The following is a 72,089-nucleotide window of genomic DNA, read 5'->3' as shown; positions in this document are numbered from 1 at the left end:
ACAAACTCAGTCAGAATTGAGCAGTTCATTGAATGAAAAAGTGCACATTTTAGATCTTATCACTGCACTTGAATGGCTGATATACAGTATCTGACTCTTGATATTTGATTAAACTGAATCCAGTAGCTCCAGTGTTTCTGTGTACAAGCCCCCCCCCACCTCCTCCTCCATCAGATCTTAAACTGCGAAGAAACAAGAACTCATTGGAATTTTCCCAGTTTCCCACAGTCATTGAGTTCAAACCTAAAACACAACATCACTGCTGTTCCTTGGAGACACATAAAAAAAACAAAAAAAAACGACTGAAAACAAGTGCCAAAAGCAGAAAAAAAAAAAAAAAAGAAATCAGACAAGCTGAGTATTCTCCAGAGCCGAAGCAGCTCACAGACACTGATAAATGTTTTGTACACTGTTGGCTTCTAAATATAGTTTCAGATCAATGCAATCGGGAACAATCTCCCCATTACGACGAGCAGGTCGCCCACTGAAGGCAGATATCTGAGGCCGTCAGATACGTCTGTGGTACAGTCAGGTAAATATAGTCAGTAACAGGAACTAAAGCTGTGTGGCCGGGGACACTCAGCCAGACAGTTTGGCAGTATCGCTTATATAATGACGCTCATGCCAATAAAGGATATCGAGTTCGGAGGGAGAGTTGGACACGTATAGAAAACGAGAGGAGGAGGAGGAGGAGGACACTGCCACATGAATCTGTAAATATGCAGTTTTTCATGTACAGTAGCACTCATTTAAAAACAGATCATGCCTGGAAATTATGCGTGGAACTGGAAATACAGTATGTGCATATTTCCGCCGCAAATACTTGACAATCTAAATTATGGCTTTTCGTGTGATAAATAATAAATATATGTGCCTTATGTTTCCATTTGAGTTTTCTTTTTCCTTTTATTATTACTGTGGAAAAATGGCACGGCATCATTGGACGAAATTCATGATCTAAGAGAGACGACTTCCTGAGAATACTGTGAGCAGACCAAATATCACATTCTCAGTCAAATACAACATCACACCATGATCACGCTATTTTATTTTTTTGGAAAGACTGAAGCAGCCAGAGCCATGTCTGGCATCTCTTTTAAATAGAAATACAAATGTAGAATACAGATTCAACTCTAAATATGTTTATGTACATGAGCAGCACAGCTCATGTTTTTCAATTCATTAAAGGGATAGTTCAACATTTTGGCAAATTGGCCCATTGCCATAATCGCTATAGTCATAGCAGTAGGTTCGTTACCTTTAATTGTCGGTGCAAGCTGCTTTTACAACGGCGGAGCAGAGCCATGAGCTGCTCAGAGCTACGCTACGAAGGCTAATGGGATTTCTTGGTTTCCCTCATCAAATACACAATCCAACAACTCCAAAACGCTCTGGTGGACAAGTTGTGACCTGCACATTCACCACGCTATGAGATAATTACAGAACGTTACCAGACAGAGTTGTTTTAGAAGGCAAAACCGCTGAGGCACGTTGCCTTCAGGGACAGTTTTTCAGCAAGCAGTCTCTGCATTTACCTCAAAAACGGCTCCGTTTCTAACGTTCCGTTATTATCTCATAGCGTGGTGATTGTGCAGGTCACAACTTGTCCACAAAAGCGTTTTGGAGTTTTTGGATTGTGTATTTGATGAGTTTGATAAATACCTTGCATCGATAATTAAAGGCAACAAATCTACTGCTATGACTATAGTGATTATGGCAATGGGCCAATTTGCCAAAATGTTGAACTATCCCTTTAAATTAGGGAGAAATAATTGCTTTTTAGAGCTACATAGTCTCCCTTGGAGCAAAGGGTGGTGGAGACTAAATCAGAGATAAAATTAGAGTAAATAGATGATGATATTAATCAGGTGGATGCAATTCCAGGTCAGCATGTTGTAGCTAAAATGTCACCATAACAAATGTGTAAAGAACGCAACAGTTAAAACTGCAAGTTAGTGGCTCCTAAAATCTTATCTTCTTATTTCTAAATGAATCCAACAAACATGACAAAACAATCAAACTAATCTGTTATGTAACCAACCATCATTAACACTCCTCAGGAACATACAGCAGCAGGATGCCTCCGGTCTAGACGACCAAACTTAATCAAAAGCAGTGCGGTAATTTTAATTTTTAGATATAACAAGAATCAGTATTGATTTATCGACGGGCTCTGACTGCTCACAGCAGCTCATTTCGTGCTCAGATGACCTCCTCCTGCAGTCAGATGATCAGATCAGTCAGTTCGGAGCAATGACGTTGATGCCATTATTGTTTTTCTCTGCGCTGCCGGGCTCTATTGCCTCGTGCCTAATGGACGAAAAGGAGAGGAGAAAAGAGAGGAAAAGGAGGAGAGGACAGGAGAGGAGAGGAGGATAATGAAAACATCATTGTATGGGAGGAGATCCTGATCTAATCACTGAGGAAATGAGGCTTGTGAATGCCCAGTCGTTTGGACTCATTTACACATCTCCTTTAATGCTGCTCACCCATCGAGGAGTTCCAGAGAAGACGAGGGTGACGGGTAAATGGTTTCCCACTTTAGAGTCGTTACTTCTGCCCTGAGTTCGGTTGGGGGGGGAGGGGGATACAAAACAGGTCGGTTTCTACATACCTGCAAAAAAAAAAACTGCAGTCTTTTACAGCAGCAGTGTGGTCAAATACAAACTAATTCATGTGACCAACAAATGACAAAATTATTTAGTCTTCATTGCCCTGTAAAGCACCACATTTATGGTCTTCACATTGATGAAATCATACACAATGTGCCCAGACATCCACCTTAAATTCCTCCTTAAAAGGTTGCATAAATTACACCTTTCACAGAATATTTATTTATGATAGCAGGTACTTTAAATCACCTCAGTGTAGTTTTGCATCTCTCTCTTCTGGCAGGAACAGGGCATCTTGTGTCAGTCTCCATTCTGATTGGCTGACAGCCAGACCAACCACAGGCAGCAGACTGTAGCCTGCTAATGTAGCTGGGATTTATTTATTTGTATTAAAATGCTCTCAAGATTAAATCAACTTTGAGTAAAGCCAGATTTCGGTCTCAAATATTACAATCCTTCCTTGGACACACTGTGCAGTGATGGGTTGAACTCCCTGGTGTCCAACGATTGTGCAGCGTTACATTTTCTGTGCTTAAAGGGATAGTTCAACATTTTGCCAATTTGACCCATTGCCATAATCCCTATAGTCATAGCAGTAGGTTCGTTACCTTTAATTGTCGGTGCAAGCTATTTTTAGAACGGCGGAGCAGAGCCGTGAGCTGCTCAGAGCTACGCTACGGAGGCTCATGGGATTTCTTGGTTTCCCTCATCAAACTCATCAAAAACACAATCCAACAACTCCAAAACGCTCTGGTGGAGAAGTTGTGACCTGTGCATTCACCACGAAATCCCATTAGCCTCCGCAGCTCGCGGCTCTGCTCTGCCATTCTAAAAATTGCTTGCACAGACAATTAAAGGTAACAAACCTACTCCTATGACTATAGAGATTATGGCAATGGGCCAATTTGCCAGAAACATTTTTCAATTGCTCAATGCTGTGTATTCATAAAGTCAAAACAACAAAAACAATAAGGTGAAGGTGGAGACGTGAAATCACAAAGTTACAGAAGTCTTTAACTTAATTTAAACCATTTCTGAACAGCTGAACCAATCCCACCTTCTAATATTCTAATCAGAAGATTTTTGCCTAATTTGAGTTTTTGTTCTGATTTATTCTCATAAATGTTACCTCATCCGTCCGTGACAAGCCGTCAATGTGCCACTTGAATAAACAACCGATGTTGCTGTGGGTTTTTCTGAAGTGGAACCAACCAGAAAGTGTAAACATGTGTCAACACATCTTAACAAATGACCAATTATGTTGTCTTTCAGGTCAGGACAGGTCTCCTGTGACAGCTAATATTTCCTTCCCCTTTGACACTCTTAAAGAAAGAAGACAAAAGAAAAAGAAAAAAAACTTTCTAACCATCTTGGATTAGTGCTTCACTGAAAGCCCTTTGACCTCTGACCTCTGTGGTGACATGTGTGTATGTGGGTGTTACTGGAATGAGGCAATTTCTACTCATCTAGCCAGCAACATATCAGTGTTCAACCTTTAGTAGCACTAACAGAATAACATACTGTAGAAACTATACTGTTAAACTGTGGCCTGCATAGGAAAATGCAGTGAATGCAGAGCAGTGTTGAGTCTATGTCTCATGAGGAACCTGAACCAACAGAGTTATTTTAATGTTTACTCAGATTTCTACAGAAACATATCATTTCAATTAAAATACTAACGACTGGGTAAACAAAAAAATATTTAAAAGATAACACAAATACTATTGTGCAGCTTATGCAGCAGCCATCAGCATGTATCCACACTAACTGAGACATTGAATTCATTCAAAACAGTCAATATCTCATTTTGGAGCAAATAAAATCTTATCTAACTTGCTGCAATAATTAATGTGTGATTAAAACATGAGGACTAATTACCTTCCATGGGGTCTTTCCAAATGAGCTGATATGTTGACACTCTGTTTACCACCCTGTGCATTCAGGAATATAGAGAGGAAGGTTTAGAGGGCGCAGCGAGGCGCCGAAGCCACTTACTAAACATCCTGCAATCTGTTTACTCACATTTGTCGGAGCATATTTTGGAACGCAGTTTGCAATCCCACCAACAGTCTGTTTTATTTGTTGTTTTGCAGGTTCGCAGGCTGACAACCCCCCCAAAAAATCAGGGACTTCTTAATGGAAACAAGTAGAGGTTACAGAGCGAATGCATTGGAAGGAATTCAAATGTGATTTGGATCCCTGGTTCAAACTAATCTACCAGCTGTTTCTCTGTTACACTCATGAGACGGATGCAGTTTTACTTTGAGGCTTTGGATCGATCGTGACGCAGCAGGTGAGGATTGTGATTATGATAAAGACCTATGAGGGAAAAAATAATAGCTGTAACTGCTGTCTGATCTTTACATGATAGACAGGAAAGTGTTCTGTGTGGTGACTGAAGCCAGTGTGCTCGTATCACTTTACTGACTTTCCCTAATAGTAGTGGTTTTTCAGAGTTGAAGCCCAGTTCGCTGGTTTTAGTGGTTTACACGTAAAAAGATATCTTGTATGTGTGTGCGTATTAAATGGGGTTATATTTGGTTGAAAGCCTTTCTTTTACACATCTGGACTACATATAAGCTTTCTGACAGTACTTGAGTGACTACACTAGCCAATAATACTCACTACACCACATATAAATGGTGCCCGGTGCCCTTTCTGAGGCAGACTCTCAGCACAGAAATAGAAAAAAGTGAAATAGTCTTTACATATTCACATCACCGCTCAGCCCATTCATACGTGAGGCGCTCAGAGTGGTTTGTTGACTTCAATCTGCAATCCTCAAATCTACTTCATCTATACATGATTGACTGCACTCCGCCGTAATTTACCTCCTCCTCTCGCTGCAGGTGGAAGAAGCAGCTCACGGTTTGTTTTGGCTTCCCTTTTGTACCCATGGACCGCGGCCATGACAGATGTCAACGTCGTCCGTCATTCGACAACCCCTGAACAATTTTAATTCAGGGTCATCTTCCTGTGGCTGGATCAGATTACACTCTCACTCCTGATGAACCTAGACCGCAGCTCAGACACAGAGATTTTCAGGTGTCAGGATGACAGTGATGGGTGAACTGAGCCCGAGGAGGGGAAATGCTTCGGGTTATAATAAACCACTACCAACGTGTTCAAGGCTCAGGTTCTGCTGCCCCCACCACCTTCCCCCACCTCAAACGGATGCTCCCGCCACCACACCCCTGTTTATCACACACACCCTCTTGAAAATGTATGATCCCAACCTTTTCTGTCAAGACGAAATCTTGCACGACACAGCAAGAATTATCTCTGAGCAGAGTCTCAGCTCCCACATGTGAGACCTTTGAGATAGCTCTATCCTCTTATACTTATCCTTTACATGCACACACACATGCACGTACACGCACACACACACACACACACACACACACACACACACACACACACACACACACACACAGAGTTTTTACACATTTTTACACGATGTGGACTCACAAGGAGGAGAATTCTGATTAGGCTGCATCCAAAGCTGCCACCCACGGGACCCGTGGGAGATATGAATTTGAAAAGACAGTGTAGTGCCGATCCGAGGCGCCTGCATCGCCGGGCAACAGGGACCCCTGTTAAGACCTGCTATCCAGAGACCTGTCAGGAGAGAGAGACACAGACATGATGGGGGTGTGGGGGGCAGGGGGGCGAGTACGAAAGCTGAATGTGCAGCAACCCACATCTCTCATTAAAGAGGCACAGCAGCAGCAGCAGCAGCACACACACATACCACACACGCAATCTATCCTATTCTATTCTACTAACGACACCATTTACTTAGGCTATTCATTTTTACCTGCATCTTAATACATTTCTATTTATATCTATAGAAAGTCAAATACATATAATTTAGCAGTCTTACAACTTCATAAATTCATCATTCATTCAATTACATTTGTTTAAAACCACTATTTATCTGTTTTGCTAGCATGTTAGCATTAGCATCGATTTTTCTCAAAATTAGGCCCTATGTTCCCACTGGACTCTCTCTACCTATCTGACTCTATCTATCTGGCCTGTCTAGCCTCTACTTGGTCTTTTTACTAAACTTAACCAACTTTTTTCTTCATTGCCTTAACCAATGGTGGGACCAGAGGGCTGTGGGAACATCGGGCCTAATTTTCAGTGACAACAAAAGTTAGAAATGTGGGAACATAAGGCTGTGGGAACATAGGAATGACCCCTAAATAACAGCCATACTTGTGTTTACTGGACGACATGTTGTGATACGTCCCATGAGCGGCTACGTCTTCCACACAGGCAGGATGCTGCAGTGACTCGGTATCGGAAAATGACAAGATGGTCAGACTGCGCCAGGGCTAACTGGTTAGCATGATTAGCAGTGATGAAATAGAACAAGATGGTTACTTTTTTTGATGCTGAACTTCAGGTAGCCTACAGGTAAGATAACAGCCGTAAATGCTAATGTTAGCTATGTAGCAATAGCAAAACCTACAAAAATACATTTTAATCCGGGGCTAAATGGTTGGCACAATTGTGTGAAATAGGACTAAAATAAGAGAGGTACTTCTTTATGCTGAACTGCTGAACGGGTATGTAAACAGCTGTGAATGCTACCGTTGGTTAGCAATAGCAAAACCTACAAATAGCTCCTTTAATCGTTTTGCTTTGAACAAAATCTTTGACATTCACAGACTCTTTCATGATTTGTATTGTTGTCAAATGTCAAAAGTGTTGGTGTGATATTTTTATTAACATGTTGTGAAATGTTAAAGAACAAATTATGTTAGGCCTACTCAAATATTTTGCATTCGTGTTATACTCAATGTTCATGTTCAAGGGGTTCATTCGTGGTTTGTTGCCTATATCAAGCATTGGAAGAATATTATTTGTTACTAAAGTGGATAAATTCATTGCAATCCTTTGGGTTTTAAAAGAGTGAGTTTGTTTCGATGCTGATTAATTGAGATGAAAAGTCAAAAAAAATATGTATCTGCTTCTTTAAACCAGCTGCCATTGGGAATTTGTGTTTCATATTCTCTGAAAGCAGACACCCAAACAATATAACCTGTATCTCTGTAATAATAAATGGAGATTTATAGGTTTGACGTCACTACAGTCCAAGTAAATAATAATAATAGCAGTGACCTGTATCTGTGACATCAGTGGCTTTAAACAGAGAAATGTTGGTAAATGTTGGAAAAAGTATTGTTTTTTTATTGAATGTGGTTATCGGTTGTTGGAGGTTATACTGTAACTTCCCCACCTTCCTTTTGTACCTTGCGTGTCTGCAACACTGAAACATTCGTGCATCAAACGTTCATCATAAACAGAAACTGAGAAGGAAAAAGAAAAAAAAAACTGAAAACAGAAAGAAGCCGTTGGAGACGTTGAAAGAGAAATCCTGGTGGGGCCAGAAAAATACAAAATATTTCAGAGCCGCTCCCAGGGATGATTGGCTTCATATGTTATCCTGTCATTCCATGAGCTGTTATGAGAGGATGGAGTGGGTGAGGAAGGGTGGGGAGAGGATGAGGAGAGACAGAGGGAGGGAGGAAGGGAATTACTGTAAGGCAGGGAGTGCAAGGGAAAGATGAGGAGAAAAGAAAGAGATAAAGGATTGGGTGAGAAATGAGAGAATAGAGGGAGGCAGCAAGCAGCAGCAAGAAAAAGAAGAAGAGGAGGAGGAGGAAATATGAGCAAAAAAGGGGGGGGGGGGGGGAGAGCGAGATAAGGAGATTAAAAGACAGATGAGGAGGTGAGAAGATAAGAGGAAGAAAGACGATTTGTTAAAATGAAAACTGACACAAAAAGAGGAAAGAGAAAGAAGAGGAGCTGCCAATTTGACATGAGAAAAGTCAAATAAAATAAAATGATTCCCTGCTGACCGAGTCCATGGCTCTGCGCCTGGTCCGGCTCGGCTCGGCTCGGTTCGGCCCGGCCCGGCCCACCACCACTGACTGGGTCATACATGACTTGGAAAGTACATCTCCTCTAAGATTTACACCCACGTACGCAATCCTGGGAGAGCATATAAGGCCCGACGCCAGAGCGCAACGTGAACCAGCTGTTCCCCGGCTCTCACATATTCAACCAATCAATAGCTACAACCATTAGAGACACAGAGCGGAGAGAGGGGGGAAAGCTATGGTGGTGTAACAGTATTCTCCATCTTGCATAACACACTGAAACAGATTCAGAGGAGAAGATTGTGACTTTCCTGCCTTTCCAGTTTTGACATGTTTGCCAGAAATGTGGCCCAGTGGCCCAGCTGTTCCTCATATGACCTGCTAACCTTCATTTTTCAGGCATTAATTTAATTACAGGAAACAAGGACAATCACCCTCCCAAAAAAAAAAAAGCCCTGATGTTGCATTTTTCCGCTTTCTGCTTTCAGGACACTTTTAGAGGAGAATCTGCTCGTTTTGCTTTATGGCGTCAACCAAAAAAAAAGGCTAGGACACAGATCGCTCGTAGGCAAAAACTAGAGCTGAAGTTTTCCCAGTTTAAATGTTGAGAGACGAAGAAGGAGGAGGAGGAGGAAGAGAGGAGAAGGACTGAAGGATGTTTACGCTCTTCAATAAAACCAAGGAGTAAAACAAACACCAGGGAACGAGCAGAGAGACAACCAGGAGAATATTTGTTTTATTGCAGGAAGCGGCAGGTTTATAGAAAACTCACTCAGTCTTGATTTTTTTTGAAGGATCCAAAATGTTCAGTGTTGCCTTAAGTAAAGAAGCGATACCGCGCTGTTAGAAACACTCGAATGTCACATTATTATTATTCTTTGAACTATAAAAATGAAAGCCCTCAAGGTGCGGACAGTGTTATTTTAGAGGCTGATAGAGGTGAAGCAAACTACACTGGTGGGTAGTTTCAGCTACAACAACGCAATTTTATGTTTGATGAAGCTGCGAACAATCCGTAGATAAATGTAGTGAATTAAAGTGTAAAATATAGATTTAAGAAATTATAGTAGTTATTTTCCACAACTGCCACACATTAGTTTTTGCCATTTATTAAAATACACCCTTATATATTCTGTGGGATACATTATCAAACAATAGAGACAAAAGTGAAACATCATTTTATTGTGATAACAGAAATAAACACAACGTCCGTCTGTCAGTTTGAGTGTCTGTGATTGATTATGAAGATGTACTCGCTGTTCGTACCGCTGCCGTATGTTTTTATAAATGACAGACTCACCACTGTGATTTATGTTGAACTGTGTCTGTGTTTTCCTTTTTTTGGACCATAGGAGAAATAAACTGAATTATCTTTATGGCTTCATGTGTTATTATGTTATCACTGTGACTGATTGAATACTGACTTGTTGTTGGAGGCTGTTTACCATGAATATCTTACAAGTATCTCTGAAATATGCAAATACGTAAATAACATAATATATATAATATTTTAACACTTATCTGTTGTAAAACTGACACATATGCACATTATCAAATTGCACAGGCATCTAAGTTATGTAAGGTCATTTAGCAGGCTGTATCTTTCGTATTTTACAGTGTAGATTGTCTTTGTTAAACTGATTGTGGAATCTCAGCTGAATCAAAATAAAAAAAAGTTTCACACAACAACAACAACTTTTGGCTTCTGGTTTGTTGTTTTGACCTTTATTGTTTTTGTCCGTCTGAGTTTTTTTTAAGATCACAGCTGTGTGGCGTAGCTGCGGTCACAGGTTTGAGTCCTGTCGGGGTCAACAGTCCACATCCAGCTGCAGCAGCTGGCAGACAGTCTGTCAGTCAGACGGGGTCGGAAATCACACCCGACACCTCTACGGTCCTCAGGCATGTGTGTGTAGAACGCACACAGACACACACAGATATGTCCAAGTGTGGCATACAGAGCCATCAGTGGGTTTAATATACCTACATTATTATTATTATTTACATGTTTAATATGATTTACATTCAGTACAGCTCATGTTCAGAGTGTGGTAGTAATTGTGTGTGTTTATGGTGAGAAAAGAGTGGTTTATTGTCTGAAAAAATGAAATGTTACCTAGCAGTATACAGTACCTAACTCCGACCAGCAGAGGGCGCGTTCGCTACACGGTGTGTTCAGGAATAAGGAAGTCACGCGTGAATCTGTTCCGTGAATGAGAACACACACTTGAGTCTGAAGTTAATATGTGTGTGTGGCGAACTGTGATGATAAAATACATATTTTTGCTCTTTGCAGAACAAAAATAAAGACATTCAAATTAAATGTGTAGTGGAAGGTAGCTTCACTCTGCACCACGCTACATATTTTGGTAGCAGAGGATGGTTGATTCAGCCCACGGCCCAGTCGCATAGAAGCATAGACGGACAGAGCAGAGGAGGACCATGGAGAAAGAAAGGGACGAAGTAAGCAGGATACTGCTGACGCTGGAGGAGAAGGAGCTCATTACCCTGTGTGAGCATCTAAAGTGTAACGCACCTGTTGGGGGGTTTGCCAGCAAAACAAGACGCTCCCTCATCAGGTTGGTGGAGACGACTTTAGATGAAATCGAGGAGGGTGAAGAGTCCGAGTCGTATCAGCAGTGTCTGCAGAATATACTGTCCCACCTGGTCCCTCTGAAGCCGGCACCGGAGGAAACTGAGGCTGAGATTGTAGTTCCAGAGACAAGTGAGTTAGAGAAGTTAAAAGTACAGTACCAGAAGTTACGGCAGCAGATGGCAGAGGAAATCGGGGCGTTGGAGGAAAAGATCCAGCAGAAGACACAAGCAGCAGGAGGAGACACTGCGCCTGCCATCGCGACTGCAAAGGACGAGGACACAAGGACTGCCACCACAGCACCAACCAGACTGCCCGAGGTGACGCTGAGGCGGGAGTTCCGGATCATTGGACAGATTGGTGAAGTTGGGCAGAAGGAAAAATTGTCCTACACAAGCCTCATCAACCAGATCGAGTCTGGACAGCGGAAAGGACATGGAGAAGCGGAGATCATTGAAGCAGTCACACGTGCGGTGAGTCCAGGTCTTCATCTGCGGGAGATGTTGGAAATAAAGCGAGAGTTGACGCTGCACACCCTCAAGACCATACTCAAGGGTCACTACAAAGTGGACTCCTCCTCCGACTTACTGCATCGTCTTATGAACATGACACAAGATCCAAAAGAGTCAGCACAGAATTTCTTATTCAGAGCAATAGAACTGAAAGAGAAGTTAATGAGAAAATCTAGTGATGAGGATGCAGGTGAGGAAGGTGAGCAGTTTAGTCCAGAGCTAATTCAGAGAAAATTCCTCCGCTCCATAGAGACTGGTCTTTACAGTGATGCGGTTAAGTTCCAGCTCAAGCCGTATCTCAGTAACCGTACTGTCACAGATGAGGTGTTAATTGAGCGAATCAGTGAGGCTGCAAATTTAGAACAGGAGAGACAGCAAAAACTGAGAAAGACAGTCATAAACAAGCCCCCAAAAGTCAGTGAAGTGCAGGCAGAGGTGTATCCACCTGACGCCTCAGCGACAGCAGTTGACACTGTTACTTACCGTGAAGCAGGGGGAAAGAGTAAGAAAAGTCAGGGACCCAAAACAGAGACAGACCCTATAGAAGCGCTCAAAGCTGAGGTTTTAGAAATTAAAAAGTTGATGTTACAGACAGTGGAGGCCACACAAGCTAGACCGACAGAGAAAACGTTCACACCCAGCCGTAGTCGGCCTAGGGGTTGTAGGGCGTGTCAGGAAGCTCAGATAGGTGACTCCTGTAGACATTGCTTTAAGTGTGGGCAAGAGGGGCATCTCTCCAGAGGATGTCGGCGGACCAGAGAGCCGCAGGGAAACGGGACCGGGCTGCCGAGCCGGGACCCTCGGTAGCCCGTGAATCATCCAGTCTCAACATGCAGCAACCTGTTCCCCCTCCAGCGGCGCCTCACATCTCATCAGTCAACTACCTCCCACCACGACGCAAGGAAAGACTCATCAAGTTGATTACAAAGAGACACACTGTCCATTGCACACTGGACACGGTTCCAGTAGTAGCATTATGGGACTCAGGCGCTCAGGCGACCATCATTAATGAAGAGTGGAGAAAGCTGCACTTACCACACAGCACGGTGCGACCTCTCAGTGAACTGTTAGGCTCAGACATTTTATTGGGAGTGGCAGCCAACCAGACTGAGATCCCCTTCATGGGCTGGGTGGAGGTAGAGTTCAGACTAGGGAAAGAATCCGCCTTGACAAAGCCACTTCTAGTCCCTATTTTAGTGTCAAGTGACCCACACGTAGCAGCAGAGCCCATAATTGGCTACAATGTGATAGAAGAAATAACAGGAGAGGGTAGTCAGACAACAAAGACAGAGACCATCCATACTGTGTGTCAAGCCTTCCAGATAACAGTCAAGACAGCACAAGCAGTGCTGCAGCTTATCCATGCCCCTGTTAGCGAGGAAGATGTAGGAATTATACACACAGGAAAAAGAACACTTACCCTAGGCGCTGAACAGGTCACCACAGTGTATGTTAACGTCAACACTGGGGCTCAGTATCATGGCCAAGACCTACTTCTAGTCCCAAGTGAAGAGCCGACATTGCCAGAGGGGGTAGTGATAGAGGAGGGTCTAGTCAGTGTCCCCAGTAACAGGTCAGGTTACGTGCCAGTCCCCATCGCCAACACAAACAAACACAGTGTAACCCTGGCCCAGCGCACTGTTTTTGGTCACCTGCAAACAGTCAAAACTGCCTATGCAGCCAGTGTTGAGCAGATGAACAGAGGAGAGGGATTAAAGCCACCAACTAACACATCATCCCCAGGCGGTGACAACTCAAAGAAACATAAACCTGCCTGGTGGGACCCTCCGGTCGACCTCAGTCACCTGAACGAGGAGCAAAGGAGGATCACAAAGCAGCTGCTGAGAGAGGAGTGTCACGCGTTCGCGTACGATGATGATGACATCGGCTCAATCCCCTCACTGAAACTCCACATCACCCTGCACGACACTACTCCAGTAAGAAAAACATACATGGCAGTCCCAAAACCATTACACCAGGAGGTGAAAGAGTATATCCAGGACCTGTTGAATCGGGGCTGGATTACTCCTTCACGCTCTCCGTACGCCTCACCGGTCGTGTGCGTACGAAAGAAGGACGGGACTTTAAGACTGTGTTGTGACTACAGAGAGCTGAACAAAAAGTCAGTCCCTGATCGTCACCCCATACCCAGAATCCAGGACATGCTGGACTCCCTCACTGGCAGCTCCTGGTTCTCCGTCCTGGACCAGGGGAAGGCTTATCACCAGGGGTTCCTGGACAAGGAAAGCCAGCCCCTGACCGCTTTCATAACCCCCTGGGGCCTGTACCAGTGGGTCCGAATCCCGTTCGGGTTGAGTGCGGCGCCCGCGGAATTCCAGAGGAACATGGAAGACTGTTTGCGTGGTTTGAGAGATATCATGTGTCAACCGTATCTGGACGACAATCTGGTCCACAGCCCAAGCTTTGAGGACCACATTGAGCACCTGAGAAGTGTGTTACAGAGATATCAGGAGCACGGGGTTAAGCTCAGCCCCCGCAAGTGTGAGGTGTTGAAGAGGAAGGTGAGATTTCTGGGACGGTTGGTGTCTGGACAAGGCTACACTATGGACCCATCTGAGGTGGCCCCAGTCCAGGCCTTAAAGGAGAAAGCGCCTACAACAGTGGGAGAGCTGAGAAGAGTAATGGGATTCCTCTCATACTACCGAACATACATCCCAAACTTCTCCAGAATAGCCCAGCCTCTCTACCAGCTGCTCTCAACACCACCTGATCAAATGAAAAGAGAGAAGGTCAGGGCCACAACCAGGAAGAAAGGTAACCTCCCACCTAACACTCCTATACAGTGGACAGATAACCACCAAAAGACATTGAACTCTCTCATAGACAAGCTGATAGAGCCTCCCATTCTGGGGTACCCAGATGTGACTCAACCATTCGTCCTCCACACAGACGCATCCCAGGAGGGATTGGGAGCAGTGCTCTATCAGAGACAGAACGGTAAAATGGTAGTGATAGGCTATGGGTCCAGGACTCTAACACCACCTGAGAAGAACTATCACATGCACTCGGGAAAATTAGAGTTTTTGTCACTAAAATGGGCAATATGTGAACGTTTTCGGGATTATCTTTATCATGCCCCACACTTTGTGGTATATACAGATAACAATCCCTTAACCTATATCCTCTCAACAGCTAAGCTTAACGCTACGGGTCATAGGTGGGTGGGTGAGTTATCCGAGTTTGACTTTTCCATTAAGTATAGGCCGGGAAAAAGCAACGCAGATGCGGATGGCCTATCCCGCATGCCATTAGACATAAATGTGTTCATGACACAGTGTACAGAGGAGGTGGGTCAGGAAGTGTTCAGTGCAGCAGTGCAGGGAGTCAGTGTGCAGGGAGACACTCCCCCAGTCTGGGTAGCAGCAGTCCCCATAGAAACACTAGATTTAGTGAGAGATGCGAGTGCACACCCGCGAACCAAGTCCCTGACACCAGAACAGATACGAGACAGTCAGGAAAGAGATCCTGTCATAGGCCAAGTTCTGCATTATAAGAGGAACAATCAGCACCCATCCAGGAGAGCTCTTAAAGCAGAACCGGCGGACGTCAGAGTATTAATGAGACAGTGGGCAAAGTTGTATGTCAATGAGGATGGAATTCTCTTTAGGAAAGCAGGAGATAAACAACAGCTTATCCTCCCAAAAGAGCATCATCAAACGGTCTTCCACGAGCTTCACAGAGAAATGGGACATCTCGGGGTCGAGAGAACTTTGAACCTGATCCAAGATCGATTCTACTGGGCCCGTATGTACTCTGACATAGAACACTTTGTCACACAAGAGTGTGAGTGTCTCAAGGCAAAGCGACCTCACAAAGCAACCAGGGCTCCCATGACAACCATTGTCACAACACGCCCAGGTGAGCTCGTATGCATTGACTTTTTACACTTAGAGACATGCAAACAGGGGTTTGAGTACATTCTTATTGTGATCGATCATTTCACTGGTTTCGCCCAAGCCTACGCCACGAAAAATAAGTCTGCTAAAACGGTGGTTGACAAACTATTCAATGACTTTGCACTCCGCGTCGGATTCCCAGAGAGAATTCACCACGACATGGGGCGAGAGTTTGACAACCAGCTGATGGACCAACTACAGAGGAGCTGTGACGTACGGGGATCCCACACAACATGTTACCACCCCCAAGGCAACGGGAAGTGTGAGCGATTCAATAGAACTATTTTATCAATGCTCCGCACCCTCACAAGTGAACAGAAGGCTGATTGGAAGAGCTCATTGACAAAACTGGTGCACGCGTACAACTGCACCCGCAGTGGGGTCACAGGGTTCTCTCCCTACTATTTGCTCTACGGAAGATCACCTCGCTTGCCTGTAGACCTGCTCTTCAACCTACAGCCCAGAGAGGCAAAAGAGACTTACACTGAGTATGTACAGAACTGGCAAAACCGAATGCGACAAGCCTATGAGATCGCCTCCAAAACAGCGGCCCGAGAAGCTCTACGAGGAAAGAAAGGCTACGACAAAAGAGCACATGGAGCCGACCTACAGCCTGGTGGACGGGTGCTTGTGCGTAACCTGTCAGAGAGGGGCGGCCCTGGTAAGCTGCGGTCCTATTGGGAAACTAAAGTGCATGTGGTGGTGAAGAGAAGGAGCAGTGACAGCCCGGTGTATGAAGTAGCACCAGAGGGAGGAGGTAAGAGCCGTGTGTTGCACAGAAACCTCCTACTCCCATGTGACAGTCTGCCCTTGGGGAAACCGGAACCTGCCCCTGCAACACAAGAGAGGAAAATACGGACACGGACAAGAACAAGACAACGACAAATCAACGAACCAGAAGAGAACTCAGACAGTGAAAGCAGTGATGAAGTGGAGCTGGTGTGCCGTTTCCCAGACGACCAAGAACTAAGTCAGAGAGCTGCAGACTTGAATCCAGAGGCAGAGCCATTTGCACCAGCTCTGATGATGCAAGACAGAGCACCAGAGCTGGAAGATGCAACGGTTGCTCAAGAGGAGACAGAGACTGACGACAGAGGCATCGCAGCTGATGGAGACGGTGAGAACGACGCAGAGCCTGAGGAAGGTCTACAAGAGTCATCAGAGGAAGATGATCCTGATCCTCCTCCAGCGACCAGCTACCCGCAGCGACACAGGCACCGTCCCCGAATGCTGACCTACAACGCCTTGGGTGAGCCGACGTGGGTGGAAGCAGGTGCAGAGAGCCTGAATGTCGTGAGTATGTCCCCAGCCTGCAACTCACCGGTCATGTGGCGACCGTGGGCATCACTAGACATTGAGGTAACATGTTGAACTCACATTACACAAACATCACTCAAACTCAGAGAAAATGGACTCTGAAAAGTAGAATGGTGAAATTCTATGGACTGTGAAGAAGAGACAATTCCAGGAGAACATATTGAACTGATACTGTACAAACGAAGAGACTGGTAACAGACTAAAAGAACTGAGGCCGATATGAGTTCTGTTACATATGAGAGTTGATCTGATTTTGGGGTCCAGAGTACAGTAACTGATGTTTAGTGGTATAGATCTAAATGGGTCAGATACTTTTGATAAACGGGTACTAATTGAATTGAATGTCAAGTGCCACTTTAAAATAAGTAATACCATGTTTTCAGTGAGAAAATTCAATGTGTTGTGAAAAGGTACACTTTGGGTATCTGAAATGTCTGGAGACATTTATTATTGGGGGGGAGAGTGTGGCATACAGAGCCATCAGTGGGTTTAATATACCTACATTATTATTATTATTTACATGTTTAATATGATTTACATTCAGTACAGCTCATGTTCAGAGTGTGGTAGTAATTGTGTGTGTTTATGGTGAGAAAAGAGTGGTTTATTGTCTGAAAAAATGAAATGTTACCTAGCAGTATACAGTACCTAACTCCGACCAGCAGAGGGCGCGTTCGCTACACGGTGTGTTCAGGAATAAGGAAGTCACGCGTGAATCTGTTCCGTGAATGAGAACACACACTTGAGTCTGAAGTTAATATGTGTGTGTGGCGAACTGTGATGATAAAATACATATTTTTGCTCTTTGCAGAACAAAAATAAAGACATTCAAATTAAATGTGTAGTGGAAGGTAGCTTCACTCTGCACCACGCTACACAAGCACATAAATTATATACTTAAATAATATGCATAAATGTATGCAGAGTATGAACTCGTACGCACCGGCTCAAAAGTTCAAACAGACAAACATATTCTTCTCTCTCTTCAGCTTAGTTTCATTATTAATCTGCACATATAAAACAATAAATATTTTAAACATGAAATATTTACACTTTGTGCAAATGAGGTAAAAAGAAAAACCCAAGGGACGAGAAAAGAGTCTAATCCCAAAAGAACAAAGAGGAAAAAAAAGAATAATTCTTCACTTTTCTCTCGTGTTTTTTTTTTTTTTTTTCATTTTCCAAACACTTGTGGAGTTTGAGCCGTCACGTCCACCTCACTCATCAGTTACCTTGTGAAAACACACGACCTCTGCAGCAGCTGCTGCTGCTGATGATGACAGGCTTAGTGGCACTTTCAGGATTTGAAGGCTGTGATGAGGACGGTCACAACTTTTCTTGGCTCAGACAAAAGGTTCATGAATTATTCCATGACCACTGAAGGAAACTCTTCAAGTTCATATCAACTGCCTTTTTTTCCTCTTGTACTGTACCAAACTCATCTGATTCATGTTTGAAGGATTGTGGGCCTTGGTAGGGTCGATGTTGGTTTGATGCAGTAAAAATAAAGTATAAAAACAGAAAAGAGAAATAAAAAAATTGATTATTTTCCAGATTTTCCAGAAGTCAAAAACAGTTTCCTCACAGTATTGACCTGGAAATGCAACAAGGAGCAAAGCATCAACTCAAAAGTGCTTGAACTAACAATGCATGAATGAAACACCTGCCAATCAAAGCAGAACAGCCAATCAGATCACATCGCTCATTTCAGGTGGATCTAGACAAACCTTCAAAGCTGAAAGTGGCTGCTTCACTCCACATCCATTGTTGGCTGATGAATCATATTCCTTCAATAACATTTTCTTTGTATTTCTGTATTGTTCAATTATTTATCAATGAAGTTGATTCTGATTCACTATTTAGCATTATAAGCATTAATAAATACTGAATTTGTCATTTATAACGCATGAATACTCATTAGTATGTAGTTTATAAACACAATTAAAAATGTTTTACTCAAGAACTACATACAAATGAGTATTAATGCGTTATAAATGACAAATTCAGTATTTATTAATGCTTAATAGTGTGTATTTATTATAACGTGTTACCCAAATAAAAACAGCTCTTATACCTCAGTAGGATTCATTTAAAGTGACTGAACTTGAGTAAAAATGCAAAACAAAAGCTAAATTTGTTGCAGGAAAAATAAAAGGTCCTCTTTCATTGACTGATCTCCACCTGTGCAGGTGGAGGTACTGTGGACGTCCCAGGTGATCCTCAGTCAACGTGTCATGTGACCGCTCACACAGGTGTTTTCAGTCCAGACAATCGTGAATCTGTGCTGCTGAGAGGAGAGAGTGGACATGTGTAAAGATTTCTTGATGATCTTGTATTTCTAACACGATGACTGAGATCATCAGGTGTCGGCTGGAATAACAAGAATAATTGAAACAACTTCAGCAGCACCTACAGACACCAAACCTTTCAGTTTTATTCCTGTCTATATTCTGGATATTCTGGATTCTAGATTTTTACAGAGGGGATTGATGATATATCATTCAAAGCCTGATTTATACAACATTTTATCCCTTAAAACATGGCGAAATTAGATTTTTTTTAGGGCTGGTGAGAGATATCCAAAATCCTCTCTGTAAAAACTTCTGACTCTAATGTGTCAACAAAATAAAACAAGAATATTGAAAGTAGCTTTATGCATTGTTCAGATTTCGCTTCTGAATATGTATGCAAATTGGAGCATATTTCATCAGATATTGCCTCATTTACATATTTAAACATACAATTTGACAAAACTTGTAATACAAAAAATATTTGTCTTAATGTAAGTGATAAACTTTGGAAGTTTCATGGTGATATCTGTTATTTATTTATTTTTTACCCTATTCACCTGTAGTGTCTCCCCTTAAATACAATAAATGTACAGTACAGTACAAGCCTGGGTATGTTATGATGTTTTGCTGTTACATCAGATTTTTAAGAGTGTAAAAGTAAATAAATGTCATCTGCCCCCCCACCAGCACACACCAGCTCATTGTTTCAGATGTTCAGAAATGCAAAGTATGACCTTCATACACACCTGAATCCACACACACACACACACACACACACACACACACGCTCACAATACTACAACCCCGCTCTGTGTTGCCTTTTATCAATTACCCAACAGATCTGTGGTTTGAGGAGCCGGCCGCTGACAGCTGCTGCTTCTACACGCTGAGCCCAACAGACGGGACATTCAGCAGCACAAAGTGGCTGTCAGAGGCACTTATTACAGGGACCGGGTCTCAGGACGCTCTGCCGCTGATACTCAGAGGTGGAGGTGGTGGGGAATGGGGATAGAGGAGGGGGGGTGGGGGGTTCACCTGTCGTGACGATGTTGCAAAACGGTGTTTTTTGGAATTTGCAGAGGAATGACAGACGTGTCGGGTAAACCGCTGTCAATCCAGCTCCGACGGCAACAAAGAAGAGACTCAATCACCTTGTCATTTTCTTTTTGTGTGAGTGCCCCCCCTCCCCTCCTCCCCACCCTCCAACCCCCTCATCACCTGGTTAGCTCTGCCGGGGGAGGCGGGGCGGGGTCACTTCATCCACATGCCCCCGGGGGCCACTGACAACTTCTGCTTTTTATGGCCCCTGACTGCAGCTTGACCCCCAGCTGCCTGAGGCCGGGTCGCGACACGCGGGAGAACACCTTTAAATTAAAGAGTTGGGACAGCTTTTATTTTTTTTAAGGTGTTTTTTTCTTTTTCTCGCTCTATTACCAACCTCCATCCCTCCACTCCCCCCCCCCCCACTCCCACCGTATCACATTATCCTCATTGTCTCGTCACCTCTCGGTATGGACGACCCTACATTTACAGTTTACAGCTAAAGTGCCGTTCACAAAGAAAGTGATCTTTATCTGAGGACGACCGTCAGGGAAAATGGAATAATCGCCCCGGTTGACAAATGTCATTTTAATAAAATCTGCCATGTGATAAGGAAAAAAAGAGAAAAAAAAATCCAGCACAGACTGCCGCTGCATTATAATAAAGACAGACAGCTTCTGATAATACTGACAACACTGTGAATAAATCAGCTTCAGGATGTTTGTGGTTCCCAACTCATGATTGTCAACAACAGAGGAATTCCTTCTTAGTGCATATTTTTGCTTTGCTCTGTTGGAAATTGTCAATTTCTTTTTGTTTAATTGATAATTCATATTTATTATCTTGTGCGAACGTAGCCTGGATCTCTGCTGCAGGAACCATGCACCACAGGTGAGCTCAGTTATACCACATTTAAACAGATTACATTTCAATCCAATGGCGTCATTAGAGAAAATGTGACAGTAGAGGGCTGATGTTAATCCCTCCGGTTGAACAATATGGATCATGACTTAAAGGGATAGTTCAACATTTTGTCAAATTGGCCCATTGCCATAATCCATAATAATATAGTCATAGCAGTAGGTTCGTTACCTTTAATTGTCAGTGCAAGCTATTTTTAGAACGGCGGAGTAGAGCCGTGAGCTGCTCAGAGCTATAGAGGCTCATGGGATTTCTTGGTTTCCCTCATCAAACTCATCAAATACACAATCTAACAACTCCAAAACGCTCTGGTGGACAAATTGTGACCTGCACATTCACCACGCTATGAGATAATAACAGAACGTTATGGGCCGGATTTACTAAGATCCCAGATAGCGGGCGCTATATTGTTTGCTCCCGCTATAATATTGCGTGTTTGGTTAGTGCACGCAAAACAGGTGATCTACTAAGAGTAACCCGCTAAATGAAAACACGTGCAAACCGCAATATTTAAATGAGGGTTTTGCGCGTGGTAATCGTTTCCGCCATGGAGAGAGTGGACAGAGAGCTGGACGGACGAAGGGACAGAATGACATTTGATCCGATGCATACAACGACAGCATGTGTGTTCATCTCTCTCGCGCTCTGTTTAAATTAATAAACACAAATCGCTACAGGGCCCAACTCGTCATATAGTGACGAACAGGCAGCAGCTGCAGCGACAATCACACACCTATAATATGTGTGTGCCGCCCATGATCGAGTGGATTAATAGAGAGCTCAGGTGGGACACACGGATCTAAACGCTCTGACCACTGACCAGAGGGATCAAAGGCGAGTGAAGGCAGCGGTGACGTCTCTCAGTCCGGGACCGGGACTGAGAGACGGAGCTGAAGAGGCCAGGTACTGGAGAGGAGAGGAGAGGAGAGGAGCGCACTGCAGGACAGACGTGCCCCGTGCGTAACGGCGCGTAAAAGACTTTTAACACGGCTGAAAAACTGTTAGAGAATTACCCAGACGTGAGGAAATGCAGAGATGTAAGATCACGGGGCTCTGACAGGTATCAAACCAATAAACGCATAAGTTTTGGCAAAGTTGTATCAGTTAGTACATGGTTTTCAGACGTGGTAAATAAAGACGCAAAAACAGCCACCGCAATCTCTTCCTGGTTTGGTAAATCACATTGCCCTCGCTAAATAAATCGATTTGCATCTACTCCTCCCAGTATTTTGCGTGTTCTGGCTGAAACGCCCATATTTACATATTCATCAAGGCAAACACGCTAAATGGATCGCACGTGCTATTCTGCCCGTGTGAGGGACGCAATCCTCGGTGCGTCCGGTTAGTAGATCAGGTTCCACGTGTGTTTGCGCGTGCAATCACGTTTGCACACGTTTTAATACACGCAAACCTTTAGTAAATCCGGCCCTATGAGACGGAGCTGTTTTAGAGGTAAATTCAGAAATCCCATTAGCCTTAATTAAAGGTAACTAACCTACTGCTACTATAGGGATTATGGCAATGGGCCAATTTGCCAAAATGTTGAACCATCCCTTTAAAGGTTGCACTCTATAGCGAAGTCTAAATGTTTCCAAAATTCTGGGGATCTACAACTCAATATTGTGCATTTTCTTTATTAAAGTGAAAGGATTGAGGCATGTTAATGAACATCAGTGCAAAATACATCATGCAAACATGCAGAATAGTTGCAAAAGTGCTGCTTTGGATCTGTAGCTTCTCGACAGGTAACGGCAAAACATCACATGTCACTACACACAACTGCAAATATGAAAAGACAAATACAGACAAGACAAAAAAATAACATTTGTCTGTGCAGACAGGGCCGAGCTGCTCCGCTGACACACTCCACACGCTACTCACCTTCTGTTTAGACTCGATGTAAACTTCAGATACAATCCATAGGAACTTCCCGGCAGCAGGCGTAACAGCAGACCCGGGTCGTCATGGTTACGACAATAAATATACGCACTAAAGGTTGTGGAACAGTCGTGGAGAAAAGAAACAGTGTTGACTGATGGTTTCACTCTGGTCTCCTGAGTCTCTGCTGTAGGCTACTGCATCAGACTTCCTCCTCTGCTCACACTAAATATTAAATATGAGTTGTAACTAGTTGCTTGCACAGACGACACATTGTCTTGCTTTTTTTTATACAGTAAAACAGTTTTGTGTAAACTTTTATTCCACACAGAGCAGGTTTCTTCCACTTTATCGTGCTCTTCCTACAGTACAGCTTCTTTTCTTGGAGAAGACGCTCTGTATCTGTCTTCAGTCAGAAGCAACTGGACTTCAGATTCCTAGAGGACATTTCTCTTTATTTTGAATAAAGTACCGAAGGATTCTGCTGCACATCACCTCCAATAAACAGCAACCTAGACGACTAAAGGATCTCCACTGACTTTCTTGGGTCCCATGTTATTTTGTGAGATGCAGTTGCTACTTTGGGATGTCCAAGACGACTGGTTCAAGACCTCATGGAATTAAAAAAAAAAAAATTCCCATCTTTAATCCTGTCCTGTCCATTTTAATTTTCATTTATCTGTTGATATTTGCCAGATTCATGTCAGAAAGTTGTTATCTGAGTATTTTTTATATCAAAATCAAAGAACAGTATGACGTAGGGATACACATTTTGAATTTCTTTTCTGACTCTGATGCTTGTTAACCAATTATTAAACATTACCGATCATTTATTTATAAAATTGCGTATTATATTAAATTGGGCCTAGTAGGCTATACCATGTATAAACGTACACTGGATTCAATACTCAGCTATTGAATTAATACAAAGGTTTGTATATTCATGGTCGTGCCACTGCCATTTACTGTATAAACAGACCTTATTAACTGATACCAATGCCAATATCAACAATGTCTTTCAAATGAATGGTAATCATGCAAAGAAGCTATTCAAATTGACGTTTTAATTCTAAGCATAAATGTGGAAACAAAAAAAACAACAAAATTGTATTAAAGGTTTCATGACCCCCCTGCAGCACCTCTGTGGACCCCCTGTTGTAGAACTGTGGGTTAATCAGTCTAAGTTCTTGTTATCGGTTAACGGTTAATCATGTGCATCCCTATGAGGCATGAGGGAATTCTTGCTTTGGCCTCAAATTCTTGAATTTTTACATCCGTCCCTGGAAGATACAGTATAACTCCTGCCTGTCACCGTGACAACCTCTGAGCTGTTACAAGCTCGTTCTGACTCCGTGGAGCATCATGAACCTGCAGCATCACTGCTACCTTCAGCTCCAGGCTCAACCAGTCTGTATATGGTCTCAGCCCAGAACTGGTCTCACCACGAGGTCCACAGGTGTGTTTGAAGGTGAAGGAGAGACATCTTCCACAGCAGGACACAATCCCACAGTCGGTGCTAAACATTTTAATGCGATTGGCTGCGATATACGTGGATCGATATGGATCCGTGACCGGGAACAGGTTCAGCATGTGGAACTGCAACATGAGAGACGTTTCAGGATGTCATTAAATCCTGGCAACAAAACGGTGGTGCAGCTTCTTTTTTTTTCTCTCTCTTTAACATCAGAGGAAGTGCCAGACGCCATCAACTGGTTTCGCCAACATTTCATGGGATCTGGAAACCAGATCAGTGTGAATGTGTTACGACACACAAGAGCCGTGGGGTAATAAACCGAGGTAAATATGGCATCAAACATTTACAGATGTGACCGCAGCGCAGCCATGTTTTTGGTGGTATACTGTACACACTCTCCAGGAATCATACAAATGACCCGGGAGTTTACGGCTGAGAACCACTTCCTGTCCACCGCCTGCTTTCTGTCAGGAGCTCTCCGCTTTCTCCTTCACTCCTCTTATCCAGGATTCTTATTATATGATTATTCCTGGCTCACAGGAAACACTCTCGGGACATGTTGCTCATCATTTTGACCATATAACAAGAACTAAAGGTCATGTCATTATTTTGCTTATGGCCAAAATCGTGTGACATACAGTGCGCTCTAGTTTGTGCCTATATATGGACATAAGAACACAATAAATCCAGCATTTAGTGCCAAAAGTGGAAGCTGCCCTTCATTTTCTAAGCAAATTATTTCTAACGAGGACGTGATTGGAACAGACAGGGACAAACAGTATTCAAAACAGAGCAGAAAGTAAAGCGGAATTGCATTTGTCCTTTTCCTCGTAATCGAATCTAGAGCAGGATTTATGTGCGTCTCTTCAGCGTCCAGCCTGGTATCTTGATGTTTTGCTTCCTCTTGGTTTTTATCTTTACTCGTGTCCTGAGTTGTCCTGAGTGTGTTGTGTGTGTGTGAGACACTTTAGGATGAACTTGTTCCTTAAAGGGATAGTTCACCCAAAATTCAAATTTCACTCATTATCTGCACCCTCATGTCGACTAAGAGCTGGGAGAAGTTTCAGAGTCCTCCGTTCCTTCTCTGAGTTACGGGGGGGTCCACGCAGCAGTATTCGTCCATATAATGGTTGTCAATGGATACCAACTTTCTTCGTCCAAAAAGACACACCAAAAAACATCCAAATACCTCCATACTGCTCGTCCGTAATGTCCCTATTGTATTGAAGCCCCGACATGAGAAATTGTTCCGCCGGTCAGTGCAAATCACGCGAGATTTGCACTGACCCCCCGTAACTCAGAGAAGACACGGAAGACTCTGAAAATTCTCACAGCTCTTAGTTGACATGAGGGTGAGTAGAAAATGGGTGAAATTTGAATTTTGGGTGAACTATCCCTTTAAAACATCTTCACAGATGCATTTGGCACTTTTAGCTGAAATGTCAAAATGAGTATGATGAGTATGTCCGCTCCGATGTCATAGATACATATGCTTTCTTCCGCTACATGTGATCCAGTTCCTTTAATCTCTGCGGTCGGACTCGATGTGCATCGCTCTGTGAAATTTTTTTTTTGCAAATGTAAATACAGACTGTGTTCTATAGATTAATCTCTCAGGGCTCGACAGCTGTGGCCGCAGCTCCAACATATGCTGTGGCTGCAGACGGACAACCCACGAGCCCTGTTCAGTGTCTGATCTGGTTCTCCGTTTCCCATGATGCTCGGCTGCACACACACACACACACACACACACACACACACACACACACACACACACACACACACACACACACACACACACACACACACACACACACACACACACACACACACACAGAGGCTCTGTTCGATGCTGTTCAATGTACTGTATATTTGCAAAAGGATTGTATTTCTCATTAAATGGGGTATGAAGCCTCGTTCCTGAAGCAATAAGACCATGAGTCAAAAATAAAGATCTGTTCTGATTGATGCGCGGCTCATGGCCACAATTTACTGTACAGGGATGGAAGCGAAAAGCTTATCAGGTCTGTTTACATTCATTATTTAGTCATTTGTCTCCTCTGGATAGCATCTTTGTTTGCTTTAAAGGGATAGAGTAGCACTTTATTTTATAGTGAGTGAAATATATTCTGTACCGACAGGATAGATGGGCATTTAGATGAGGTTTTTTTTTTGTTTTTTTTTTAAAAAGAAGAAAACCAGCCTTGTTCTTGTTCTGAGAAAAGAAGTGTCTCATATCTGTAATTTGAAACTAATTCATCATTGCAAGTGTCAGATGTAGTAATTGGATTACATACTACATGATATGCATGAAGTCCACTCCCATTCATCCATAACAGATATAAAACATATTAATCAAGTGAGTTTTATTCGTATAGTTTGGAATTAAAGTACACATTGTGATTTACTCTGTGATTTAACGTCCTTGGTCCAAATTTAGACAAGGAGAAACTGCTGAAGCACATGTGCTGAAAATAAAAACTTAATGTGAGCACAGAGAATAGTTTTCAACTGAGTATTTTAAAATTCTGAATAAAGTTTTTCTCAGGTACATGTTTTTATGTCTCTTAACGCGTACAAGTTGTAGCTACATGTTGTTTGCTGTGTTTTATTTAAAGCATTGATCCATTGAAAGGTCTTTTGGCTATTTGTGGTTTTACCAAAAACCAAAAACCATTTCAGTGTAGTTGTATTTATTTATTTATTTTTTAGCTCTGACTACAGGTCAGTCAGCCAATCCTCTCTTCTGATTGGGTGACTGGGTGTCCTGAGCGATCCAATAAGATCACATACATTTGGATGGTGTGACTGTGATGTAATTTCAGCCAGGTGATGGTAAAGTGATTCCTCAGAGAATGTTACAGTACAAGAAACGAGAAAAAATAAAAAAAAACACTCCACCTCTCAGCCAATCACTGAACAGAGCCGATATCAGATGACTCGGTGACTCCTTCAGTCGTGATGGTTTGTTGCCGGATAAAAGAGTCTAAATCTGTAAACACCCTCCTGCATCAACTGGTCACATGCACTCATCTTTGAAATGAGCTGAAACTCCAAATCCAGTCATGTGGCGTTCAGGTGACCAACTCTGATCACTCACTCACTCACTCACTCACTCACTCAGTCACAGACATTTGTGACTACAGGGACGAACAGTAAACAAAGAGGACGAACTGTCAAACACAGTGAGGACAGAAATGACAAAAGACAAATGAGATAAACCAGGGGTCTTCAACCTTTTCAGGCCAAGGACCCCCAAACTGATGGAGAGGTGGAGCAGGGACCCCCATTGTATAAAATTGTGTTTTATATTAAACTGGGCCTAGTGTGCCATAAACATACCTAGTTATTGTGCATTTAATACTACACACCAAAAAATGTTGGGTTATTTCTGTAACCCAATTTCTGAGTTATTGATGTTGGGTTAAATTTTTAGGTTATTTCTCCAGAGTGTAATCCATTTTCAGGGTTATAGGCTATGAATTTAACCCAATTAATGGGTTGTTGGGTTATGTTGGGTTGAATATTCAACCCAAAAGTTGGGTCAAAAAGAATAACTCAACCTGTTGGGTTAAAATAACCCAAAAAAAGGGGTTCGTCCTTATCTGAACCAGCAGTTGGGTTAAAATTGGGTTATTTTTTAACCCAACTGTTTTTAGTGTGTAAGCTATCTAAATAATACACAGGATCATGTACTCATGTTTTTTTTTTTTTATTCTAAACATGTACAGGCACAGTGAGTAGGGGGCCATGCCACTGCCTTTTATAAACAGACCTGTAAACTGATACCAGGGCCAAAATCAACAGTGTCTGTCGATTGCATGATAATCATGCATACACGCTATTCAAATTGACCCTTGCTTGTATTCCAAACATAAATGTGGAAACGAAAAAATATTAAAAGTCTAATCAACCAAAAATTTCATGGCCCACCTGCAGTACTTCCGCGGACCCCCTAGGGGTCCCGGACCCTCTGTTGAAGACCCCTGAGATAAACCATTAGATAAAAGTAATGAGATACTATAATGTGAACAGCCTCTCCTCCTGTGGTTACAAGACTGAACTCGGGTCTCAAACCATGTTTTTGTGTTCAGCTCTGTTTTTTGTTTTTTTTACTGGTTCTAGTTTTCTGCAGTGTAACCTTGTAAACCTGTGGGAAAGTTTCCTCGTGCACGACCACGTTATACTGCGAACAACAGAAGAACACTGTGTTGTGTGAAAACGGAGCATTAGCGCCGCAGACTAATGTAAATAGGTTTTCCAGTGAATAATGGCAACTGATGGACTTTATGACTTTACTCTCATTTCAGTGGCAGTGGAACGAGCGTGTCATAAAGTCCATCATTAACCTCTCCTGTGTTCACTGGGGCGTTAATAAAGTCGCCAATTAAGAGAAATGAAAAGTGCCATTTTAACACTCTCAACAAAATAACTTATGTGATTTTTTTTTTTCAACATTGTGAGGTGGACACGAGTAATTTTAGTTTAATTCTAAGGAGCAGAGAAAAAAACTACCCACACGAGTGTAACACGCAGCATCACAGTAAAACGATCCACAGCCTCTTCAAAGACTCTGTGGTGGTACAGACAGTAGTAATGTTGCTCAGTTCACGCTGCTCGCCCTCAAAGAACGTAAGAGAAAAGACATCTTTTTTTTTGTTTTTGTTTTCTTGCGTTAGTGTTCCAGGACGTTTTTTTTTTCTTTCTTTTTTGCCTTTGCTGTTTTTAATGAGCACATTTAATAGCTAATTGGGAGATTAGCCTCCTTGCCTGCAGGCTGGAAATTGTGTTCCCCGCTGTGCTGTTTGCTGTTCAAATACAAAAGCTCAGACAGTCATGCCTCTCAGCTTTGGTCTGAACTCATTCTTCGGTTCTATCAGTCTGCGGGGAAATGAATCTTGATCCAAAGCTACAGGAATTAACTGGATAATGCAGCAGCATTTGCACAGAGAGAGAGGGAGAGGGAGAGAGGGGAGGCTGGGGGCCTTTTGTCAGGAGGGGAGGAAAAAGTTTCACTGTATGGTCGACCACAGCTCTCTCTCTCTCTCTCTGTGATTGGCTGATGGATCGGCGGCTGAGCATCAATAGATGAGCATGGATTTCAGTTTACATCCAGACACATCTCATTACGGCTGTGATGAGTGATGCAGCAAAACAGACGGAGTCATACAGAAACACCAGAACTGGCAGAACAGAAAGCAGAGGATTGATTTGAAATAGTGATCATTGATCCAGATGGATCCATGAGAGGTGCAGCCTGTTGCTCCAGCTCCTGGGTTTTTTGATTAGCGTCATGTTTTTTTTCTTATTATTTCATATATATTTTCATTATATCTGTCTCACTGTTTTCCCTTCCTGGTCTCAGTCGTCTCAGCCTTTATTCCTTATCTTGGTTTTTATTGGACTCAGACTTTTGCTCATATCTCCAGGATCTGTCTGCTCACCTGTACCTGTAGACAGTGAACTCTTCCTGTTTGAGTTACATCACTTTGTGTTACTGAGGAGGGGGGGTCATGCTTGAGTGAAGGCCATCTCAGTTTGTGTTCATCTTTTCACTGGATCAATAATAAATACATTTTACCTCATGACCTTGCATGCACCAGTCTAGACCTTTGAGATGACACAGTTCTCTAACCAACAAAACTAAACTCTCAGCTTTGCCTTTACAACATACAGTCTGAGAACGTTTCAAGGTCTGAGTCTGGTCCCTTACTTCCACCGAAGGGAAATATACATAACCGAACCTGCAGCTCTGCACTATGAGCCAGGACTTATTGATAAACAGCTTTATCTAAACTCACTGATGCTCCTAAATCCCTGCAGCCATGGGTTCCACATATTAATCACATCCTGCATATGAAGGCGGACAAATAGTGTGACCTCCAGCTGGATACACAAACACTGTGGTTGTGCTAATTTAAAAAAAAAAAATGGTTAAAGTCAGGAAAAGATGTTGGTTTTGGTTCATTAAAAAAAGAGACAAATTTAAACTGCAGAGCTGTGGCTTTGGTTTCCAAGAGCACACTTCTCCTTCTGGCACTGGACGTCGGACCTGGACAGAAATAATCAGCTGCAGAATCATCCAATATGACTAAGTCCTGGGATAAAGGCTTGATTTAGACGCCCTCAGTGGGTGGAGGGACTGTATACGCAGTGTTATTCACAATGTAAATGGAACAAACAACAATTGATTTAACACCTTTAAAAAAAACAAACCTAATCCCATTTGATGATTTGAACTTACCAGAGAACTGAGCGACCTGTGTACGGAGGTTACTGATTATTTTTGATGCAGTTTGCATCTCCGCCGGTCTGAGATCTCTCTAAGAGAACAGATCTCCATCTCGGTGGTATTATCTGATTAAATAAAGGTTACAGTGATCAATACAAACTGGGCTGAGGCAGCATTTTTCTCCATTTAATGAGCGAGCCGGAGAACTTGCTCTGCTGCTGTTACGTCTCATCTCAGCTCGTCCTGAATTTTAAAGGGATACAGTCAACATTTTTTTTTTCGTGTCTTGCCTCACTCCCGAGTCCATGACAAGCAGATAGACACCATCCTTACGACTGTGCGTGTAGTAACAAGGGAGATACGGGCAGAGCTGGCGCACCGCTAATTAGCTTAGCTCAAACACTGGAAGTGCATAGGTAGTAGCCTAGATAATATATCATAAATAAATTTATCACTTTATCGACATTTCAAAAAAAATTTAGGCAAGAAAGTAGCCGTTTAGATCAGCAGTGTGCCGTTAATTTGTCTAAATACCAGCTGTTTACAATTTTGTTCGGACAAATTCAGCGCTACTCAAGCTAGCCGTTGTGACAAACGCACTTCCGGTTACTTTCACAAAATAAAACACCCGTTGCCCTTTACATACAGAAAACCATGACGATAGAAGTTGTGCTTTTACTTTGAAACAGGAGGCTAACCTACCCTCGATGTAGCTAGCTTGAACCAAAATAAACCGTCTTTGCTTGAACCCTCCGTTTTGACCGATCTCGTCCCATTACCGACATTTGACAGCTCAAGATGCCTTACCGGAGAGTTTTGTCAGCTCTGAGACGAAGATCGGCCCGCCGGTTTCCGTTTAGAGTTGCTGAAGAGTTTCTCTGATGACTTTAGGTATAGGCAGGCTAACACTACCTATATACTTCCAGCGTTTGAGCTAAGCTAATTAGCGGTGCGCCAGCTCTGCCCGTATCTCCCTTGTTACTGCGCGCACAGTCGAAAGGATGGTGTCTATCTGCTTGTCATGGACTCGGGAGTGAGGCAAGACACGGAAAAAAAATTGGAGTATCCCTTTAAAGGAATAAAAGAAAAATATAATAACGACCTAAAAATGACTTTGAGTTGAATCACTGAATTCTTAGAATTAGCTCAACACTGTAAAATGTTTGACATTTTTGATATTTGAGAGTGAAATGTCAGTGTCTGCAGTCACAGCGGCTCTTAGTGCTCTGCTCATTGAAAGCAACACAATGTTGAGTATTCTCCTCACGTCGCCGAGGCCGAGCCGAGACATTCCTCCCTCTCCCTCTCTCTCCCTCTCTCTTCCTCTCTCCTCGCATCCAATATTCCCTCGGTGGTCGACACACAGAGCGACTCTCGCCACATCTCCTATCAAAGCTTCCTGTGGTGCCAACCTTCCCTGAGACTTGTGGCTTATGGGATTTGCGGTCCTTCATCACAGCTGGGCTCTCCCCCCTGAGCTCCACTTAACCTCCATGGTCCACACGTCTGGGAGTCTCATTGAGGCGGCACTGACACTGGAGAGGCTGGAGGAGGTGTGTGTGTGTGTGTGTGTGTGTGTGTGTGTGTGTGTGTGTAGACTCTGTTACCTCCTACGTGAGGCTGTGGCTGTGCACCTGTATCTATTGTTCTTGAAAACTCACACAGTGGAGCTGTCGACGGATTCCTTGGTCCCAAGACTCATGTAAACCTGTTCAACAGATAAACACAGGACAGGTGGAGCTCACTGCTGCATCGTATATGTAAATGTAAATCACAGCTGCTCAGAGACATAAATATACATCCAGCCTTTTAACATTTCATCTCCATAAATTTAAATAATTTGCATAACAGATAGTTTTAACAGAATGAATCTCTCTTCTTTTCTTTTTTTTTTTAGTGTAGCCTGATAACTGAGTGTTGATATCTGCAAGAGCTTCAGTCACCATGAGCTTCACTGACTCCAGGTAAGTAAAGCAACTGAATTAAGACACAAATGTTCCAGATTGATGTTGTTTTTTTTTTCAGACATAAACCAACAGAGAAACTGCAGCTTGTTATCACCTCCTCACATCGCTGCCACAGAGACGTTGATGAGAATATGTCAGTTCTTCGTTCTGTCTGATGAGATCGCTTGCGTTGATGAGTTGTTTTTAAATTATTAGTGTTTCAGTTCAGATTTGAACTTACTGTATTTTAGATCTACACTTATTGTATTGATTTATACCTGCTTTTGAGGAACAATCGTTCGTTTCTTTCTGAATGTGCAAAAACGTTCAATCTGTTGAATATTGTGATATATTTTAGGGGGTGTGTTGTTAAATGCTTGAATGAGATTTGAACACAGATCAATGGGAACTAAATCATGAAGTCGTCTATTTTACAGAAGTTTCTATTTACATTTTCTTACATCAAAACAGACTTTGAGTTCATACGGGGGTCAAATGACTCTACAGTAGAGACGAGTATTAAACGCTTCTGATCAGCGCTGTTGTAAAGAACCTGCTAATTTTGACCTGTTTTAAAGGGATAGTTCAACGTCTTGGCAAATTGGCCCATTGCCATAATCCCTATAGTTTTAGGAGTAGGTTCATTACCTTTAATTGTCGGTGCAAGCTGTTTTTAGAACGGCGGAGCAGAGCCACGAGCTGCTCAGAGCTACGCTACGGAGGCTAATGGGATTTCTTGGTTTCCCTCATCAAACTCATCAAATACACAATCCAACAACTCCAAAACGCTCTGGTGGACAAGTTGTGACCTGCACATTCACCACGCTATGAGATAATAACACAACGTTACCAGACAGAGTTGTTTTAGAGGGAAATGCAGAGACTGCTTGCTGAAAAACTGTGACTGATGGGAACGCGCATCAGCAGTTTTGCATGAATTTGCCTCGAAAAAACTCTGTCAATGAAATGTAAACAAAACAGTTCATATCTGACCCTTTATTTTTGCACATTTTAGAGGAAGCAGAGTTCCTCTTGCAGTCTGAGAGCAGCCGCCTCTGCTCTGATGTCAGGTTCTGTTTCTTTGCGCTTTTCTGTGGTTACCTGTGCTAAATGTAAAGTGTGTGACACCTACTGAAGCTGCAGGGCTTACATGTGACACCTTCTGTAAGTTTCCATAAGCTGTAATTTCAGAGGCAACTCTCGCTCCACGCTGCCATTTACCAGATGTGCAGAGGAGCGGCGGCCTGGAAGATTTAAACCTTTTCTCTCACTCTTTACCAAACTTTCAACCAGTTCAACACTTTGCTAAAACAGTGTTACCTTATTCTTATGTTGATCACACCTGGTGCACACCTGCATTTTGGTGACTTAAGAGCACATGTGTGAAAAGTCCGAGCACGACATCACCTCCTGTAATTATTATCATTACCTTGGCACAATTACATTTCTGTTAAACGCACTGACCAGCACACATTATTACAACTTTTATGTATATTTTTTCCTGCATATAGTGTTGTTTGGCACCATTGCATGTATGTTAAAAGTATTTCTATGCCGTCTTGGCCCTTATACGACAGGTTGTTTATTTCTATGTTTCTATCTCTGCACTATACCAAGACAAATTCTTTGTTTTTGTAAACGAACTTGGCAATAAACACGTTTCTGATTCTGAAATTGGTTGCAAAACATTAAAATGGTCGAAATAACAGGAGTTGTTTATCTGTAATGGTCTGAAATTGGGATCTCAGTGTTAATATAATATTTGGCTGATGGTGAATTTTCTGCCTCCCGTAGCTGCTGACTGTAAAATACTTGCTGGGTTCGATTCCTTCATGCCAGACGTCAGCCTTTGTGGTAATCCTTGTAAGCCACTTGGAGAGAGAGAGGGAAGTGCTGGCTGAATTTAGTAAAACAGGAATATAAAAAGAGTCTTTTCCTGCGCGGCAGCTTTAACCAGCAGACTGCTATCTTTGGAGAGACATGGCAGCGGTGCAGGGACTCGTATTTTAAAACCACCACAGACCCCACGGTCGCTCCCACAAATGAGGCAGCAGCTTGTCGCGCGGGGAGCAACAATGCCAGCTGATTGGTCCGGTGCTCACTGACTCAGAGCTTCTCTGGGCTCGGACGTGGAGGAGCAGAAAGAGGCTCTGAAGATAAAATGAAAATTAGTTGCCCACTTAGCCAGCTGCACGGTTTCACTAAATCACAAAATCAAGTGCAGGTATTGTGGCTCTGACAGTAATTGTGAGATTTACACACACACACACACACACACACACACACACACACACAGGACGGTTCATTATGTTTCTGCACGACTCTGTGTTTCTGAATCTGTCATCCATGAACATGATGGAGTGACAGGAGACTGTCAGCTTCAGCCTTTACACTGTTCATACAGTGATGCTCTAGTTTATCTGCTTCTAGACCACCGAAATAAGATGCATTCAAAATACTAACAGTGTTTTTATGTTTTTTTGTTTTCATACTGTATTTCACATTATTTCACATTTAACCACATTATTATGCATCTCTGTCATATGTTTTCAATTATCTTTAGTGGCATTGCAGTATAAGCACATTAATGCACCGATCATGGTGAACTTAACTTTCCAATTTGATCTGATATGTACACTTTTTTTTCCTATTATCTGTATCTTGTTCCTACAAACCCCTGTGTTTCGCAGCAGCACTGTTAAAAAGTTAAAGGGATAGTTCAACATTTTGGCAAATGCCATAATCCATAATCCCTATAGTCATAGCAGTAGGTTTGTTACCTTTATTTGTCGGTGCAAGCTATTTTTAGAACGGCGGAGCAGAGCGGCGAGCTGCTCAGAGCTACGCTACGGAGGCGAATGGGATTTCTTAGTTTCCTTCATCAAACTCATCAAATACACAATCCAACAACTCCAAAACACTCTGGTGGACAAGTTGTGACCTGCACATTCACCACGCTATGAGATAATAATGGAACGTTACGAAACGGAGCCCTTTTTGAGGTATATACAGAGTCTTCTTGCTGAAAAACTGTCCCTGAAGGCAACGCGCATCAGCAGTTTTGCATGGATTTCCCTCTAAAACAACTCTGTCTGGTAACGTTGTGTTATTATCTCATAGCGTGGTGAATGTGCAGGTCACAACTTGTCCACCAGAGCGTTGTGGAGTTGTTGGATTGTGTATTTGATGAGTTTGATGAGGGAAAGCAAGAAATTCCATTAGCCTCCGTAGCGTTGCTCTGAGCAGCTCGCTGCTCTGCTCCGCCGTTCTAAAAATAGCTTACACCGACATATAAAGGTAACAAACCTACTGCTATGACTATAGGGATTATGGCAATGGGCCAATTTACCAAAATGTTGAACTATCCCTTTAAATTATAATTTTTTGTGATGCTGTTAGATCTGACTCGGAATTTAAAACAACACAAAATGTGTTCGATGGTTTGACAATGTTACATTGTGTTTTCAGGGTCAGAGCGGTTCCTATCATCCTCAAGTCCAACATTTTACACAGTAAAGTGTACTTAAAATTATTGTTTTTAAAAGAAGCGGTACATATGCAGATGCCCCTCCCCACAGGTTTACAAGGACACACATGGCAGCAAAAGTTTGCCAGAGTTTCTTCGTACTGTAGCTGGCTTGAATAATTTATATTCCTTGCTCCGTGTGTCCGTATGTGGGCGTGGAACAGCTGTGATGAAGACGAGCCCGTGGGCCCCGAGCGACAGAGCCTGCAGAATGTGTGCACAGTTTTTCACCCACACCCCCTCATGGCGTTTCATCCCCTGAACAAACTGAAAAAAAAAAAGTCCATCAGAACAAGTCACTTCGTCTGTCACTGAGAGTCCAGATCTTTTTTTTCCCCCGTGTACGGACTTGAACTTTATTTTTCTCACCAGGACGTAACCTTTTCTGAAGCTATAGCCCCTCCCACTATGAAAAAGTATAGCATTTTGTTTTAGTTTTTTTGTATTTGGATTAAATTGGGCTCAGTCTCATGAACAGAATCAGTGGATCTGGTCTGGACTGATCTGTTGTTGTACACATGTACAAAGATGTAATTTAATTTGTCCGTTTGAGCAGTGGAAGAACTGACCCAGTGGGCACCTTCGCCACAGAGGAGGTGAAATAACATAGTAATATACTCCAGAAAGAATAAGTGGAGGTCGTCATGGTGAAGTCTGTAATTACTGTAGCTGCGGCACACAGAGAGGCCGGAGCAGAGACACCTTTTTGTCTCCTCTGTAAAGGTCAATCACAGTCATAACTGATTTGTCCCATATCTGGAAAAAAAAAAAAAGGAAAAGTCTTTGACTCAAAAACACAAATCTCCTTTTTTCTGTTAAAAGTAAAAGAGGATTCTTCTTTTTTTCTGAGACACAGCTCACAGCAAAGAGATCAACATCTCTCATGCAGTAAACTGTCTTCATTTCCAAATGAAAAACTTGTGATTTGTTTCATCTTATCAGCAAAGCGGTCTGATGTAATGAACTTATTCAAACCACAAACCCCCATAAAGTGAAGATATTATCATTATTTCACATCCGACTCACTTCAAAGTAAAAAAAAAAAAATAAATAATATAATTTAATATCTCAGTCATCAGTCTTTTGGTGAAGTAACTTGTGCAGCTTTGTCCTATAGCTCTAAAAATGGACGACAGCGTCAGCGAAACAACCGCCGTTATGATCCTCCTCTAATATTCCTCCATCATAAATCACTTCATATGGTGGACACAGGGCACAGTATATATTCTCTGCATTAAAAGGTTAATCTGTTTTGATGGAGGAGCTGCTGCCGACTTCCAACTGTGGGAATTTGGCATGGAGTCTGTTGACTGCAGAAAACCACAAGTGTGAAGCACTGGCAAGAGGCCGAGGTGGAATTAAATTTTACAGCCCACATTCAAGGTGTTTAACTGTTCAAGGTGTTTAACTGAGGTACACTTCTCCCAAAAGGATAAAAAAAAAAGAAACCCCATCGCATTCCTTTCGCTGGTTTAACGGCTGGATTTTAATGGTAAAACAAAAAACAGTAGGCTGCAGCGTTAGCGTAGCATCGCTGTGTGTTTAACGCCTCTGGATTTGGCTGCCTTACATTTATTTATAGGACCGTGATGAGTTCCTCAGTTATATTCCTGATTTTAACTCTAATGATTGGTAATTTACACAAATATAGTGAAACAACACTTGTTACCAGAGTAACAACATCATCAGTTGCTGCAGAGCTGATGGAGGCTTTCAAACTGTTTGTGAACTAAAGAGAAAAATATTACTGAGAAGGAATTAATACAAATGTAAGATGGATATCCTACTTCTTTATTCCAAGGACATTTTTTTTTATGTTACTTGATACAGTAGGTCTGGTGACTTTAGGTATTTTTTCTTAATCTTGGCTAAAGACATGTCCCGGTGTTGGTCTTGGCTTTGTTGTTGGAGCAGCCAAGGGTGGACCGGCCATCTGGTGCCGTACCGACCTCCGTCCTGGTGAGTTCATGTATATGTGGGTCAGTCAGCAGGTGGATTTTTTTTTTTAAGCCACACCACACTGGCTGACCGCTCCATCACCACATCCCATTGGTCACTACGACTGTCATTCACTCTTAGGCTGCTGGTCAGGTCTGACCGAAGCTGTTGATGGTTTTCTTCATTGAACAAAACCATCAACCTCTCCAATAGCGGTCGATCATCAACTAAGATGTAGCCTCTGCAGCACTGTCTCCATCTAATCTAAATGTAAAACTGTGGTAATGTTGGATTAATAACTTGTGACAAGCTCCTTGTAGTGCCACATTATGTAATAATGTAGGCTAATACATTTTTACCTCATGAATAATCTGCCACATTTTGTAATAAAATTATTAAACGCAATAGGTAATAAACTTTGCCACATTTTGTAAGTTGTTACATATTGCATTAGTTATTACAAAATGCGAGTGTTACTTTTTTTTAATAGAAAAAGTAATAATTTGGTGCATTATGTAACAACTTATTACAAAATGGAGCAATGTTTAAACCCTAGGCTATTGCGTTCAAGAATTTTATTACAAAATGTGGCATATTTTAGAAAACAAAGCGTTATTACATCTTGAGGTGAGAATGTATTACATTATTACAAAATGTGGTGTTATAATGTGGCGCTACACTCCTGTTAGCATCATTAGCACAGTTGGGTAGCCAGCTAACCCAAGGTCTGTTAACTTGCTGGGCGATTACAAGCTGACCCAAAAAGTCAGGCACAGACACTGATACCTGCAAATTATAAAACCTATACATAAAATAATGTAGGCTAGTTATATCACAGATTGTATGTGTGATATTAAAAATCCTTTAGTACAAACACGGCTGAGAGTTCACATCCATCTATAGCAGACAGCCAGACATGCAGCAAACAGGTAAATGTGATAATGCATTTTAACAAGGTTATAAAATGAAATGAGTTATATAAACAGTTGTCATAGAGTTGTAAAGTAGCTCTGTAAAACCTTTGCAGCAAGTCTCAAGTGGCCATTTGAGGAACTGCAGTTTTTTTTGGCTTGAGTGCTCTGCAGAGGTTCATTGTCAGTGAATTTACACTTCAGTTAGTGTTGTGTTTGAATAAATAAATCAAGTCAGGTCAGAAAATAGCTCTTTATGAATCATTTTTTGCACATGTTGCAGTTTAGAAATGTTTTCATTTGATGGCTGCCGTTGTCATGCGTCATCCTCCTCCTCTGATTGGTCCTCCTCCTGCTCTGCGTGTCTTCTAATGAAGCAGAGATGACACAACAGTGATGCATCAGTTCAGTAGGTATACTGTAGCTTCAGCACATCCTGTCTCATAATCATTTCCCGTCCGTGCTCGTTGCTCGGCCACACGCTGCACTAAAGAGCCGGACAAACCACTGACTCCACATCAGTATTCTCTGTGGGCTTCATCCACCTTCTCCTTCAAAAAAAACAAAACAAAAATGCCATATTCTCGCAAATTGTATAAACAAATTGTGAGTGACCGCGGCGAGGGCGTCAGTTTAGACAACCAATCAAAACAACTCTACATGAAGTCAGAACCTGCCCGGCTCAATTCTCTCTCTGTCTCTCACAAACACACACACACACAGAGACAAAACGCATGAGCAGACATTTAAACAGCATGTCTGCCGCTGTGCCCCCTCTCTGCTATATCGCCATGGTAAAAGGACCCTGTAATATTTTTTTGGTTGAACGCTGAGCCTCCCCGGTGCACTACGGCTGGGTGCCTTCCATCCATCCCAGCCTCCAGCTCAGGAGCCCACAGACAGTGTGTGTGTGTGTGTGTGTGTGTGAGAGAGAGAGAGAGAGAGTGTGTGTGTGTGTTCTTTTCTTTTTTTTTGCTGCAAAGCCACAGAAAATTGCTGAAAATGAAAAATGAAATAGGTGGGTTTTGTATGTGTGTGGGGGAGCGTTTAGGAGTGGGTGAGCGGCCTCATGGGAACAGAGGAGGTGAGGAGAATCGAGCCTTCAGGACGCAGCAGGCCGTACGACACCCTCTCCCTCCTCCTCTGTGTGTGTGTGTGTGTGTGTGTGTGCTTTCCTTCAGCGCCTCCAAATGAAGAGAGAAGAACCTGGAAGAAAGATCAGCCCGACTCTCCACCTGTTCTTGGACACTAATATTAGCGTAAATGGATGAGGAATATTAGAGACCGTGTAGATGCCGAAGGCCGCTTTGTTCCCAAGTGACCAAGACCTGGTTTATAAAGGAGTCCAGGTTCCTGCAGTCTAAATGGTTTTGGGTTGAGTCTGGTGCTCAGTGGTTAATCAGGCTGGTGTCCAGGTTGGGTTTTATCATCAGTGTTGTCAAGTCTACTTTGAATTGGGTCTATCTATAGCTAGTGGATCTCTGGTTGTGATAAATTGAACTGAATTAAAGGTATTCAGAAAAGAAAATGGATTTTGAGCCCACTATGGTTCTTAACATTAGTGTAATCATTCAACTATCAGACGATTGAGGCTAAACTAAACCCAAAGTTTGTGTAAAATTCTATTTTCGAGTAAATCCGCAGTGAAAGTGCGGTAGTTTTGTTTTTTCCGGATTGGATAGGATAATGCAGGCGCACAAATTATGCGTCACGTTGCTCACGATTCATCAGACAATGATATTGGATCCGTCATCCGTCAATCAAACGTCTGAGAAAAACGAGGAGACTCGTCCACCAGCACCGACACAAACTCTCCTCCGTCCCAACTCCACTCTCCTCCTCCAGATCCCTGCGCTCCATCACTTAGCCTCGCTAGCTAAGTTAGCAAGCTATAACGTAGCAAGCCTACTAGCTAACTGTTAGCTACATTAGCTAAACACACTCGCACACAAACACACCGAGCTCGGTCCCGCCCCAAACATTGAATATCCCGCCCGCTTGATAACGACCAATCAAATTTGTTTTCCTTACTCGGGTAAACTCGTGCGGCAACTCGTGGAAACTCGTTAAGGAGGTGCGACAAACAGGATAAACGGCCATTTCTGAACACCTTTAAGTTCAATTCTATTGTTAAAGTTGGTTAAAATCATCATGCTGCACCTTCAAACCACTTCAGAAACATTTTCATCTGATTTAAGCAAAACGTTTTTTAATTGTATCCTTTGAATGATCTGCTACTTTATATATATGTACTGTATATGTGAAAAACTCATGACCAGCTGATTACAGGTTTGGACAACTTGTGGATGTCTTTACATACTGTACATACAACTCATATTGTAAGGTTTTAATGTTATTCATCTTATTCCATTCAAAATGATCTATGTCTTAAATAATTATCTATCTGTGCACTAGCTCTCCTGCAGAGTTTATAACTTGACCCATAACCAGGGTTGGGAGGGTTACTTTAAAATGTATTCCAGTACAATTACAAGTTACCTGTTAGAAAATGTAATTAGTAACTTACTCTAAGTACTACAAAATTAAAGTAATGTAACGGATTACATTTAGTTACTTTTGGATAACTTTAATACCAAACATGCAAATTCAGTCACGCAGCCATCACGCATCAATCCACGCAGAGGAAACAGGAAATGAAACGCACCGAGCATCCGCTAAATTTCAAAATAAAGCACAATGGATAAACTCTCGATTGTAAATCATCACTTTATCAACATTAGTGACAGCTGCTGGCACAAACCACGAGTTAATCCACACTCAAACCGAAGCAACAATAATGTTAAAGCAGATATCAGTGGAATGTTTTTGTTAATATAAGTCCTAAATAGTCCTATTTTCCGTCAGCAATCACTTACATGAAGTATTTCAGCCTAAACACGAGTCTCTCCGTCACTCTGCTCTGCTGTAACCCGAGGAGAAAATTTTCCTTGTGGGGTACAAGTGTTATCCAATGAGGAGAGAGAACGGCATGAAGGGCTGTGTGTGCAGCCAAGGGATGCGCGTGAATGTGGTGACGTAGCACGAGGACCAATTGATGCCTGACAAGGGCGGGGGCTGCTAACTCATGGTGCGTTCAAAGAAACTCGTACTTTGTGTTTTTCCTTCCTGTGAAGTCATACCAGTTCGATCTGGTACGAGTTCACGGGTCGGAAGTTACGAGTGGCCGTTATAGGGAACTTTCACAGACAACAGGATGGTAAAAACACGAGCTACGGGTTACCTGGAACGCTACCAAGTCGTAGTTGTGACTTGAAGCTGTAACTTACGGTTTCAAAAGCCTGCCTTGAACGCAGCATTAGCCGAAACGGCCGTGAAGCTGATATCTGCTTTAACTGTACTCAACAAGCTAGTATTACAAGGTTTACAACAGATATGACAGACAACCTGGGCTGTGTGTGTGTGTGTGTGTGTGTGTGTGTGTGTGTGTGTGTGTGTGTGTGTGTGTGTGTGTGTGTGCGTGCGCGGGGGTGTGTGTGTGTGTGTGTGTAAGAAAGAGAGGGAGAGAGAAAGTCTGTGCTAGCTGTTAGCTACCGTAGCTCAGGCGTCGGTCTCCGTCAGGTAAAAGCTGCCGTTTATTCCTCAAATGAAGCTCATTAAGTTGTTGAGCCTCTCCGGTACAGTTATCCATCACTGCAGTTGAATTAGCCGCTAAACTGCTGGACGCTAAAACCGAGGGGGCGTCTGTGTTTACAATTCACGAAAGCAACGTGAACATACGTGCCGCTCACACTCAGTAGAGTTACGTTAAGAGGCAGCGTTAAAGGGGAACTAAACCCCTCAGTTTTGGATGACGTGCTCTAAGCTTGAAATTCAAAAAATGCCTTGATTATGGGCGGGACTCCAGGAGCACTCTCCGATCCCCCCTCCCCCCTGCGCCCCATTCACACCCGCGAAATCACACAAAAGAGAAAAAAAAGTAATAAACACACATCGACACTTCTGCTAGCGCTAACGAGCTACTAACGAGCTACTAACAGCACTAGTAGCGTGGACACTACTAGGAGCCCTGGCACAGTGCATCTACAGCTGATCCGCCGGCTCGTTAGCTCGTTAACGGCTCGTTAGCGCCAGCGGCGGCCGCACTAACGATTCCCGTTCAGGCAGCTGTTAGCAGCCGTTAGCCGCAGCAGAACAGCTAAACTGCCTAGCAACCGTTAGAGGCAGGCAGCAGCCGGTGCTGATTGGTCGGGGAGCTGGTGGCCGGTGACGAAAGCTGCCTCCAAAACGTCATCTGCCTCCATCTCAGCCAATAGAAAAATTCGATTGTAATAGCCGTGTTTCAACCCATAGAGGGCAGTCACTCTACATTTTTACTACAAAATACACCAAGTTGAAATATTTTGACTAAAATGTCAAAAGTTGGACCAGAATCAACTGACAACACTACCTTATACCCAAATATATTTGTTTTCAGCAGAAAAAAGTGGTTTGGGGGCTTAGTTCCTCTTTAAGGTTACGTAGCCTCAGCCACACACACACCGTACGGGCAGAAGGTGTCTGTGTGCCTCACCTCTGAAACTACAACGAGACGGCGAGTGGCTTCTACGGCCGCTTTATAGCCTGTGGTTGATTTTAAAATGTGAAGTAATCAGACAAGTAATCTCCGTTTTTATCAAATGTACCGGTAATCTGATTACGGGTTTTTTTTCTGTACTTGTAACGGACTACAGTTACCCTTTTTTTGTATCCTGATTACGTAACGCCGTTACATGTAGTCCGTTACTCCCCAAGCCTGCCCATAACACAGTGATAATGATGAGGCTGGGGACAGATTATGCTTTTTAAAGAATTCCAATCAGATTTTCTATCAGTGCCATGGTTCATCATCCAGGCTTTAAATAGCTGGACAAACAAGTTAACAAGATCATGATGATATTAACTTAACCAATCCAAACAACTGAGCCAAACAATGTGAAATAGGCTACTGAAGATTAATGATGATGAAGGTGAAAACATGTGCAGACATATTCAAGTTTACAAGGTTCATTTATTTTTTCTCCCATCAAAACTCTGAAGCAAAACCCTGATGATTACAGAAATGTCAACAGCTCCACCAGTTTCTAAAGATATATTCAGTATTTCTCCAGTATTAGCGTCCTATTATTATTGGATGGGGGGTTGATCAGGATGACGACGGCTCTCTTGGCAGCTGATGAGCAGATTGAGGCTGAAGATGAATCTCTCTGCTCTGTGACAAACCTGACAATCAATCAGGACTTGTCACCCCCCGCTGACACGCCGTCCAATTACCCGGTAATATCCACGGTACCTGTGTGTGTGTGTGTCTCAAAGTAAGAGGGGGTGTGAGTGATGGATCAAGCTCGCAGAATGACATACATGTGGGCAAGTTTGTGCGTGCAGATATGTACGTGCACTCAAGTATGTGCGCCATGTGTGAGCGTCTGTGTATGTGTAGGAGCATCTGTGATGGACCGAGCTATCCCCGGAATGACATTCTTGTGGGCGTGTGTGTGTGTGTGTGTGTGTGTGTGTGTGTGTGTTTACATCTGTGTGAGTGCATGATGGATCAACCTATCTGTGCAGCGGCAGGATGACGGAGAGGAGCTGGAGACGGTGAAAATGGGAGAATGTTCTGGTTCTGTGACCGGAGTTCAGATGTGCCTCAGCTCCTGAAATAGAAGAAAGAAAAGGAAAAAAAAAAAACACTTAAAGAAGGAGAAAGAAAACTGTTTCATCTCGCTGATGCTCACCTGAATTACACAACCTGCAGCGGCCGGCTTCCTCCATACAGGACAGGAAGGTCAGGGGCAGAGGATTGAAATCATTAAAGGAGCTGATTGTGATTTTTGTTGTAGCGTTAATATCAGCAACAAATGTCATTCCTTTATTTTAGATTATGTTAGCATGCTTCGGGTGGTGGCTGTGTGGTTAGAGCAGGAGATCGCCAGTTTGACTCCCGACCAGGACGATAAAAGGCAAAAATGCCAACATACATGTTTTTGCTGTTGTTAATTTTGTTATTGCTACTGTTTTTGTTTCGTTTTTGTTGCTGCTTCTGTTTGTTGATTTTGATAGTGTTTTTTTGTCCTTCCTTTTTGGTTTAATTTTGCATGTATACCATGATCATATTTATTTGTTTATAATTATGGATTTTTCTAAATGATTTTTGCATTTTTGAATATGATTTATTTTTGTGAAATAAAACATATTCAAAAATGCTAACCATTTCACCAAGAGGTCAATGACCACTTGGCAAGTGGGTTAACACGTCTTATGGGTGAGTGAGTTTAACTTCAGTACCGCTTATCGCCACACGCCGTCACTCCTCCTTACTGGTACCTCGTGACTGTGACTATACCCGCGGACCTATATATATATATATATATATATAGTATAGCACAGCTCAAAGAACACAGAAGAACCCTTTGTGTTGAAAATACAGCAACATGACAGCCTGACCAACACCACCTGACTGAGAAAACTTACAAAACTTTACAAACTAGTCCTCATCATTTCCTGCTCAATTTCAGACCAAGATGAAATTAAGTCAGTAAATTCAAAAGAATGAAAGGAAACTATACTCTAAACTTCATCTGAAGAGATGATCATCATATAGAGGATATGACTTTTCTCTTTAGTTGTAGATTTTATTCAAATCTAAATCAGGTGTCAGCACCGTCACCGTTTGCTTCAGTGTGTGACAGGTGACAGGTGGAGACTGAATGAACTCCAGCTCCAGGTTCAATCAATCAACTTTATTTATATAGCACATTTAAAAAACCACAGGGGAAGCCAAAGTGCTTTACATTGAGATTTTGTCCAGAAAATGAACAACTGAGCTGCTTCATCGTCTCCACCAACACCAACCAGTAGACTACACACACTCATCTCAGTCTCATTGAGAGAAAACAGTGACTCATGTCTTTTTATTGTCTGTGGTTTGTTTGTTTTCACACAGACACACAAACATCCCAGAGTAAAAGTCAAGTTTCATTCCATTTTACAAGTTCAAAATTAAAACTCTGAACTTGTCTCCCACCTCCACGCCCCCCCCCCCTCCCCTCCTCCCCTCCTCCCCTCCCTTCTCAGACTGGTCCGGCTCGTGCGTCCAGCCGGTTCTGACACAGACCAGATGCTGTAAAAAAATTTAAAAAATTAAAAAAAACACATAGACAGATGAACATATGCAGGCTTCCCATCCATCCCTCCCCGGGGCGAATAAACGGGAGGCGTTCCATCCGGAGATTTTTCACAGGCAGTAAAACACTCTTAAACGCGAAGAAGCCCCGCCAGGCCACAGCTGCTGTCATTACAGAACATGAACTAATTGATTGGAGGGCGCACCCGCTGGTTGGGGATAGGGGGGGTGGGGGTAGAGGGGTAGAGGCGAGTAGGTTGTTGAGAGATTAGGAATAAGTGAAGGGTGGAGGAGAAGAGATGAGGGAAGGATGGAAGGGTTGGGGGTGAAGCAGAAGACGAGGGAGGTGAAGGAGTAGTGTGTGTGTGTGGGAGTGAAGAGTGAGGACGTTACTCATCAGCCATTACTCAAGTCATGGAGTGATCGCACACTGCTGCATTAGGTCCTTGTGTCTGGGCCGAGATTACAGCCTTAGATTAGATCCTTGTCGTCCCTGAGCGCAGAACAAAGACGATCTGTTCGTTCAGGAGATAAGATAAGTAAAAGTTTTTTAAAAAAAATCATGTAATACACAGGCAAACTGTAAAAGATGAGATAGCGTGACCTCAACGGTAGCTATGTAGCTGCATATTTGGGGGTTATGGGGTATGTGCAGTATGTGCAATGTGATAGTCTTTGGTAAGGCTATGAAAAGAGTGTGTGCATGTGTGTGTGTGTGTGTGGTTATTGCTCACAGCAGTAAGTCTCAGTCTCAGTCTTTGTGGCATTGGGGGTGCGGCGGGGGGCAAACAGAGGTTACAGCACTGGGAAAGAAGCTGTTTTTTGTCCCCACCAAAAAAAAACACAGTGTCTAGGGCAGTAGTTCCCAATCTTTTTTGGCTTGTGACCTCATTTTGACATTACAAATTTCTGGTGAAACCGTCAATCAAGATGTGCCAGCTCAGATATTTTTATATGCTGCATTTTATTTGAACTCGATTCATATTTGAGAAAGTGAAAGTATAGAATGCAATTGTTTAAGATTAGGCTATGTGTGGTGTTTTAAATCATAATTTTAAAAAGAATAATAATTAGTTAAAAAATATATTTTTATAATAATTGTATCTTTCAGGCAACCCCATTTGAATTCCAGGCGACCCCACATGGGGTCCCGACCCCAAGGTTGAAAAACACTGGTCTAGGGTGTGACGGGTAGTTTATGACTCTGTTGTCTTGTCTTTGTTTAGTTGTAATTGTCCTTTAGAGGTGGAGGTGTCGCCCTGATGACGGGTGCAGATCCCTCCCTGCAGCAGCTCCTGGTGTCTGCGCGGTGGTGGCGGTCGTGTTGTTACCGTAGCGATGCCGACAGACAGACAGACCACATGAGATCTGCAGTGACGTAGCCTACGCTGCGTTCCAGTTGAACTCGGAATTTCCGAGCCCCGAGTTGGAATTTCAATCTTGAAGACCTCCCAACTTAGAAAGTCGAACAACTCCCACCAGCAGATGAAGAAGGAGGAGGATTCAAGATGGCCGCTACTGGCGTCAACAGTAGGGTGAACACTTTGCAGTTTTACTGTTTATTGTATTTATCTAATATTTGTTTCACATTAAAGTCAGACATGTATATAGTAGGGGTGTACAGCTAGTATTTGTATAAAAAGAAATATGGATTTATTATTCGAATTTTGGAAGAAACCGGAATTAGGCTCAGTAAAGACTTCCGACAAGCTAGCCGGCTAACTTCCGCTTTAGCTCTCGGCTAACTAGAACAGGAATAAAATAATTTAACCGTGCAGCTCACCTTCCAAATGTAATAGGACTGAATGGATCAAATTCGGGTAGTGAAATGAGTCGTTTTGCTAAAAACATTTATCCACCATTTTATAGCCGCTTCTTTTCCTGTTAAGGTGCATTAGCACCACCTACTGAGTTGGAGTGTGAAACAGAGTCACCTGTTATGTGCTGTTGCTCCGCTGCGATAACATAAGGGACTGAGCTCTCTTCACCAAAATCAAACTGTGGCAGTGTCTCCTGTGATTGGCTCAAAACCAACACCGCACCAACATGTTTTTTTTGTACCGTTTTGTTTTAATCTCCTGTCGTTGGCTCAAAATCATGTTGAAAACACGCATCCAAACGTTTGCTTTTTCTTTAGAAAAAAGTCCCGAATAATAAGGAGAAACTTTGGAAATAAAAACTATTCTAGATTAAAGCATTAGCCTATTTGTGTATTTCTGAATAACGTATTCGTGTTCGAGTACATCCTGTAAGAATCAGAATACTGGCCAATGGCTAACGGCCTGTTTGTTTTGGTGCATGTTACATGTTTTTGTTGTTTGTATGGCTTTTTAAACACAATTTAAACTATTTGCATTGAAATCAAACATGTAAAAGTATAAAATTGTTATATTTCCATTTTATGATATTAATCGTTCTTTTTTTCTGACTTGTGTGTTTGTTTTATAATAATAATAATAAATGGGACGCACCATCAGGATCCTGGGGAATTTGAAACTCTCCCCACCACCCCCGCCCCCTATCCAGAGGGCATGGGGCTCAACCTGCCTCCATCTTCTAAAGTCCATTATCATCTGCTCACTTTTTACACCGGTGAGACGTCGGTGTCGTCTGCAAGTCAGTGAAGGCGACAGTGTTGGTGGGAATGAATGAGGGAACGATCAGGTGTAGGTGTGTGAAGGAGGGATTTGTTGTGCGTGGTGGATGGATGTAGATTCCCAACAATAACCCTGCATGTCATTATTTGTAGCTGGATGTCAATGGCAGAGCTCAGGTACTTAGAATAAGGGAGGATTGATGCTGGGTGTGTGGGCTAAATGGCCAAACAAACATTTGACAGAGCACTAAAAGAGTCGTGAGGACATAGACAGAGAGAATACAAATGACGGTTATTTATGTCGATCCGACATGTTTGGATTAAAGTGCTGAGCTGCAGCATCTTTTCCTTCTTTAGTCGTTTGTCTCAGTCTCTGGTGCCTGTTTGCTGAAACGTCTCCAGCTTATTTTAAGAGAGGACACTGTCAAAGCACCAAAGGTTTAAAACTGTCGAGTGCAGAAAATTCTACTCGAGGTTGAACTTTTTTTTATTAAAGTCTTGCACAGATGCTGATGGTTAAAGGTCCTGTATTGTATAAAGGCGCATGTGTTTTTCTGACACATTTACACTGTAAAAGTATCAAAGACAGAGCTTGTATTCAGAGACTGAGCCTCAACATGAGCTGTCAGGATGTTGTGTAACTTTGTGATGTCACAATGAAACAGTCACCGCTCTCAGACGTGGATGGTCCAAAGCCCCGCCTACCTGGTGCCTCCATCCAGCCTTGTAGGATTTGTTTTGGCATTGTTTTTGTTTCTTACAAATGACACTAGTATCCAGAGTTTTTAAGACATTTAATCTTCTCCATTCTCACTCACTTTGATTGTTCAGCGTTGGCGGAAGCGTCTCTGATTATGAAAAAAAGACCAGAGCAAACCGCAGCCGAACCATTAGACAAGACGCTTACAAGAATATAAACTGTTCCCATGATGAGTCAGCTAAAAAAACTAAGTAAAGCGGTGACTCAGCGGCAGGAGGCTCTGTATGAACTGCCACCGGCCAATCACAGGCAACTTTACATCTGAGGTTTAAATTAATTTAGGGTTTGTTTGTTTTTTTGTTTCATGGATGCAAATTTTAAAACAAAATATTTCAAACTTTTTTTTTCTTTTCCTTTACTTAACATTGTCTTCATTATGTTTTATTAATAAGTTCCTCAATGGAGAATTTGAGTGATGAGCTTTAAACTGACAGAATGAACCCTATAGTTTTTGCAACACTCAGTCTGACAGGCTTAAAATGAAACACTTGTTTACATTGATTATTATGGGCTGGTTTCTGACACTGACAAATGGATCAGTGGACAAAAGACCGAGCAGACAGACAAGTTCATAATCCGCTTAAATAACAGACACTGAGGTTCATCGTCCTCATGCCGGAGATTGTTTAATGTCGCGTTCACGTTCCTGCTTGAACAAAAAAAAAAAAGAAAAACACAAAACAAAACAAAAAAAACTAAAAGTAAAAGATGACAGCTTTGCATCTTCAGCCAGCTGTGTAATTATGGAGGAGTAAATGACAGCCATGATGCTGGTACGCACAGGAAAATGTCAGCAATGCAGTTTACCCAGGATGCAGTGCAGGTGGCACGTAGGCTATGTGTGTGTGTGTGTGTGTGTGTTGGAGCACACCTACTGTGAAGTCTCTCTGTCATCTGGGAAAGCGTGTACAAGTTTGTTTTTGTAATGTGCGTGGGTGTGTGTGTGGTTTGGAGTGTGTGCATGCTCATGTTGATATGTTGACATAGTGTGTGTCTATGTGTGTGTGTCTGTGTGAGTGTGTGAGCATGTCTACACAGGTGAGTGTCTCCTACTACAGTACATACCTGTGTGTGCAGATCCCTCCTCCTCTGCAAGTATGTGCTTGTTTTGTTTTTCCTGTTTTCCACTGTGAGGGCCGCTGCCATGCAGTTTGAAACAAAACACACACACATACATTTAATGACACACACAACTTACCGCAAATACCCACTCCCCACCCCCTCCTCCTCCTCCTCCTCCCCTAATGAACTTGTTGAGCAATTGAAGAAATGTGCAATGTGTGGGTGTAAACGTTGGCAAACGCAGACGAAAACATGTCTGAGTTTCAAGTCGGCGGGAGCGTGAGAATCCGCGTGAAGGACGACGTAAGGAACGAGTTAAAGGTGACGCTCGGCACACGGTGAGTTATGAAAGCACAACTTTCATCCTCTGATAGCAGGCTTTAGTGCCACATTCAAAAGGATGTTGTAAAAAAAAAGAGAAGGAGAGAAAATAGTGTACAGTATCATTTACAAAAAAAAAAAAAAAAAAAAAAAGGTCACCAAATGGTCACAGATTGACAGAGACACTCAGCTGGTTTATAGATGTCACAACAATGAGTGTCTCATCACTGGAGGAGGAAATATTCAGGAAGTTAACACAAGATAACACAATTTTAAAATACCCCATTACGTAAAGAAAACATGCTTTCAGTAAAATAAGTAAAACAAGAAAACATACATGTAAAGAAAACAAGACAGTACATTACAAAGTCATTAATATTACTTATACTTGATCAAAAAAAAGGCAAAATTTTGTAAAGATGTAGGACTAAAGGACTCTTGTCACTAATAAGTACAGAAACGAAAGTATCAAGAGCAAATGTGTTTATTATAGTGGATCATTACATTTTGTAAAGACAACTCCAAGTGTATTTTGTCCCTGTGACACTCAGGCCTCATGTTGACATGATGTGTTACGGGCACTTCAGTAGAACAGAATAGAAAGCCTTAATGGCATTGCATTACAAATGAATTTAGGAGAAATGGATGCTTCATTCATATAACTTAGTAGCCAGGGCAATAAATATCCATGGCACAGATATGAAATGAATGAATAGATATTGCACTAAATTATAAAACCCTGGGGCCACTTTGCAGGAGATGGAGCCGTTTCCAACATCTCCTGGTCCCAGCAGCTCCTTGACAAGACCAAACTTTCCACTTCAGCATGAGGCATGTCATCATAAATCCTCACACCTTGTATCTCATTGGTAATAATATGAAATTACTGTTTAGTTATAGCACATTAGAAAGTAACAGAAGTAGTAGCCTACAACATTATATGATACATATTAGCAGATAAAGAAGCAGCTGAATGTGGACATTAGAGTCTCATGCTAACAGCTAACAGCTAATCCAGTGCTAGCTTATCTGCTGTTCCTCGGCCTGGTGCTGCGCTCCAACCCTTAAGTGGTTAACAGCCGTCTCGCTGACTCTTAAATGGCCCAGATTGCCATTACTAAGGTTTTCTGGAGACCATCCCTTACCCTTTTAATGACAGCTGCTTCCGCCATTAATTCTCAATCAATAATGCAAAAAACACTCAGAGCGAAGTCCATCCTGCCACAGCTTTATTTCCTAATGCTCTCCGAAAGCTAATGAGTCAGGCTAATTGGTCCGTCATCATCGCCACTCAGGAGTTTACCAGAGGAAGTGGCTCTTTTCCTTTTTAGCTTTAAAGGGGCATTAGCCAAGCAACTGGTTTCCAGTGACTGACTGGCGTGACTTGCGTCTTCATTGTTTCCACGTAGCGTTTTGATCTGCTCAGACAGACTTGCTGTTGGTATCCAGATGCATTTTTTTTTTTCTGTAGGTACGTTCCAAGGCTTCCAGACCGACAACACGACACTGGGCGAATGTTTTCAAAGTGCTCAGACGAGCTGCCGAGCCCGGGCACAGAGCTGGAATTGCACTTAGTGTTTTAGTCTCAGGGTCGTCTGGTGTCGGTATAGGAGGAACCACAGAGAAAGCTTTTGTATTCCTGAGGAAAAAGGCAAGAGAGCGGAGCTACGCTTTAAGGCAGTTCCACTTTGGGCCAGCTGGTGTCACCAGTTCAGGGATAAAATCTGGGAAGTCTTTATTGCAAAGAGGTTGATAAAACAATAAAATCCACCTTCCATGAATGGTTAAAACCTAATGCAAGAAACGCCAAAAATTACCTCGACAACTAAATATCACAAAATTATATATAGTATAGGCTCACATGAGGTTGATTTGCAGACTGTACAATTAAAGGGATAGTTCACCCAAAATTGAAATTTCACTCACTATCTACTCACCCTCATGTCGACTAAGGGCTGGGAGAAGTTTCAGAGTCCTCCGTGGCTTCTCTGAGTTACAGGGGGTCTCGGCGTAGCAGTGCATGTCCATATAACCGTTGCAAATGGATACCAACTGTCTTCGTAACAAAGAGACACACCAAAAAACATCCAAATACCTCCATGCTGCTCATATGTAATGTCCGTCTTGTATTGAAGCCCCGAAATGTGAAAATGTCCCGAAATTGATTGATTGAATAAGTCTATATTTCAAGCTTGTTTTGTAGCGGGAATTTCAATTTTGGGTGAACTATCCCTTTAAGCAGTGTTTTCGGGATTTCCTTTTTCTTTTTTCCATTTCTAAGTGACATCACGTCCAAAAACTGTTGTTAACTCATCTCATACATGGCCACGCACGGCTGGATTTTATCTTTCTGTCGTCTCCTTGCACCCGTTGTAGGCCCCTCACTGTCTTCAATTAAATGCTCAATTAAATGCTACAACAGATGTGGTGGATGAAACTGGCCCAACAGCTGGCAGATGCTGGAAATCTGTCACCATGGTAAATTGGAATTAAAAGTCAAGATTTGTTTATCGTTGTTTCTTGTTCAGTACGTACATAAACAACTACCCCCCCACCCCCCACCCCCCAGCCAGTAGAGCAACACAGAAGGACACAATCAAAAATAAGCTAAATTGATGTGCATTCATTTGTGCAAATCTATAATTATATCATATTCCAGAACATGAGCTTCAACGGAGAGCAGCAAAGCGTGGTAGCTCTGAGTTTTTACTCAACCTTTGCTTTATTTTTGTGGCATTTTGTCAACTACTGATGTGTGTGGAGAGGAGATTCTTCAGAGAGGAGCTTCTTCTGAAAATGAAGCAGGTCTGGAGGAGGCCACCCTGTTCCAGCTGAGATGAAGAGGTGCTTTTGTGGATGCCGTCCTGCTGGTGGTGCAATGGTTAAAGGCCTGAAGTGGAGATGAACTGGGTCCTTTCTGCTGTCAGTCATTATGGGAAATATCAACTCTCTGCCCATCAAGAGTGATGAGGAGCCGGAGATGTTGGTGATTACTCAGAAAGAGACACTTGTGTACATCCCAACGGCTACTGATGAAGTTCCATGTGAAGTTCTCCATGAAGTTGTTGCTAAGATACAGGCCAAACATCCTGAGGCACCTCAGTAATGGACACACTGGGGGAAGTGGTGGAAAGATGCACACTAAAGATGGTGGAGGCCGTTCTGAACAACTCAGATCATCCACTTCATGACACCTTGATGGAGCAGGGAAGCAGCAGCAGTGGTGGACGGCTCCTCTCTCCTCGCTGCAGGACGAAGAAAGAAGATCTTTGTACCTTCAGCTTTTTTATTCTTCTGAAAATGGTCGATTTGACACTGGTTTGACAATGGTCGAACTGACAGACAAATTAATTTCCCTTTGGGGATTAATAAAGTAATTCGTATTTGTATTTTTATTTGTATCACAAGGGATAAACAAAATAAAAGCTTTGTTTGCAAATGGAAAATCAAACAATTTGCAATTGTGTATTATGAGGAGAGGAGGAGGCCGGGTCCTAACAGAGGAGAGTAGAAGGAGAAACAGTCTGATGTGGTGAAACCAGGTGCAGCTCTTGTGCTTGCATGATGTATTGTCACATTAACTTCATAATGCCACTCAATATTATCTAGGAGGCTGTTTCCTGCTGGTAATTCAGCTCATTTAGCAAAACACACTGTGGGGCATTTTACTTGCTTATGGTCAAAATAATACATATGGGAGTCCGGCAGTTATGAGAAATGAACGGGGGGTACTTGTTGGAATTGGTGTATGAAAATGCAATCATGGCGCTGAGCAGAAATCTCCACTGTGAGCTCATTTTGCCCCCCCCCCCCCCCCCCCCCCCCCTTCCACCCTCAACCTCCCCCCCGCTCCCAATCCACCTCCTCCTCCTCAGGCCAGTGTGAGGGAGGGTGGGGGAGGGGGTGGGGCTTCCCAAATCCAATATTATCTTGTAAAAACATGTTGGCTGATGGATTATCCATAAATCTCACCCCCATGCAATATCTACCGCCTTGATCAGGGCCATGTAATCATCTCGATCATTCCCAAACAAATAGTCCCCTCGGCGGATCGATACAGGTTCAGACGCGAGCGAGAGAAATGCTTTTCTTCATGGATTTTGCAATCAACGACAACGGCCGGCGCCATCTCACCGAGAGGCGTTAGCATTTCTCAGTAAAGACGAAGTGCGCGAGGCGACGGAGCGGCGACGGTATTGAGTGTGTTTGAAATAAAGGGTCTGTCACTGCTGCCGCTACTGCTGGTATAGTGGCGGCGGCAGCGGCGGGGAGAGAACCAGGACGCACAAGAACACTGCTGCTTTTATAAATCAAGATGATGAGAGAACAGGTTGTAGAACAGGTGAGAAGGTGCATCTGGAACATCTGGAGAGTGGGCGGAGCCAATAAAACAGGACAGAGACAGAAGTCAACGACCAGGCCGAACAAGTTGATTTGATGGAACAACGAGTTGCAGCAGCGACATCAACACCTCAACACTGTGACTGATGACTGAAATATAGATCCACCTGCTGTCAAATTGATTCATTTGCGAAACTCATTTCCCTCATTGCAAAAGGAATGCATGATTGAGTATTGGCAGCATTGATACTGAGGAAAATCAATAAACGCATTTTATTTTGATGTTTCTTTAAAGGGATAGTTCAACATTTTGGCAAATTGGCCCATTGCCATAATCCCTTTAATCATAGCAGTAGGTTCGTTATCTTTAATTGTCGGTGTAAGCTATCTTCAGAACGGCAGAGCGGGGCGGCAGGCTGCTCAGATCTACGCTACGGAGGCTAAAGGAAAGTTGTGACCTGCACAATCACCACGCTATGGGATAATAATGGAACGTTACGAAACTGAGCCGTACAGGGTAAATACAGAGTCTGCTTGCTGAAAAACTGTCCCTGAACGCAACATGCATCAGCAGTTTTGCATGAATTTACCTCTAAAACAACTCTGTCTGGTAATGTTCTGTTATTATCTCATAGCATGGTGAATGTGCAGGTCACAACTGGTCCACGACAGCGTTTTGGAGTTGTTGGATTGTGTATTTGATGAGTTTGATGAGGGAAACCAAGAAATTCCTTTATGACTACTGCTATGACTATAGTGATTATGGCAATGGGCCAATTTGCCAAAATGTTGAACTATCCCTTTAAGTAGGATGGTCTCTTTTTTTTTTTTTTTCTGGGGAAGCGGAGTTAAATATATAAAGATAAACCGTCAAGGAACGAAGCAAGGAAGTGGATGAAGAAAACTAAGACTCATTCAGAGCCACATGATCGTTTTCTTCCGGCCTGGTTTACACCCAGTTCCTTGGCTGAGATCTGGCGTGATTGCCAGATGCTACGTCCACATCTGGGCCTATTCTGGCACAGACACACTCACACAAAAAAAGTAAAAAAAAAATAAAAAAAACCTTCCATCTGTGTGTCAACACCAGAAGATAAACGTCGCACTTTACCCAGACAGTGAATTTTCTTTCCCTTAAACTCCACAGGAAGCGGCGGCTTGTCGCTCTGTGTGTCGGCTTCTTATTACAACCGACTGACTGAGACATTGTTTGGTCTGTTATTAGAAAAGACACTGAAAACAATATTCAAGCACCAAAATTACACACCAGCAGTTTTTTTTTTCTTTTTTGGCACAGCTGCCAGACTTGTTTACCACGTCTGGGCCCAGAAAACACACACACACTCTGTTTGATTAAGAAATAAAAGAAAATGTGTTGGACTGGCACTGAGATGTTTTTATTTATTGAAAAAAGAAAAGAAAAAAGGAATTATTTAACTTTAAAGAAAACTGTGTTTTTATACATATCTTCTAGTTTTTTGGTGTCATAATAACTTTCTGATGACTCTAATGATCAATAATCACTTGTAGCCTGTGTTCATCCAGACTCATGTTTGTTATTATTAGCTTTTTGTGGGATTGCAAGTCTTTATCAACCAGCATCAGGAAACAAAACTTGCATTGTCTGTTGCTTTTTACCCATAAACCACAGGGTCGCCTCCAGCTTTGTGAGATTAAAATAATTATAACAAGCTAATATGGGTCAGTTTTTATGTAGATGATCTTATCTTATCTTATCTTATAGGGAGGTGACAGTTTCAGTTTTCTGCATCATATTTATCATTTCTCATGTTTGTTCTGTTCTGTTAAACCTCCTTTTTGTTGTCTTCACCTCAATTTTGCTGCATTAGATTCCCGTTGTACCATCAGACAACCTCCGGAGAAAATTCAAAGGTATTCAAAGAACGTCCTAAAGGAATTGGATGTCCTTAAACACATTGTGAATATTTACTGTTCAAAGTTTCAGATTGAAATATCCATCTGTATTTTTCTTCTTTTGATGTCCCAGTTTCTGGTCTCTCTATTTCTATTGAGAAATCGAAATTCTTGTTCTTCAGGGTCTGACTGTTGAACATCACGGCTGAGTGGCAGCTCTTGAAAGTCACATTTTGTCCTTTTGATTCCGAGACTGAAACCCAAATATCTGACCTGCCATTATTCTGCCGTCACGTCGGCCCAGGAGCAGATGACACCAGAAATAAAAGGCAGTTCATATCACTGTGCTGGACTGGTGTTAAAAAAAAAAAAAAAAAAAAAAAAAAAAAAGTAGCCCATAGGCTTTAAGTTAGAAATAAAATGTTGCAGTTTTTTTTTCCAGACATCATATTTGACATGTAAAAGCCAAATAAAAAGTGGCGTTTGTGTTTCAGGGTGAAAATAGAAGTTCTACTCTACTGTGTATAATATGTTTTAGGGTGACATTTTAAAAATGGAGCAGCCCATCCATCACAGAGCGCAGCCCCTCGCTGTATAAATGACCTTCTTACACACACACACACACACACACACACACACACACACACACACACACACACACACACACACACACACACACACACACACACACACACACACACACACAGTGGCTTCTGTTGCTCACAGTTGAACTGGGGAATGTATCATAAGATCAAGTTTTTTAGTCTGACAACATCCCGTGATCGTGGACGCGGCACATTGCCTAATTATATCATGCACACACACACACACACACACACACACACACACACACACACACACACACACACACACACACACACACACACACACACACACACACACACTTTCTGAATCTGAAAACATCTTTGTTATTGTGTGATTTTAATCTCCGCTGCGTGTTTGAACCCACATGACCCACCCGTGGCTTTTCTGTGCATTTTCTATACTTAGTCTGGTTTAAGTGTGACTGCAGGCCGGCTCTCTGCCTCATCATGGAAATTACAGATTATGTCACAAAATGAGGTGATGAAATACATTATGTTACAAAATAACCATATATGATCTGATCCGTCTTAATGAACAGGGTCAAGTTGTGATTTCTACCCTTCTTCTTCTCTACACGTTTAGAGCTGCATGTCCTCTGTTGTCTTTGAATTTGAGTTGATGCAAACAACTATAATCATAATGTTTCCATTTGCACACAACCCTCATGTGGCTCTATATTACCCACGGTTACCCAAGGCTGGCAAAGAGAGCACAAGGGTTAAATAAAAATATGTAAATCATGCGGTGTATGACCATCTTTCCTGCATCTTTTTTTTTTTTTTTTTTTTTTTCAAATTCCTCCTAGAAAATCTTCTAGTTCATCAATTTGTTTTTGCCTGAGTGCAAACTCTTTGGAAGCAGGGCCGTTGCTAGGAATTCTGGGGCCCCTGAAAGAATACTAAAGTGGGCCCCTGACTTTTCCACTTTTTTTTTCTTAGACTACGTATGTAATATCATTTTTTATTTAGCCTACTTTGTTTTGATGCTAATGCAGCATTACTATGAGTATTAGTCAGGGTCTTATGCAGAATAATTCAGTCAATTTTTGTGGACCCGTACTGGGCACTATGGGCCCCTGTCACCTTTCTCCCCTATGCAACGGCCCTGTTTGGAAGTCCATAACAGCTCTGTTATTTGCTCCAGTTTATGAGCCAGTTATGATATGAAACTGAGTGATAAGTTGGGTCAGGAAGACTTCACCAGCTCATGTTCTCTCCCCGTCCAATCACGGGCCGACATGCTGGCCTTCAGCCAATCACCAAAAAGTGTTCCCTCTTTCACTAATCAGAAATGTTTTCCTCTTGGCTCGAACCTGTAGAGAAGTTCCTCCACAGCTCTGTTCCTTCTGTTCACTATGAATTATATTTTCTATCAGCTTTTCTCTGCTCGACTCTTTCGTTCCTCTCATTAGTCTCTCCTACAGCTCAGAGGAAGATGTTTCAATGCTGAATCACTATTGTCTGACATGTGATAATAAAAGAGCTTTTAGTTCTTGTTTAATTCAAATATTTTTCTAAGAAGATATAAATTTATCTTGTGGAAAGACAAACGACTCCAGTGGGACGATGATGCCGCAGCAACTTAACAAGCTAATAACACATCTGAGCTACGCTTCTGTCAATTTGTCTTTTTTTTTCTTATTCTTCCATCAGCCTAAAAAATTCTCATTCCTCCAGTAAAACAGTCTGAAAGCACGAGGAGGCTCTGGGTCTAATGTTTTCCATGCTGTTGACTTCAGCTCACTGACCAGAGGTGAAAGGAAATGGCTCTATGTGTTCACGCTGTATAACGGCTGTTAATGTAAAAACCTCCTCACCCCTGACAGATGTGCTTCATTTCTATCTAATTGAACTCTGCCTCGCTGTGATTGGTCCCCCGCTGTTTGTGAATGGGAACACTAACTGGGAAATGTCATTCATGTGTTTGGCTCAGGCTCAGATTAAAGGTCCCATTATTGTCAGATGGCCTGCTGTTAATATCCTCAGGAACATTACTCTGTGGAGGTCACCGTGTTAATAGATACAAAACTAGTCCATTAGCATTTTGCACGCATGTGGCGCAACTAAGAGCTTTTAAACCGGCTATTAGAATTTTTTTTTTATTTCTTTGTCATCATATGATGTGTTTGATTCTGAATAAAGTCAAAGAAATATTATTATTATTATTATTTTTTTTTTTACATAACCAGCCATGTTTACCAAAAGTGACAAGGAAATAACTGTCCATCTCATGCTACGTAATTTGATTATGTCATGGGACTAGATTTCCTGCAGACACACTTAGAATGAAACCACTGCAGGAGAAATTCTGCTTTTGATGAATCTCAAACTAAATTTGGGTGTTTTTTATTTATTTACACATTATAAGGCTCAATGCATCTCGCACAAATCTGGAGGTCTCTCTCTTAATTTCAGGACAAATGTGGTGGGAAACAGAACGCGGCGTCCATAAATGTTAACTCAACAACAAATGGCCATATTGGGCCTAATTTTGGACATATTGGATTGAAACCAGAGCTGAGCACAGAAGGGTAAACATTGAAATTGATGGTATTGATTGAATTAGTAGAAACTGCCTCAGGTGATGAAGAAGGAAGAAAAAAACAGTCAGGATGAATGAATTTCCTGGAGAGGCCGAGGCCGAGCTGCAGAGGGACAGATGTGGATCACAGACAAAAATGATGTGACTGTATGTATGTATTGATTTATTGATTCACAATCTACAAAAAACATAAAAGAAATAGATATGAAATGCAGTCCAGTTTAGTCAGAGCCTCACCTTGGACACATCAATGGCATCTTTCAGCTGTATTGACGTACGGATGACTAACATGCTCTTTTATGTGTGTGTGTGTGTGTGTGCGTATAACAGTTAGTGTTGCAACAGGAAGACGAGCACCACACTCCATTTACTGGGAACAATTGGTCATCCATTACGGGGCTGCATGTATGTGCGTGCCCTTTGGCAGAAATGGTAGATTTACAACAACAAAAAAATGAAAATAAACAAGCTGTTTTTTTTAAAATTGAACAGGAAGAAAAAATACCTGTAGATGTCATGGGCATTGATCCTGCAGATAAAAGGCCGAGCAGGAAACTTCTCAGGAAAAAAGATGTTAATGTCGTCATGAAAGCGGCTTCATTAACGGTTAGAGTGAGTCACACAGGAGCCACATGTGAAAACAGGTTGACGGCGATTCATTAAAGCTGCTCTGAGGTGCGTTATTTTCTCCTCATGCTCGTTCTCAGATACACAGTTATAAGACTTCTGTTTTAATGACACAATATGAAACTCAACAGAATCCAAACTGGACATTTAAGAGTGATTTATGGTTGAACAGAAAAGGGCAGAGTTGGGAGTTGCACACAGGATGGACTTCCTGTTTTACTCATCCACGTCCATTGTCTGAAACGTGCTTCATCATAAAGTCCACGTCTCCTCTTGAGCTAAATGGAAGTTCCTGTCATTCTTTTTTCTCTCTTTTTCTTTTTTTTTTTTACAAGCTGTATGTCAGGATTTAAGAATTCCACAAAGACATATATATATAGATAGGCCTGTGTGTGTGTGTGTTTATAGTCCTTTTCTATGATGTTTGATCAGTTCATCAGTGTGTTGACTTTTTCAAATAAATTATCAATCATTTAGTCAGTAGCTTGGTAGAGATGGTTGTGTAAAAAAAACACACAATTATTATTACTTTTTATTACAGTACATTTATTATTATTAATGTTCCTCCACACTGTGCAATATGTTTTCAGCCTTTGTACAAGAAACATACAGTATAAATATATGTTCATCTTAAATAACTTGTATAAAACTGTAATAATGTTCCTAATTATTTCTCTTGTTACATATTTTATTGTTCTTACCATTGCTTTTCTACTTCCTGCTGCTGTAATAATTGAATTTCCCATTAGTGGGATCAATAAAACGTCTAGAAGAAAGTGTAAAAATGTTTTTTTCTTGCTTGTTTTTGTTTGCACACAAGTCTTAATCTCAAACTTTTTTACTTGAAAAAAAAGAAGGATCCTCATTTCAGATCGTAACTTTCTCTTTTTTTCCCACCACTTTCTTTCCATCTCTTTGTTTCCACTTCCTGCTGAGGACGATGACGACGACGTGCTCTGTCTAAGGCCACAGGATGGGAGCGACTGAGTCACTCATTCATTCACGCACTCATTCATTCATTCATGGGAAATATCTGGAGGGGTTGACACGACATGGAGAATAGATGATCACAGCTTTCAAAGCAAAGAAAGAAAAGAGGAGGGAGTGTGTGTGTGTGTGTGTGTGTGTTGGGGGTGGGGGGGGTTGTGACCGGAAGACCGTCTACTGAATTTCCTGGAATGTCTGGGAAAAGAAACGTCCAAGGCATTGAATCCCCCCCAATAAAAGAAAACACTCATCTTTCTCTGATGAATGGACGATGGCAGGAAAGTGAAAGTTAAACATTAAAGCTGCAGTATGTAACTTATTTGGCTTTTTATTAGCAAAAATCAAATATGTCTTTCATAAACACGTATTTCACTGAAGTGGAATCACACCCGCATACAAATGAAAGCTTTCTGGTACCTTAGAATGAGTTGTTACAAGTCGTTACAAATACATAAGTGGGCGACGCACCGAACCGAGGCGGCCATGTTGCATCGCCATTTTTTAGGTTCAGTGGCAGCGTGACCGTAGGTAACCACGGAAACTCAGTGGAGCTGTCGGCTCGGCCTGTTAAAACTGTCACCACTGTGTAGTGTGAGGAAGGACGGAGGCACTGGTGTTGCATTCAGGTGCAGTCAGGCAGACGGCCGTCGGCAAACCAACCGGATGTCGTTTTACTCCACGAGAGAAAGACGGTAAAACAATACCACATCACCATGACAACATATTGTTTATTTACATAGACGCTTGCAGTGTCTGACGTCTGCCCGATTTCATGTGAATGCAACATCAAGAATATGTTCAAATATGCAACCGCACCGCTAGATGGGGGGAATTCCTACATACTATACCTTTAAGAAAATTTAAAAAAATCACCAAATATGTGCGTTATGTGCCAGGTTTGGTTCCACAGCAGCGCCGTGCAGGGTCGGTGTTATAAATAACGCTCCTGCAGACGTCTGTGGTTCTGTTGCCTTGAATCAAACCTCATTACATGAGCACAACAAATGTATCAGTTACATGGTTCGGCATGTGAGTCTCTCTGCCAAACTCAAGTTGAATCATCACGTAAAAAGGAAAAAAAAACAAAAAAACCCCGATATTCTCCTCTCCCACCATAATAAAGCTGTTTTGATGGCGATTAACCCCCCACCCCCTCCTCCTCCTCTGTGTGGTTCATTCCAGTTCGTTTTTATTTTGCAGGCGAGCCTCCCCCCCCCCCCCCCCCCCTTCTGCTAATCTCTTCAAACATTTTCAGGGGGAGAGCCGAATCCAGACCGGTTTGAGTGATCAAGCTAAATTGCCTAAGAGGCCATTAATAGTTTATAGGATCGACACTGATGAAAGACAGGCAGGAGGAGAGGGAGAGGAAAGCTAATTAAATCAGTGTCGGGGGGTCGCCGGTGTCTTGGGCTGGCATGGTGGGCCGTAAAGATTACCATTATCACTTTCATTACCCTGGCTGATTGTTTAGAGGTGGTGGTGGTGGTGGAGGTAGGTGGGTGGGTGGGTGGGGGGAGTGGAGGCACACGTGGCATCGAATGGCTTCAACAACATCATGCGTTTTTTTTTTGTTTTTTTTTCAACAAACCTATGACAATTTTCATTATCATAAAGTTACGGCGCGGCAAGGGGGGTTACAGATTTGATTTTGCAAACAATGCTCGCCCACCCGCCGGTAGATAATTTTCATGGTGCGTTTGATTTCTAGATACATTAAAGAAATAGAAACGTGGGAATGGAAACAGCTTTGGTTCGGTGCTCACAGCAGCAGCAACAACCACAGCTCACGGCCAAAAGTTTGTGGACAACAGGAGGTTTGATGATTGGTAGACATACAGTACAGTACAATACAGTTCATGCCCTCCAGGGTTTGTTTGTGTTTTTGGACTCTGGCTGCAGAGATCTGTTCCCATTTGGCCTAAAAGAGCATCAGTGGAGTCGGACTTGGGTCCAGAGTTGGATCCGGATTCACAGTTGATGTGAAGCTGCTGGACGGACGGAGTTGTCTGGTACAACCCTGGACCTACAGACGTACACATGCAGGGGCCCTGAAGGGGTGCACCTACAAATAATGACCATAACCTTATGCCACATAGTAGTATGTTCCTTTTTTTTTACCGGCAATAATCACCATTGAGAAAGGCACAGAACAAGTAAGAAAAGTGTTTTACTTTCAATCAAAATCTCTTTTAAAAGCATTGACAACAGCTGTTGCTTAAAATGTCGATAAAACAGTCCAGTCTTAAAGGGACAACGAGGAGTTTTGGAAAAGCGAAGCATTTTCACACTACATTTATGAGCCTCTGCGCACACCGTGAAATTCTTTGACCGTTTTCATTCATCAAGAATCTGCGTTATTCTCATGACTCACCGGGCAGCGTCCGCGAAACCGAAAGTAGGGAAACACTGGTCGGCTCGACCAGCATTTCCGCCTCCACTAATAATAACAAAATAACGATAGAGACAAAACGATATATTTATCAAAAATGGGCCCATTAACAGGTGTGGGTAACGTAGATTCATCCACATCCACGTCGCGGAATTTTTCGTTCTGCTGATGGAGAAACTCCTCGTTGTCCCTTTAAAGGGGAGGAGAGGGGCATAGGATGGGGAAGGGGATCCTGGCCGTTGGCTCCTCTGTTCCGGCCCTGTTGTAGCGTGCTGGATTCGCCCTCGCCGACTGCTTTACTTATTGGTTTGTTTGCGTTGAATCAAGCCTTTTTGCCGTCCGTTCCGTCACGCCGCTCCTCCGTAGACTTGCTTGTCTTGTCTTTTTCCACTGCAGCTCGTTCCCCGCCTGTCTCCTTTGACACCGTCGTCCTTTGTGTGTGTCCCCCTCTCTGCCACACACACCTGTATCAGTCAGTCCAGATCCCCGCCGTGGGCAATCCTCCCACCAATCCCAAGTCAGGGCGGGCTGTCACAGGTGTGTCTATTGATCCCGGGTATGAATAAGAAAAAAAACAAAAACACAAACCAGGCACCAACACACCACAAGCAATAGGATCTATATACAAAGTAAGAGCACATCAAAATCATAATCCAATATGCAAATAATGGATCAAGCAAAAAAAACAACAACTTATTCCCACCTGTGACACTTACACATGTTTCAATGATGAGTGTAACATTTAGAGTAGATTACAATCATGTGATTTACTATGAGAAAATTTGGGTAAAAAGTAGAGCATGACTTCAATATTCTTACTTTCTATTAGTGATAATAAACCCACACACTTCATCATCTTCTTCTGTTTCCACGTATATTTCATTTATTGCAGGGGATACGTTTTATTCTGTAGAGACTGAAGCGCACATTTTAGATTAAATTGCCTCTGTATATGTTATATAAGCTTATAATAATAATGCTGCCATATGTATAATGAAAACAACAGTTATTAAAGTTTCAAAATAAAAGTAGAGACAGTGAAGGTAGGCCACAATCTGTACAATCACATATGTTCTGCCTCGCTTCTGCATCCTACTGCTCCCCCGCTGTTTGTCCAGCGAGGTAATAACAGCCGTGACCTTGTTCCCATTGCAATCTGTTGTTCATTATTGGATGCCGGTTTTGGACCGGGCCTGTAACTCTTTCATACTTCTCTCTCCTCGTCCACCCTTTCTTTCAGCTCCTGCCACGGCCGAGGTTCTGCCAGCCTGGGCGGTTTAACACAGTGCGCTGCCACTGGGTCGGGGTTTATAAATATGCGCTAATGAGCTAGCGACTGATTGTGCTGTGGCACGCTTACTCATTACCCCGAGATCACCATGGAGACGCAGTGTGCGGAGGCAGCCCTGGATGCCATGGCACTCGCATATGGAGCAGCATATATTTAGGGGAGTGACGCAGAGACAGTATATCTGAAATAAGTACCTGCTAATGAGGAGTCAAAACAATCTGAGGAAGCATGGGACTGATGATAATGATCATAATGATGGTTTTGATTCGGCAGCTGATATTTCTGCTCATATAAATTGGCCATTTCATAGCGAAAAAAATAATAATTCAGAGGTATTTTCTCAAAAGACAGTTTTTGCAGGTGCAAAGTTCTGCAACAGACACGATGGAGGACATTAATATCTCCACTCCACTGCACATTTTTTTACAAGCTATACTGTATGTCAGAATTTAAGAATTCCCCAAAGACAAATATATACAGTATACTGTACATATGTGTATGTGTGTGTGTGTGTATAGTCCTGTTTTATGATGTTTGATAAGTAAGTTCTCACTCTTTTACTTTGACTTTTTCGAATAAATTATCGATCATTTAGTCAATAGCTTGTTAGAGATGGTTGTGTAAAAAAAAAAACACAATTATTATTATTACTTTTTACTATAGGCTAGTACATTTATTATTATTCATGTTCCTCCACATTGTGCAATATGTTTTCATACAAGAAACATTGTATAGACTATATATTCTTCTTAAATAACTTGTACAAAACTGTATATAAATTCCTAATTATTCATCTTGTTACATATTTTATTGTTCTTACCTGCTTGCTTTTCTACTTCCTGCTGCTGTAATAACTGTATTTCCCATTAGTGGGATCAATAAAAAAGTCTTATCATATCATATCATATCATATCATATCATATCATATCTTATCTTATCTTATCTTATCTTATCTTATCTTATCTTATCTTATCTTATCTTATCTTATCTTATCTTATCTTATCTTATCTTATCTGATCTTATCTTAGTGTAAAAATCTTCTTTTCTTACTTGTTTTTGTTTGCACGAGTCTAAATCCCAAACTGCAAGTACATGCTACTAAATAGTAAATACCATCAATACTTAATAGTTTTGTGAATGAAAATAAGGTATAATTTGTTTGTTCAGATTAAGAGCCTCCTACACAGACTGCTCAACATCCACCAGCCCAAAGCCACCAGGCATCAACTACTAAACATCTGATTCTTTTATTAACAGGATTAAAACTAAAATTAAACACTCAGCATCCATGTTACATAAAATTTCCCCCCACATCCCCCAACAGTCTGCGTGGATATCTATGTGTAACCGTGGCGACTGGATGTGCTGACTTCACACATGTGAATACGTCACCTCCACTTACACCAGATGTGCGAACATTCACATCTGGGTCTGTGTCTAGTTGTGTCTGAGGTTGACCTTTTGCACAGTGCAGTGCGGTCCAGCTGGGATGTCTGCATCGTAACATGCTCACATGCTGTGCTAGCGGGTTTTTTTAAACTTTAGTTTAGCATGTTAGCATGCTAAGATCCGCTAACTGGTGCCAATTAGAAAACTAAACAAAAAGTGAAATTCTGACCTGCTGATGGCACCAGATAAAAGCTGATGGGAAACTCGACATTATGATAATTTATCATATGTGAACCATGAAGATCCGTCATGAACATTTTTTTTTTAATTTCACTGCAATTAAAGGGATAGTAGCATTTTTTAAAGTGGGGTTGTATGATCTACAAATAGCCCCTAAGTACTTTAATTGCTCTAGAAGACTCTCTGCACTCCTCCCGTTAGCAACGCCAGCCCATAGCCCTGCCCAGAGATTTACAACATACAGTGTTGTGAACAGACCCAAAGAAACGGCCTATTTTCGCGGCCTAAAAGAGGTTTTACCTGAAAAAAAATACACAGTTCCATTGTTCGCTATAATATAATTTATTAAATTAAATTTTAATAAAAAAATTATAAAAACTGCGTTTTTCCTGCACTTTGAGGGGCTGAAAAAACATTTTTTTGCGAACAATGGAACTTTGTATTTTTTTTCAGGTAAAACCTCTTTTAGGCCACAAAAATAGGCCGTTTCTTTGGGTCTGTTCACAACACTGTATGTTGTAAATCTCTGGGCAGGGCTATGGGCTGGCGTTGCTAACGGGAGGAGTGCAGAGAGTCTTCTACTGCAATTAAAGTACTTAGGGGCTATTTGTAGATCATACAACCCCACTTTAAAAAATGCTACTATCCCTTTAACCCAACAGTTATTGAGATATTAAAGTGGACAGACCAACACTGGCATCCATAGAGCCAATATGACATAATTAGTTCAGTCTGTTTTGACCATATTGTATAAAATTCATGTTCTTACACTGGAAAAAAAAACAACAACATCAACATGTATACAAAGATCTGTCATGCACAGAATCCTCCATCCTGCTAACAATGCAAGCAGCACAAGTACAGTTCAAGCAGACAAGTGGGTGGCAACAAACACAATACAACATGTCTATATTGTTTGAATGCTGACAAATGAGTCATACGTTGCAGTGTGACAGGAAACAAACAAGAAAGACTGGGAATCCCATTTCATGTAATTGGTAACTGCCCAAACCCCATAGGAGTGTTTATGCAAGAACATACTGTATGAGGGGGGAGAAAAAGAAAAAAAAAAATAGAGAGAGACTTTACAATTCACCAGTTGATGTCAGCGAGTCCACGTCTCGGCTAATGACTGTCTCTGAAATGCGTGTAGAAATGGGCTTATTGACTTTTGTTGCCTGCGGTGTATGAATGCAGTCTGACGCTGTGCTCTCTCTGCAGTGCTACTTACTGTTTCAGGTCTGGTCCAGCACCAAACTGGGAGAGGGGATTAGAGAGACAGCCGGCCTGTTGGATCCCGGCCCTCGCTTCTATGAATCATGCTTTTAGGGCGGCTTTAGTAATTGGCCAATCAAAAATGTCAGAGCAGGTTATGTAATGAGAAATAAATCACTTCTGAGATTGTCTTTGTTTTCTTGTTTTGTCTAAAAATAACTGTGCTGCCGTTCTGTAGGATTGAGGTGACCAGTCTGAACAGATGTTCCAACAAAAAAAATCCTGTTTTTAATGCACACTAGTTTTTAACTTAAGCAAAAACATGAAGAATTGATCCATAAATTGGTAATTGGTTTCTTCTCCAGTTAGCTGTGAGCCAGGGGAAGTTGTGAGTTTTCAAATGTTCATTTTTGCTCTACCCAGTACATGTTTACAGGACAGGTTTGACTTGATTCAGCAGACAATTCGGTTGTAAGATGATACATCCTATTCATGTTTTACTATATAGGCTACACATACTCTTACCTCTCATCGTACCTATGTTTTAGCAGATTAATTGAAAAACCCTTACATGAAAGAAACAGAGCTGTGAATCCATGCTCACTTTTTTTATTCACCCTGGAGAGAACATAGTAAACAATTAACACCTCATAAGTACACTATGGAAGCACTTGAATTAGCTGTGCTGAAAAGCCAGTTAATTGTAGCCCCTCTCTCTCTCAAAACTCTCTCATGAAATCCCCTTGAAATCCACGCTCACTCTTGCATGAGTTATTGAATTTTAACCCTTTAAAAAAAAAAAGTTTTGGTTTAGAAACAGAATTAAGAAAACATTATATTCAGTAAAAACTAAAGATAGTGGGCGAATAAAAACACCACATGGTAAACATGGATCAGAAATGACACTTGATATGATGTATTAAAGCTCCATAAAGGTAGATGTTTGTGTTAAAGCTCCATACAGTATAAAGGTAGATGTTTGTATTAAAGCTCCATACAGTATAAAGGTAGATGTTTGTATTAAAGCTCCATACAGTATAAAGGTAGATGTTTGTGTTAAAGCTCCATACAGTATAAAGGTAGATGTTTGTGTTAAAGCTCCATACAGTATAAAGGTAGATGTTTGTGTTAAAGCTCCATACAGTATAAAGGTAGATGTTTGTGTTAAAGCTCCATACAGTATAAAGGTAGATGTCCATGTGTAGTGTGATTATAAAGCAGCTCTAGGTTCTATATCAATACTGTGAAAGTATCAAAGCCTCAGTCCACAGAGAAATGCACACAGCCTGTATTCAGAAACTGAGCCTTAAAACCAGCCGTCAGGACTTCCTGTCACTTTGTGATGTCACAACAAAGCCCCGCCCCCACACCACCTGAACCCACCATCCAACACTTTGCAGGATTTGGTTTCTCTGAGTGTTTTTTTTTTTCTGAAATATGCTCTGTTTTTTATTAGATCACTCAGAAAACAGTCAGCCAATCCGAGACAAGAAATCACCAGAAAAGTGTAAAATATTTGACCTTTAATTATGTAATCGTGACACATACTCTTGAATATACTCCCAAAAACTGAAGGGAAAACTCTACGATTCCAGTTTTATTTTGGCAAATTTGAAGAAACTTGTACTTTCTAATGCACCAGTCGAGTGTGTGAGATTGCCCAGTTTACTTTTCTCTTTTTTTTTTCTTTCTTTTTTTTTTTGGTGAGTTTGTGGATCAGACTTTTATGAGCTCGCCCATCAGCTCCGTCTCCCACTGCTGCTAATGTTCCTGGTAGAGCTGAACTGTTGTGCTGCCAGGCACCGTAATGGAAAAACAGAGGGTCCAGGCCCTGGGATGTCCAAGCAGTGTGTGTGTGTGTGTGTGTGTGTGGGAGGGAGTTTATTTGTGTGTGTGACTGTGCATGTGTCAGCATGTGTGGGTGTGAGCATGCATGCACTTTGGAGGTTTGCAGGAGTAGTTTGTGTACGTGAGGAGAGTTTGTGGGTTGTAGACCATAAGAGATCACGATTGTGAGTGTGTATTAGTATGTATGTATGTGTGTGTGTGTGTGTGTGTGTGTGTGTGTGTGTGTGTGTGTGTGTGTGTGTGTGTGCATATGTGTGTGTTTATATGTGTGTGCCATACAAGTGTACATGCCCAGCTGTCTGAGTGCCTTTGTGCACGTGCGCCTGCTGCCTGCATCTGTTTGTGCATTCACATCACAAAACACGAAAGCAAATGGGAAACATGGGATGGGTGGAGGAGTTGTTTGGGAGTGGACCAGAGGAGTGGGGAGGGGGGTTTGGAGGGGTGACTGCTCTCCAACATCTGCAGGTCCACTCCCACATTCAGGGAATTCCTTGAGAAATGTACACTATTTGCCTGGGCCGATCAGAGAGAGAGAGGGGGAGATGGAGGGAGGGAGGGGTCGACTCTGACTGCAATATTGTGTGTATTCTTTCTTTCTTTTTTCCTTTTTTTTCCCACTGATTCACTGTGCAGAGGAAATGAGTTTTGGTTGCAGAGAGACAAGAGCAACAGAGAGAGAAGGGGTGTGTGTGTGTGTGTGTGTGTGTGTGTGTGTGTGAGGGGTTTGAGGGGCCGGTGGCGTGCGAGGAGAAGAGGGAGTTCACTTGTCTGGTTGATGTATGACAAATGCATGTAGGAAATGCAGGCGAGAGGGGAATTGAATTCTTCTCTTCCCAGTGAGATGGAGATGACTTCTTCTTCTCGTTTTTTTTCTTCTCCTTCTTCTTTTTTTCCCTCTTTTTCCTTGTCTTTCCTCCCTCCAGGCGCTGAGGTTCTGGATCTGGACAGGTGTGAATACTGATGATGAATTGTAATGTTGTTAGCTTGAATGGAGTGCAGAGATGGATGGAGTGAGCGCTGGCTTTTGATTATGACGAGTGCACAGGGACATCCACCCCCCACCCCCCCATTGGAGACTCTATGGGCTGTTATCTGGTGTAAATGGCAAAATAAGTGGCAGATAAATTCTTAGTCCTGTGGTTGGGATCTTTCTTTTTTAATTCTTATATTATTCTTATATTAAGTCAAGTCAAGTCAAATTTATTTATATAGCACATTTCATACGACAAGCATAAACTCAATGTGCTTCAAAAAGTTAAAACAAAGATACAATGTATAAAAATAGCATATAGGATAAGAAATAAAAACATTTAGGACATTATAAAATCACACATGAATGTATTAGCTCATGTGGAAGAGAATTCCAGAAGTAACTCACTAGTATCTTTTAATGCAGGTCTCTATCATACACAATCAAAAGACTGACTCACACTGCAGCTTCCCTCTGGTAACACCGAACTTGGAAAGACAGTTTCTCTTACTGTTGCACCTACAACCTGAAACACTCTGCAAAATCATCTGAAACGTACCTCACTTTTATCAATAGGACAACAATAACTACCTCTAACTGCTCTTGCTTTTAACTACACTTATGTTTCAATTTATCCTTGTCACCTTTAACTTCCGGTATTCTGTTATGCTTTTGTATGTTTCAAATGTCTTGTCTTCTGTCCTTATATAGTATGTTTTGTGTTTCATCTCGGCTATATTGTAAATGAGGTTGAAACTTCTCCCTGCTCCCTTCCAACCAATGAAAGAAATGTTGTGATGATATTGTTAAGCAAGAAAGAAAGAAAGAAAGAAAGAAAGAAAGAAAGGTTACTCCTCAATATATCTCAGACTTTAAATAAAGGCTATGAAATGAAATGAAATGATTCTTTT

The sequence above is a fragment of the Trachurus trachurus genome (assembly GCF_905171665.1).
Source record: "Trachurus trachurus genome assembly, chromosome: 17".
Classification (NCBI taxonomy): Eukaryota; Metazoa; Chordata; class Actinopteri; order Carangiformes; family Carangidae; genus Trachurus; species Trachurus trachurus.
This window is presented reverse-complemented; position numbering follows the sequence as displayed.